Here is a 72089-nt window from a genome sequence, read left to right on the forward strand (position 1 = left end):
GCTATAATGGGAACCACATGCTCAATAAATATGTCCAGAGGCCCCTGTCTGTTTGGACTAATTTCCCTTTCCCAAAAGAGACAAACCTGTTTCTAGTGGCAAGACGGGATCTCATGTATGGCCTTCCTCCTCATTTCCTGATCTACACCACTCTGCTCAAAAGAGTCTTCCACAGCTCTGGGCTGTTCTGATCTCATGTTTGGGTTTTGCACAATTTAGAACAAAGGGCTTACTCCTGTCTGTTCCTGCTGGATAAAGAACAAAGTGCAAACTCTCTCTATGTCTTATCTAAAATTCCTAACATCAGCATCCAAATGTTTCACGCTCAGTTCGCTGTTGTGTTTTCTTTTAATTTATTTGAAGGCTAAATCTTCATGATGACTTAAAATTCAAAAACCACTTAATTGTTAACTAGGGTTTTATAGAATTCTGGCACTTAATTTGAAATATGTTTTGGAGCCAGGGCTTAGTTTCAACCTTTAAGAGGTGGTGGATTTTAAACACAAAAGGCTCAGTTCTAAGCCATTCTACTCCGAAGTAGGCCTTATGTTATTCAAAAAAAGTACTTCTAAGAAAGTGTCTATACCACTGCAGCTAAACATTCTGAGACATATCTTCAATCTGAATTTTAAACTGACATTTGAGACAAAGGTTTCAGCCTGCCTCATGATGGACCCAATCTTATCTTGCTCATAGAAATTGCTCCAGAAGAATCTTGTAAGTTGCCAGTTATGTTGAAAAGGTCACATGAGAAGAAGAGGAGGAGGAGGAGTAGTTTGGATTTATATCCCCCCTTTCTCTCCTGTAGGAGACTCGAAGAGGCTAACAATCTCCTTTTCCTTCCCCCTTCACAACAAACACCCTGTGAGGTGGGTGGGGCTTGGGTGGGACTCTGAAAAGAGAAAAATGTGATCCAACATAACACATGAATTGGATTTAGAGCTACTGTCATGTGATGACTAAGCTACCCATGCTTCTGGAGGATATGAGATGAAAAAGTGGGAGAGAAAGAGACCAACTTGTTCTGTGCGCTCAATGTGCACCAACTACATGCAGCACAGACTGATTTTAAAGACTACACTGCATTATAAACAGAGGCAGAGCTTTAGTGGGGCAGCCTTGGGACAAACACTCCGGCAACTGCCATTCACGTCACATGGGGGGTGGTGGAAAATAAGCCCCACCCCCGCCACCCCCCACCATGGTGGCCCACATCGGTTGGAGCACTCAGCACAGGCCGACCCGAGCGGTAGGCAGCAAGCAAGTGAGGAAAGAGGTAAGGCTCAGCTGTCAGCTTGCCCCACCTGCCACTAGGCCCTGCTTTCCAGCTGCTGACCCTGCCTGGAGAGCCCTGCGCTGCGCCCTGCCAGGCAAGCCCTCCTGGCCTCCCCCCACCCCAACAAGCCCTCAGGCCCTTCCCTGCCTGTCCCCCCAGCAAGCCTGGGCCCATGGAGCAGCTCCACAGGCCCTTCCCTGTGTCCCCCCACCCCCCCAGGAAGCCTGACCCCTGCCACCCTAACCTACAGATTCCAACCCTCTCCCATCCCAAACCTCATTTTCTCTTTCCTCACCCCTACCCTCACTTTGCCTCCCTCCCCCACCCCAATACTAACTCCCAACCCTCATGCATACCAACCAATCCCCAGCCACTTTCAACCCTTCCCCACCCCAATCCTGATCTTTCCACTCTCCCCAGCCCTAGTCACACCTTTCAATCCTCCCCACCCCAAGTCTTTACTTCTGACGCTCCCCCGTCCCAAGCCTCACTTTGCCAACCCTACCACCCCCAGCCCTCACCTTGCTACTCTCCCCACACCAATACTAACCTGCCAACCTTCCCCACATTCATACTCAACCTTCCCCTCCCCAGCCGCACCTTCCAACCAGTGGTGGGATTCAGCAGGTTCGCACCACTTCAGCAGAACCAGTTATTAAAATAATGCTTCTAAACAACCAGTTGTTAAATTATTTGAATCCCACCACTGCTTCCAACCCTCCCACCACCCAAAGCATTACCTTTCAACCCTCCCTCACCCCAACCCTCACCTTGCCACCCTGCCCCACCTCAACACTAACCTGATAACCCAACCCACCCTCATGCTCTCCTACAACCATCCCCCACCCCTAGCCACCCCACCACCCTAAGTCTTACCTTTCAACCCTCCCCATGTCTCATCTTGTCATTCTGCCCCACCAGAACCCTCACCTTTCTGACCTCCCCCACCTGAAGCCTCCCATTCCACCCTCTCCCAATCTGCCACCCTAAGCCTCACCTTTCAACCTTTCCACCACCCCAAGCAACTCCGTTCCATCCTCCTCCACTCCAGCCCTCACTTTGCCACCCTCCCCTACCCCACTTCTCTCCACCCTGCACCTATCCTCACCTTCCTTCTTACCTCAAGCCACATTCTTCAACCTGCCCCACCACCAAGTCACAGATGCATACCCAGGTAAGTGTCATACCTTGAGCAAGGGTGGGGTGGGGGCTGCTACAACCCCACTAAAGCCCATTGCTGGGGAAGAAATCATGAAGATTCATGAGGATCCGTGTTTTCCAAGCAGGTTTTTGCACCACTGCAGCATCACGGAGCATGGGATGCATGATTGTTGTGTTCAGACATGTGGCTAAGGGCTTGGACTATGATTTGATGGTGATTTGGGGGGGACAGTGCAAAAATCATGAGGATCCACAATCTGTGTTTTCCAAGCAGGTTTATGCACCACTGCAGCTCCACGGAGCATGGGATGTGTGATCGTTGTGTTCAGACATGTTGCCAAGGCCATGAGCTGTGATGTGCTGGTGATTTTGGGGTGACCAAGTGCAAAAATCAGGAGGATCCATGAGGATCCATGTATTTTAAACACATGTTGTGCCACTGCAGTGCCACAGAGCATGGGATGCTGGATTATTATGTTCAGACATATGTCTGGGGGATGAGCTGTGATGTGCAGGTGATTTTGGGGTGACTAAGTGGAAAATTCATGAGGATCCACTTTTTCAAGCAGGACTTTGTGCCACTGCGGCACCACTTAGTGTGGGGTGTGTGATTGTTGTGTTCAAACATATGGCTAATGGCTGGAGTTGTGATGTGCTGGTGATTTTGGGATGACTTTGTGCAAAAATCATGAGGATCTGTGTTTTTGAAGCAGGTTTTTGTCTCACTGTGGCACCACAGAGCGTGGGATGTCTGATTGTTTTTGGTGCTGCCTGTAGACTAAGACATATTCTATAGTTTCATGGTGGTTTCATTTCATTCCAATGCAAAAATCATATGAATTCATGAGGATCCATTTAAAATATCTGGATCTGGCTTTTACCCAGATTTGTGAGTTCAGGAATGTTTTATAATGTGATGGTGACTTTGAGATGACCTGGTGCAAAAAACCTTTGTTTGGTCGTGGTGGGGGGAGGGTGGCTGCCCATAGGGGGGGAGGTGGAAAACTCAGATTTTCCCCCAGCCTCCATTTTCCCTAGCTACGCCTCTGATTATAAACAACAGTACATACAGTAATACAGAGAACAACTTTGCTTAGGACTTTACAGCATGTACTCACAAGCTCCACAGGAGTATCGTGGAAAGACATGATGACAGAAGAGGAAAAAAAGATCATTGAAGCAGATAATTTTAGAAAGGTATAACTTGAGCCACTTCCGCACATGCAGAATAATCCACTTTCAGAATTGTTTGCAAGTGGAATTTGCTATTTGGCCCAGTATTATCCTGCTGCAAAATGCATTGAAAGTGAATTGAAAGTGCATTATTCTGCATGTGCAGAAGGGTCCTTAGTTTCTGATTGTACTGCTAGTGAATTTGGCTTGCATCTCCTCTACCATTCAGACACATTCAGCCTTCTTATATCTGATGAGGGGAAATTTAACTCTCAACCGTGAAAATCTTTTTAGCCTCTGTGAAGTGCTACTGGACTTGAATCCTATGTGATCTTACTAGGTATTATAACAATTATAGGGTCTTCTATCTAGTTCAGCAGACTGAGTCCAGCACAATATACAAAGGTTTCCAAATCTGACTGAAGGTAAAACACTAGTCATTAAACCAGGATTTGGATTCAGCAGTGCTGTCCAGCTAGCAGCCTGTCCCTTGGTCATGTGAACTGGCCTTGTGTGTCTCAGCAATGCAGACATAATTGACTTCCCCTCTAGTGTGATTCCTTCCCTCTACAGCTGCTAGAAAACAATTACTCTGTATGGTATTGACTCCAAGAAAGTGGGTATTGTATGCCAGGAACAAAGTGCCTACTCAATCCTGGAAACAAACTGCACTTTCTCTGCACATCAATAGAAACCAAGAGAGCTTGAGTTTTTCCCCTGAGAGAGCAAATGCCCATGACTGGAATGCCTCATGGAATACTTGAGGGAAGCGGGTACGTACATGTCTGTGTCTCTGTAAAGAAAGACAGCTTCTCATGAAAACACATCATACAGATAAATCATTTCAAACGTAACATTACAGATAAATCATTTGAGGTTTTTCAGATTTGTAAATCAGGTCTGAACATGTTTTCCCCTTTGATGAACACTTGATTTTCATACATGTCCCCAAAGAATAATGATTTACAGTGGTTTATTTAAGCAATATTCGGGTTCTTCCTACTTGCCTCTTCCACTTCAATTAAACCAGCCAGATACACAGGCTGTGTATTAACGAAGATGTTGAAATATATAATCAGACTGGACATTTGAAAACCTAATGGATGACTAATGTGGAGTTGGGTAGGTGAACAGTCCTAATCTATCATATTGCGATACCCCCTTTTCTTCCTGGGAGACTAGGATGGCTTACATGGGTCTCTCCTCCATGTTAGCTCAACACAGCCCTGTGAAACAGGCTAAGTTGAGACAGAGTGAGTGATCCAAGGTCAACCAGTGAACTTTGGCATTTTGACCTCAGAGCTCTCCAACACTCTAACTACTACAACTTTGGCTTTCTATTCCTACTGTTTTGTTGTCCCTCAAGGCACTGGGTTACATCTTACCTGTATGATTAGGAAGCTGTTTGTCAGCACTGTGGGCAGTGCAGCACCTGAAATAGACTGGAGTTCATCCAGTTTGACAAAAACCTTCTGTGAAAGCCCTTTTTTCCCCCCCCCCCCCCGAAAGATTTCCCTTCGTGTTACAGGCAGCAAATAAAGTGCATTGTGTCAAAGGTGACAGCAAAGTAGGGAACAAATGTAGCAAAAGAAAACACTGTCACGCTTTAGAAATGCCTATGTGTTCATTTTCAAGTACCTATATAAATAAAATGAACAGCAATTAGAAATCCTTCAGTTTTGGAAATGTCTCTCTTTTCTGAGACACTGTTTCTGTCACTATCGGGATCTCACAAGGATCTCCTTGGTCTGAAACGTCACATTGAGATCATGCAGGAAAACAAAGATGCCTTCAAGAAAACAACAGAGAAAAGCCAAACATTGTGGTCTTAGATGGTCACACCAGTGTGGAAAAAAATGGAGCACGGGAAAGGGGTGTCTAAAAACTAATCATGCAAGAACCTAAAGACCACCTAATTTCTGGGAATTAGGCAAACCGAGAAAGCTTACTTAAGTCTCATAGGAGACCCGCCACCTATTAAGGCCTATTAGTCCTCAGTTCCGTCTTTTAGGGAGTGATTGGCATATTTCGCTGGTCTTGGGGGCTTTTCATCAATAGTTTGGACCGCTAAAATGTCAGGATGGCCCCGCCCCCTCGGAGTAATCCTTTCCACACCCTAAATAGCCCCTGCGTGCTCACTATGTTCCCTGCTGGGGGATAAAGATAGAGAGATGCTGTCTCTTTAAATAGTCGAGGGTGTTCTCTCTCAGGCCACCATGACATATCTGGGCGTTGGACCGGGGGCTGAATAAACGGGGCAAGCACGAGATCCGCGATCGCAGTAAAGGGATTGCAACCAGAGAAGGCTAACCCCCTCGCGTTTAGATTGGGGAGGGGTTTGGAACAGCTCCGTCACTCCTTGGGATCCAGCAACTGGAGTTTAAGCCGCCTGGCTCTCGCTTTCTAGGGAATATCACGACCAAGCAAGTTGACTCTTTGGCCTTGGTAAGTCCACCTGGAAAACTGCTGCTTTCTCTCGCAGATCTGGAGTTTGCGGTCTCGCCTTTTTTGTAGGTCGGGGGGAGGGCAGAGAGCAGCGGGGCGCCTTCAAAACATCTCCATAGACCTCGTGGCTGTTTCTTATTGAGATCACCCGCAGCCGAAAATCCCGCGAACAGGCGCCAAAGTTCCGGGGGCGGGGGAAGGGCAATACTAATAAAGGGACTCGGATCGTAGGAACTCTTTCTCTTGTTGAAGTATATAAGCAAACAGAATTGAAAGAGGAAATGATGCGATCGATTTTGCTTAGAAAAAGCACGTGCGTCCTTACTACAGATCGGGACGCGGCGGGGGGATGATGTGCAGATGAGGGATGCGGGAGAACCAGACCTCCTGGTCCAGAAACAATAGGATCAAATCAGAGGAGGGGAAGCGATTTTTAAAGTTGATCCAAATAAATGCACGTGCATCTTTCGGGAAAGCGGATCGCGATGGGCTGCGTATATGAAGAGCCGGAGGTCTCTTCTGTTAAGGATGAATGGGGCACCCTGTAAAGAGTGGCGGAAAAGGCTGTGTTGAGAGTCAGGAGGAAGACACCGGTTGACCTATTCCGAGGCAGTGAGTGGCCCCCGACACCCGATAGACGGGGTTGAGCGCTTCGTTCCGCTGGAGCTCATAATGGGCAGCTCTGCCTGTCCGGCCACCCCTGAAACCTCTTCCCAAGTCCCCTTCATTAGCGCCCGCAGGCGCAGCCCAGACCATCAGGAGTCGGGAACATGACCGGGGCATCCGCCTCCTCTCGTCGTCCTTGAGCAAAGCATATCACTTTGCTGGGATGGCGCAAGAAGGGCAGGGAGCCGGAAGAGCTCCCGGGCAGGGGTCTGGGCAAGGCAGGGAAAACCGCTCTCCCGGATTCGGCTTTTCGGAGCGGGCGCGCCCCGCTTCTCCTCGGGAAAAGTCTTTCTAGAGGGCAGCGTCCGGGTAGACACACCCCGCTTGGCGCGCCGCCACCCTCGGGGCGTTGTTGCTGCTCAAAGGCGAAACTTCTCAGCTCCCGCCCCCTACCGGGCTCAGTCAGTGTTGGTGCTGGGAAGCGCGGGCGCCCGCCTGGGGATCCGACCCGCAGTCTGTCCGGAGCTGATTCTTATTTGCGGGAGCAGCCGGTGGGAAGGGGAGCCAACTGCGGCAGGAAGAGTAAGTGGCTTATTCTTTTGTGGCCCTTTGGGGATACAGTGGATCAACGGCAGCGTATATTCCCTCCCCCGCCCCACGCAGTGGAAATCGAGGGGACTTTTCCCCGAGTGGTCCAGCCTCGCTTCGAGCGTTTCGCAGCTCCCGGGCTTTCAATGCGTGGAGGACAGTCAGCTACTCCAAGCTGGGCTTGATATAATTAGAAACGGGTTGAAACAGTTCAACACGTAGCTCTTTCCCCCTCCCTCCCCCCCCCCCCACCTCCCCGAATGCCACTCTTTATAGCAGTCGCTTGGCAGGCTTGTGCGGAGTGTGTGGAAGGGTGGATGTTTTTTTTTTTTAAATAGCCCTTCTGTTAGAATCCCTTTCATCCTATTGCAAAAAAAACCCCTTTTGTTGCTTCTTTGCATTCTTGCATTTTCGGTTCTTCAAACTGCCTTTGCCCGGGCTCTTGCTGTCCACCCTCCCTAAAGAATTTGCCTGGCGGTCTCATTCAGCGCTTCCAACAAGCAAACCTGTTTTGACCAACCTCTGGGTGATTCTGTCCCGCCATTTGGGAATCTCGGTGTTTGTCCAAACAGGTTTGTCATCTTGTTTAGCTGTGGCGGGAAGAGCTGGGATGGGTTAGCTTAGGGGGGTGGCTGGTTTAATGGAGCCGCAAATGTTAATTATTCCATGGAGAATGGGGGCTTTATGGTATAACGGTTTTCCATTCCCCGCCTCCAAACCTTCCGAGCCAGCAGGGGTTTGGTTCAAACGGGAGGCTGTGTTTTCAGACTTTATTTTAAACTTGGCATTATTTTTGCTTTGAAGCTCTGGCTTAAATACCTCTTCAGAAAGCAGATATTTGATTTTTGTCTGCTGGCTGTTTGTGAAGTGTGCCCCTTGACTAAATGGAAACTTGGAGGAACGTAACAATATTGGAAGTGTCTACCATACGCCAGAAGGTTTCCAAATCTGGGAAATTGGAATTGAACCCCAAGCAAGGAAATAATCCAAGTTGTTAAATTGCAGGGTGAGGGAGATGAAGAGTTTTGCAACATGTATTCCAAATCCTTCATCTTTATTCAATGCCCAGCTCATTTCCGAGCACCAGAAATCATTCAGGTTCTGATTTGCTTCAGGTATTGTCCTTTTCAGCCTTTCATGTAGTCAAGACTAATTTGTTTTGAAATATACTCTGATGCCTTCAACTTTCTCAGAAAAGACACTGCAGACTTTCTGTTCTCTGTGCAGATACGCAGTTAGCTTTTTTCTGTCTATGAGGCAAAGATATAATTTGTGAAGGTATTTAGCCTCCTTGCACCAACCCTTGCAGTGTTTATTTTCCATCTCAGCTGCACCCTCTGCCGTTCACTCTTAGAGGGTCAGCTTCCCTCTACTTTCTAATCCTGAAAATTCTTTTACCTAAAGGTGTTTTTCCCTTCCCTGCAGATCAGTCCTAGACCTTCTGCCAAAATGCTCCTTTTGTTACTGGGGATCATTGTACTGCACGTGTCAGTTCTTGTCCTTCTCTTTGTATCTACAATCATCAGTGTAAGTATAAACATCATTTTAGCGCCTCACCTAATAATAAAGCACATAGTGAGATGTTGTTTGGCAGGAGTTAGAATCTAATCCCAGTTATGTTTTGTTTGGACACTACTTCTGCATAGGTTCATGGCACTGACTTCCAAGTGTGGGATTTTTTATTCTGCAGCCCTGTGGATGTTTACTTGGGAACAAAATCCACTGAAATCATGGAATGTCTAATAAGTATGCTTAGGGCTCTCTTGTGTTACTGGTCAATGTATAAATCCTGTTAATTGTTGCCAAGGCAGGAAAATGTGGAAATTGCAACTCAAACTGTTTTGTACTCCAAAAGAACTTCATGGTTCTTCTGGTTCCTGGCGAAAAAGCTCTGTGTTTCGAGAGAGTATATCTTTGTGCATATGATTCCTTTACATATCTGTGAAGTTAAAATGAGTGAAACAGAAACATTGCAGAGGCAAAGTGAACCAAGATTCGGCCTCAGAGTTATATGTTTCAAATGTTTGGGAAGAATGTGCATTTGAGCATGTGAGTATACCTCCCACATACATGGTGACCCTACAGCCACCACTTATAGATTGCAGGCAGGAAACATTTATTTCAGTGGCACATAGCCGTTGAGCATGCTTGAGTCCGTTTCCAGTTTTTTTATAAAAAATAATAAGAAACTCAACAAACTACGTGGTTGCTCTTGGCAGAGAAATAAAAACGCCCAAATGAAACAACTCCAGGCAGCCTCATTTGCATGCTCTTCAAGAAAGCCTTATAAAAATACTTTCAAAACTCCTAACAGATGTGTTAGGAGTGCATGCAGCAGAGTTCTCATAGCCTTACCCCTGGGATGTGAGGATTGAAGGGAATTGGATTTCCTTTCCCCTGTGAGATTTGGCACAGGCTTAAAGATTTTTTCCCCCCACTTTTGAACTCTCTTTTTTCTTTTTGCAGTAAAGTTAAAGGAATGAAAGAACAACACAGATTTTTCTTTTCAAATAGTGATACATGTGTATTTGTGCTTGTGTTTTTTTGCCAAAAAGGCTTTTATTTATATACAGATCAGTTTAGAAAGTTTGAGTCAACTGCTAATAACTCATAATTAACTCATTCCTTTAGAGTCCAGAACTAAGCAAGAATGAGCATGTCTGATGAAGGTTCCTTAGGAAATGTGTCGGTTTCTCACAAGGCTTTTGCTGGTGTTGAATTTTCATTTGGCTTTTCCCTCGTCTTACGGCTTTCTCCTTCTCCTTCAGCAATGGCTCAGTAGCCCTATGCGCTCGGCTGACCTTTGGCAGAACTGCACATCAGGATCACCCCCAGAAACATTTCATTGTACACCGTCATCCCCAAATGGTGAGGACTTTGTCTCAAGTACTGCTATTTTTTTCAGGACAGTGTTTGGTGCCATTCTTCCTTGTCCTGCCTTATCTCTGTGAAATACTTACTAGTTTGATGTAAGCTGCTAATCCATAGCTTGTTCTAAATACAGTTGGGGCAAATACTCCCCCCCCCCCTTTTGGGGCCAGTGTGTGATTTGCAGTGTCCCTAGCGTTGCCAATCTACAGTTGAGGCGTGGTGATCTCCTGGAATTACAGTGGCTTGCCAGACCTCAGAGTTCAGAGAAAATGGTAGCTACGGAGGGTGGACTCTGTGGCATTATTCCCTTTTCTGAGTCTTTTGGGTTCCGCCCCCAAATCCCCAGGAATTTCCTCATCTAGAGTTGGCAACCCTAAGTGTCCCTCTTAGTTTTAAACAAGATTTGCTTAACCCCAGATCTACATTTTCTCACTCTGTTTGACCTTTTGGAAACTCCAGCCACCTGATCTGCACCAACTGGCCTAGTTTAGTTTCTGAATGAAGACTTTCATTTGGAATCTTCACATTTAAAAAATCAGCTGGCTGGCCTCTTAAAGCCACAGGAACTCCTAGGATTTGGTTTCGTGACAGAAGAAAGTTTTACATATGAAGTGAATGGCAACAGTTTTATGCCTGCAATGGTCAGTATCTGGTTCAAAGACACACACCCCCATCTCTTTTATTAGGAACAACTAAAATATCACAACATAAGCACGTTTTTGAATTCTTCAGCTTTCTTCATTAGGCTGGATGTTAACGGAGGAGAAAAAAATAGATGTTTTATGGCCCAGTCCTATTTTGTGGAGGTGGTACTGTTCTGTGCTGACATGTTTGACCCCCTTGCTGGCACAAGGGGCATCCTTGCCAGCAGAGAGAGCAAAGGCACTGGTGAAACCCAGAAGTATGGGAAGTAATGGAGCTGTGCTGGCGTCCAATAAGATGTTGGCATGGTGGCGTGGAGAGAGTGTTCCCCGGGGTGGAGCTGGAATTAATTGCGGACAGTTGCCCAGGTTTTGAACTTGCATCACCCTTTTGGTTGGCATCAGTCCATTAAGTCCTATGGAGGGCTTCCTGACAGTGGGGGTTGGGGGGGCTGGTTCTGCCTCCCCGGAAGGCCCTCTGGAGGCAGTAGGCAGCACCATCCCCAGCCACCTCGGGCTGAGAATTGGGCTGTTAGTCCATAAACTTTTCTGTATTTTATGTAGAGTGTGATGTGGATTAGATATAGTTCATAGTTTCAGCCCATAGGACATACTCATTTTTTAAAAAGCTTTGACAGCAAACTGGAAAACAGCATTTTTCTACAATGGATTACATTTGATTTCTGTTGATTAGGTGCTGCTGGGTGGCTAGTTTTCTGAGAGATGAGGTGGCTGCCATTTTTTGGTTTTGTTTGGAAATATAAAGATCAGTAACTTTATATGTGATATTCTGTGATTGCATTCTGTATAAATTACCACATATTTTGGCATGTTGGTATGATTTAACCCTTGGAACATCGTAGGCTTTTGCTTGTATTTTTTAAAATCAAAAGATGTGATAATATCTGTTATGCAAGACTTTGAGAATGAAAGTAATCAGGTGTTATAGGTTCAAATTGCTGCTCGGCTATATACTTAATTGACCTGGGACAAATCCCTGTTTTTCACCTTTAATCTCCATAAAAATTATGGTGAAAATGGGGTCTGTGAATGCAAATCATCTTGGAAATGTGACGTGAGAGTCCTAATTTGCCATAAGATTCCCTAAATTCCATCTCTATATGTCTTGCAATTACTACACTGTTACTTGTAGTGAACATATCTTTGTTAATCTCTCTGCCTTTGTTTTGTTTACACATTTCACGTTAGTTTGCAACTAAATGCTCTAACGGATTAGTAACTAGAGGTGTTCCATTTCAGCAATTTAGGAATAAAGTAATACAGATATCAGTTATTTTTAGTTGATTATCATAAATAAATAATCCTGTTAAACGCAAGGAAGTTTTAACCACATAATATTTTATCACGTATATGCATTATGGTTAGTCTTTTTTTTTTTAAAAAAAAAGTTTTTGACAGGTTATCACACCAAAGCTAGTGTGAAGGTGGGAAGCAGCAGGTATGACTGTTTTTCTCCATGGAGAGAAGTGGACAATTGTCATTCCTATTGGTTTGGAAATAATATCGACACTGTATTGTTGAAGGCTTTCACAGCTGGAATCACTGGGGTGTTGTGGGGTTTCTGGGCTGTATGGCCGTGTTCCTGTAGCATTTTCTGCTTCTGTGACTCTGAAGATGTCAGTCACAGATACAGGTGAAAAGTTAGGAGAAAATGCTATTGGAACACAGCCATACAGCCCAGAAACCCTACAACACCCCAACATTGACACTGTTTAAGTATTGTGGCATCACACTGTCATCCATGATTGCTAAACTTGGAACCTCTTGGTTCTTAGTGATGCAATCCTGATTTTTAGCCACTAGGGACAAATAACAAGGGAGAGCTGTTTCTGTCATGACTTGCTTGTTAACTGCCACAATAGTAATCTCTCATTCAGAGAGCCAGGACCCCCTGTTTGAGCACCCTAATCTATGCATTCAACCTACAAACAAACCATCCATCCTTCTGCTTGTGGGTTTGCTGATGCTGTAAGGATGGCCCTAAGAAAATGAAGCCATCTACTACATCTACATAGTAAATGCTGCTGCTTCTCCTACCGGTCATTCATGTCTCCAGGATCATAAGCCATTGTAGACATTTTAATTATTACAAGCATTCATATGTGTGGTATTAATAGGGTTGAATCTACTGCTGATAGAAAGGGCAACAAGGGTGGTTTCATCCCTCTTGCAATCTGACACCTCACATGGCTGCTATTCAATGCGAGTGCCACAGCCAAGCACAGTTCTGACTTGGAGTCAGAAAGGATTGCTGCAGGGAGGGAAAAGCAGCAAAGATCAGTGACTTTTAGGTCCTTCTGCTGACTAATTGCTGGACCCAACCCAGAGTGCTTGGCACCACCTAGACTGCATCTGAAACCAATCCCAGTGGGCTCCTCCCAGGAAGCAGGCCAGGCAAAGATCAAATGGGAAATTGAGGGGTGTTTGTCAATCGAATGTTTGTATACTTGTTCACACATTCTGCAGCCGAACCATCCCCAGAACTATCTCTCATTCTTGACAGTGGGCATCCACACTTTTGAGGAACTGCACATCATTTTGGGGCGGTTGTTTTTGAGCTATAGTGCAGCAGAGAGCTTTCTGGTACACCACTAACTTAAGCAGTCCCTCTGTGTCCATTCAGGCATTCTTTAGTCCCTCACAGCTACGTAAAGAACAAAGTTTCCCATGTGGCATCTGGGCTAGTACCCAGACTGAGTAACTTCATATTAAGTCACTGCGAGATCAGAGTCCCAAGGCATTTCATTCAGTACTTTGCCTGGACTGTGTTACTCATTTTGAGTGGACCTACTTTTAAATACCCTCAGGTCTGTTTATTTAAAATCAGCATTGGAACTTTGGCCTTTTCAAATCAGTCGCTTGACATACATTTTAATTTCTGTCAGTAACAGAGTTACTGTCAGTAACAGAGTTAAAGCCTATACCTTCAGAAGTTCAGGGCTTTCAACTGAAGGGAGAGGGGAGTTTTAAATCAATCTGTAATTTAAAATCAATGACCATACAATGTATTTAATATTTAAGAAACCAAAAATATTTTCAGTGTCATTAAAAACCCTAGGTACTTAAAGAAAAAATGGAAACCATATGTATGAATGATGTGAAATGATGTATTTGGCTGCTTAATGTTAGTCCACTAGAAGACCCAAACAGCAACTGTGCATGATAGCTGTATTAACACAAAAAAGTAGTTTTTAAGTTCCACAAAGCCTGTCACAATTATTTGGCTGAGAATCAAACCATCCCTAGGATATGTTCTCTCCCTTCTTTTGTAAATTTATAGCAGTTGTGGGCTGCAATTTGGGTTAAAATTTCATATTGGAGGAAACAATTTATCTATTCCCCTGTAGGCTGTTTTTCTTATCACAGTTGACCTCTCCTGTCTGATTTTGCTCCATGGGGGGGGGGGGTGTTCAAATAGCTGTGTTTTTTCCGTTGCAAGGTGGAAAAACAGCTGGGAGGTGTAGTTTAGATAAGAAAAACCACCCTAGGGAATGAGAGAAGAGCCCCCTCCTCCATGTGAAATTACATTCCAGATTGCAGCTCTCTGTAGCTATTTAGAGTTGAGTTTTTAAAAATTCAGGAAAAACATTCACATGAAAGTTACAGTATGATCTTAATTTGAGCCGAGTAAAAGATTCTCTAATCATAGGAAAGCATACTGAGACAACTGCACAGAGAAGCTTTAGCAAATAATAAGCTCACTCAATACACGCTTTTAAAAACTTATGGCATTTTGGGTTTGAATATGTTTTTGAAGACATATTGGTTCTCTCTGCTCTTTGAAACCAACTGAAAGCATCAATGATTATTGTGTCTGCCCTCAAGGAAGTTCATGGTGCAGCAGATTAGCAATGAAAGCCATGTAGAACAGGAGTTGAGAGCACAACTTAAATCAGTTTTAGCACTTTAAGATTTCCCTTAGCCCAAAGACTAACAGCTCCATCCTGAGCAGAGTTACACCTTTCAAATCCCATTGAAGTCAATGGGCTATGAAGGTGTTAACTCTTCAGAGATGGTGATTGTGCAGAGGGCTGTCTTTCTGCCCATTATACTAGTGGATTGATGGAGTTGTTCTAGTATCTTTGGAAATGTGGATATAGTTTATATTCAGTGTCTGAAATTCATGTTCTTCCCTCATTCTTTAAGGATTGCTTGTGGGTAAAATATGGGTTTTCTCAGTCAGTGTTAATTGTGAAGTAAAACCAAGAATAGGTCCATGATCACAGCTGGAGTTTTGTCATCACAGCATATATTTATTTACTTCATTTATACCCTGCCTATTCCCCCCATGTAGACCTAAAATGGCTTACATCCTTCTACCGTCCTTTTTAGCCTTACAGCAATCCTGTGAGGTAGGTTAGGCGGGGGGTATGTGACCTGCCCCAAAGTTAGTGAATTTCCATAGCAGAACGGGAGTGCGAGCCTGAGTCTCTTAGATACTAATCTGTGATACCACATTGGCTGTCCAGTGTAGGGGGCCCTCCTAGAGAATGAGAAACCTGGAGCTAAGTGACCCCTGATCAGGTGATGGTTGGACCAAGCAAGCCAGTATGAAAGATTTGTTCTTTTCTTCTCTTCCTGATATTTTGGGAGGAAAGGGCCACATTTTCTGTCTTCTCTTATTGAATGTACTTATTTATTTAGTCCTGTTTTCTGTGGTGTCATTAAAGGAAGGGGACATGACTCAATGGTAAAGCATCTGCTTTGCATGCAGGAGTTTCTAGATCCAATCCCCAACATTTCTAGTGAAAATAAAAAGGTAGTTAGTGATGTGAAAAACCTCTCACTGAGACCCTTGAGAGGTGCTGCTACTCAGACTAAACAGTACTGACCTTAGTAAGAATAGTCTGACTTAGTACAAAGCATGAGCTCATTTGGAAGCAATTTTTACTTGCTGCCTTTCTCTGTAAAATCCCAGATTCACAAGTGTAGGCACCTTGGCTTCATACCATCAGTGATTTCCAACACATATGCAGTGTCTGAAATATGAATCAATTAGTTACTTTTGATATGTGTGAAAAGGGGTTCTGAGGGAACTTTGTCGAAGAATTAGTCATCACCATGTGGTAGAAAGGGTCCTGGGGGGGGTATATGGAAGAACTAGGGGTGCTCTGTCAAGTCCAGATAGCTGCCATACATTCATTGGGGGAGGTGTGTGACATGCTGGATTTTGAGGGCTTCTGTAAGTCAGTTGTTTGGCAATGCAGTGGTAGATACTCCATACTGTGAAGGTGTTTTTGTTGACCACTTCCTTATTTTAACAATGGCTCCATAGCTTGTACTACTACCAGTCTAGTGGTTAAAATGTTGAACTAGGATCTGGGAGGACCAGATTTGAACCCCCACTCTCCCATGAAAGTTTGTTAGGTAACTTAGGGCCAGCCATACACACTCAGCTTAGTCTAATTTGCAGGGTTGTTGTGAAGATAAAATGGAGGAGAGGAGAACAATGAATGCTGTTTTGGGTCTCCACTTTGGTCCATAGACCCAGGACAGAGAACTCTCTGCAAAATGGGTGTGTGCATGCCAACGATGCTCTCTTCTTCGCTGGTACCCTGGCAGTACGACTTCAGAACAACTGGAGCAAGAGCCTGTGTTACAGTGTAGCAGATTTACATGCTATAGTTATGTCGTTAATCAGCATTCGGTGGCATTAACTTCTCCATGGCTACAAATGCCTGGTAGGCAAGCCAGTTCAGTGCCACTCATGCATGGCAAAATTTGACTGTGGCTTGCCTTTCAAATAAAAGATGCTTTCCACTAGGTTCTAGAAATCACGGACCCTGTTTACCCAGCTGTAAAAGGTTTAGCAACCACCTCTCTAAGTAGTGAATAGTCTCATTAGAAGAACTTCCAAATTATACAGAACTATGGAAAAGAAATTCCTTTGGAATCTCAAGGCACAACTACCATTAAACATTTTGGTTTTCTTTTTTTTGTAAAAAAAACTTCGTACAATCTGAGCTTGATCTCATCAGAAGGCAACCTCATCTTGAGACATATTTTGAGACCTCACTCTTCTCTGGTCCATAGATCATGCAGACTGTCCTACATAAGGGAAAGCACATCAACCCAGCCTTTGGTGCTCCCTCACCTCTATTTTGACCTATCCAGTAGTCTTTTATCACAGATGGTGTTCTGTACTTCATGATGGGCCATAGATCTTCCATAATCTATTTTGTGCTAGAAGAGCAACCATGCTTTGAATTGTGGAGGTGCTGCTGCCGGCCAGCCTGATTTTGTGAATATTGACATACAGAAAAACTATGCCTCTGAGTTCTGTGGGCCTTACAAGCCCTAACTTTCCTGGTGATTCCCTCCTCATGCCAATCTGGGCGGGCTGGCCTGTTGCGGCTTGCCATCTGAGGCAGCCACCCGCCCCTCCGTGCCAGCCACTTCCCCCAGTAGTGATCTGGGCTGCTGAGGCTGCTGTGGGCTTGCCAGTTGTGGCAACGACCCCTCCCATTACTGACTACTTCCCCCAGGGCTCACCAGCTGATGTAGCCACCCTCAGTGCTGATCAGGGCTGATGAGTCCTCTGGGCTCACCAGGTGAGGCAGACCTCTCCCCCCAGCGCTGACCATCTCCTCCAGTGTCAGACTGGGCTGGCATTCTTGCTGTGGGGTCAACAGTTGAGACAGCCCCAGCCCGGCTTGACCCAGTCACATTTATGTCCACCCCTTATAACAAATTGAGTTCGACATTCCTGAATCTATAAACTATCTGTGCCAGGACATATTCAGCTAATAGCCTCTGTTACACATGCAAGGAGTATACACTGAATAACACTGAATACATAGAGAAGGAAAATGGAGTTTTGACAGTGGGATCCCCACCTATGCATGTTACTTGTAATGTCTGTAGAGCACTTGTGTATGGAAATGTTCAGGGATCCTGATTGCATGGGGAGGGCCGGACATGCACATAACTGCATTTGTGTATGCTGTCTACAGATCGTACATGTGCACCCAAGGGCACCACTTATTGCCACCACCACCCCCTCAATTGTATGCTCATTGAACATGGGATGTATTTCGAAATAATCAATTATAACAGCAATTTAACTTCAGTATATGCTGAATCTTAAATCAGTTTAGTAGTGAATTCTGCTCTGTTTGCATTTTTTAAAATATACTCTGCTTTTTTTCGTCAGTGGGACCCAAAGTGGCTTACAGCATCCTTCTCTCCCCCCTGCCTTTTATCCTCACAGCAACCACCACCCTCTGACATAAGTTCAGCTGAGAGTGTGTGACTGGCCCAAGGCCACCCATCAAGCTTCCACTGGTAGAGTGTGGATGCAAACCTGGGTCTTTTAGATCCTAGTCCAGTGGTGGCGAACCTTTGGCACTCCAGATGTTATGGACTACAATTCCCATCAACCTCTTCCAGCATGGCCAATTGACCATGCTGGAAGGGGCTGATGGGAATTGTAGTCCATAACATCTGGAGTGCCAAAGGTTCGCCACCACGGTCCTAGTCTGATATTCTGACCACCCACTATGCGTTGCAGTGGATCTTGGTATTGCCCTAAGTATTCCCTTTAGTGGAAGTGTGGACAATTTGTTTCTTGCTGCAAATGCACTATGGCTTGGAGCTCTGGGATGATTTTGCATAACAGGAATCCATAAAAGTGTTATATCTTAATAAACAGGTGCTTCGTTCAGATCCTTCTGCACCCCAACAGAAGTGCTTTGTGGAACATACTGTGACTTTACCACACTCTTTGTGGTCTGGACTTATAAAGTTCACACTGCACTGCACCTTCCTGTGTTCACATGCATCCTTGGTAACTTTCAAATCCTCAGGCCTTTGAGTGTGGTACCACTTCTGGAAGCAACCTCTCAGTGGTTGTCTGGACAGAGGTGGGCTGCTAGATTTATTTTGGGGAGGTAAAAAGGGATCTTGATATAGTAAGCATGGTTGGGTGTGTTGCAGTATTCCAGGAATGGGGCTCACACTTTAGGAAGGGGTAAGATTTCTATGCCTTCTGTGAGAGGGCCCCTGCCTTTTGCTGGCTTATGCCCAATATAAGCAAATGTGTCTGTTATCAATACCAGAGAAGGTCCCCTAATGTAAAACTGGCAGGGTTTCTAGGAACAATTGATTGCGCTAGTATCTGAGTACATTACAGTATACAGCTAGATTTCCATAAGCTGCTGTAATATTGGGAATTGTTTCAGCTGATTTATCTAAATTACTCCTGGGAAGCAGTCTAGATTTGACTGGTCAACCACAAAATTGGCATGAATTTGTGAAAATACATTAAAGTATCTTCCTGTTCCATGTTACTGTAGGCTATAGGAGTTGTGCTGATGATTTCCATCAGTGTTCTTTATTGGAGTGCATTTTATTCATAGACAAGAGCTTTGCAAAAAAAAAATGACCACCCTTGAGTGGAAACCATGGCGCTGAGAGCTTAGTGGAAATAGGTTCAGTAATGGATTTACCCATCTTTTCAGAAGTGCTGATAGGAGCTCTGTTTGAAATGAGGACTCCCTGAGCCACAGGTCAGCTCTAGGAACTCTTTAGTACCTGCAAGTTGCAACAGTACAAGTCTTATGACCCTCTCCCAGCAAAACATCTGGCAGCAATGGCTCCGATTGCTTTAGTCAGCAATCCTGTGCGAACTTGCTTGGTAATAACATCCCTTGGGCACAGCATTACTTAAACAGGCAGAAAGACAGGTTGAATGGCAGCACACTTTGTAACTTCCCCATGTCTCCAATTTAATTTTGGGCTCAACTTGATTTTGGCCTTATTCCAACCTCATTTCTGGACATCAGTCAACTAGGGGTGACTTTCTATAGGAACACAGGCAGAGCCCAATTCAGAGGAATTTCTCAAGTTTGTGGTAGGGGAAGACATTGTAGTAATTTGCCAGGCTAACTCCTAGAAGGTTTTCTGTGCACCCAGTAATTCCAGACTGTCCTTATTTTGCTCTCCTCAGGAGGCAATAGCCATAAGCATAGAAATATGAAGCTCTTCTTCATGACCTTGTGAAGGTGACAGCCTGTCCCTCCCCTCCCCTCCCCTCCCCATTTGCAGCAGCAGCTGCTTCTCTGCAGTTTCCCTTAATATCTTCAACAGTGCTAGTGTCAGTGGAGAGGGAGAGAATTGACATGTTTCCCACCAGTTAATTTAAAATTGAGAAAATGGGCCTCAGACCCCAAAGAACTGTCAACTCATAGCGCATTTCTGTTATTCTCCCAAAAAGGCCTGGAGAAAAATATCTTATCCCTTTAATAGAGTCATAAAGTGTGGAAATGGGCAGCTGAAGCTATTTATGACATGGTGGTAAATAATATCACCTGGTAAATATCCCGTAAGGCCAAAATCAAATGTTAAAGAGACAGGACAGCTTTTGCTCCATGAAGTTGGCAACGGTATATCCCAGGCCCTTTCCGCACGGGCCAAATACAGCGCCCTGGGGACGGCAAAACGGCATCACCAGGGAGCTGTTCGCATGGGGGGCCGCTCCTCCCCAGCGGCGCGAAGCCGCTGTTTCCCAACCTCACTCCCCGAGCGAGGTTTTTGGGAAACAGCGGCTTCCAACTGCTGCCGTGCGAACAGCAGCGGCTGGAAGGTGCCATCCCTCCCCCCTTTCCGTCAACTCTTGGCTCTTTCCTTGGCTGACTATTACCCGGACGATCGCGTAGGTTTCCTGGGGACACCGGCCCCCATCCCTGGTGACTCCGGAGCCGTTGCGCAGACAGTGGCAGGAGTAAAGCGTGTCCCCTGGCCTCGGCAATGCACCGGACGGTCGCAGGGAAGGTGAGTCAATCGGGCGACGGCACAGCATGGCGCCGTCTTCCCAGTAGTTTCCGGGACCGTTCATGTACGCCGACCCAACCCCCAGCGTGGCCGAGCGGAAACGGCCCCAGAGTTTGGGAGTATTCAAATTAAATGTGGTATACATAAACAAGGGAAGCAAGAGTTTCCAAATGGGTGAATTCTGTACATCAGTTGTTTATTGCATTTTTAACTAGGCCTGTCTAAATCAAAGTTCATACTGTAGTTTTAATGTGCAATGGGGACTAAAAGGCTTATGCGGCTTCAAAAGACATGAGCACACACCTGCAAGCCTGTCGCTGATTGAAGTTCCCTGTCCCATCCATCTGTATATCCTTAAGAAAAAGTGGCATTTTGCATAATGTGGTGAGTCTCTGAAGAAGTTCTAGAGCTTTGGGACACTCACTGAAAATGCTGGCATGCTCAATTTTGGGGAGTTTAAGAGAAAGAGGTCCAGAAAGCATTTTGATTGCTCATGGAGATTTCAGTTAGACTGGATTGTAGTTCTGTGCATGCTGTCTTGGGTGTAAGAACTTAGTAAGGTCTGCTTTTATGTAAATATGCAAAGGTTCAGACTACATATGAAGAAAGTCAATGGCTATGTAATGGGGTTGCCAACTCCAGGTTCAGATATTCCTGAGACTTGAGGGTGGAGTTTGGGGAGAGTACAGTTTGGGGAAAAGAAGGAACTCAGCAGGGATGTGATACCATAGCGTCCAACCGCCAAAGCTGCTATTTTCTCCAGGGGAACTAATATCTTGTCTGGAGATCAGTTATAATTCCTAGAGAACTTCAGCCCCTACCTGGAGGTTGGCAACCTTATTGTATAATGCACAAACTTTTTAAATTTAAAGCTTCATGTCTGAAATCTGTAGACCTGGAAGACTGGAAGCACTTCTGTCATTCAAGTGGCTCCAAAGATATTGGTTGAGTGATAACCATTCTGTGTGTTTTACATCCTTATTCTTCATAGGATTTTGTCTGAAAAATCAGTCACACTGAGGGAAAATGTTAACTAACCAGTGGTAGACTCAAGCATACATTGGGGTGGGGTGTAGCTGTCCTAACTTTATCCCACAACAGGCTACAGCTCTCCTTGCTCTTCTTTAGCCTACAGTAGAGCATGCTTATAGCAGAGGTTAAGTTGCATCAGCTGGAAGTATTTTCTTCATGGTCCCAGAAAAACATCACACCACGCAATAATCATGAGATACTGCCTCGCCTCACCTTGCCTGCATGTCTGGACAGTGAATGCTGAACTTGACACTTCCTTTCTCTGTTTGGGTCACTCCTCAGTTTGGTGATCAGTATGCACTGATTACAAGTTCAACTGTTGTACTTGTAGTTTAATTTCTGCTGGCAGGCGTTGCTCATGTAGCCTCATCTCAGGAATCCAGGACAGAATCCTACTTGTACATGAAAAGATTATTGTCAGATTTTCCACTAAAGCAGCACTGCTGAAGAAGGGGGAATAAGGGTCAAAGGACCCAAGAAATTACTGGCCTTTGATCATGACTAGTTAACATTTTTCAAATGAGATTTTGGCTAGGTGAGGGAGGAGGAGTTGTACTGTAAACTAACTTTCCTCCTTCCGTTATGATTTGTCACTCAATAAAACCAAGCCCTGAAGATTGTTGAGAATCTTGTTTGTATAAAACTCTGGGACTAAGGATGCCAGTTCTTAAAATAGCCCTAATCCTGTACCTTTAACTACCATTGAACACTCAAAATTTTCAGAAGTGAAGCTAATTGTGGCACTTTACCAGTCATGTAGCTACCATGGGGGGCGGGGTGCCCACTCCTGGGCACATGCCATTGGAATCACGTGGGGGGCAGAAAATCGCCCCTATACCCTTCCCCTTTGCCCCACCCTCGCAGGCCCAGAAAAAACCCGGAGCAGCCTGCGGGCCCAGCCAGGCTGCCTTTTTCAGCCAGCTACTCTTTGCAGCTGGCTGAACTAAGGTAAGTGGGTGGGGGGTGGGGCTAGAGCTGGGCACCATTTGCCTCTCCCTACATCACTGCACTTTACTATGATTTCTGCAGAATTTATGTAGGGTTGCCGTCTGTTTTCTCCTAGTGCTTCTGTGTATTTAAATACCTCCTTACGAAACCAGTCAGTAAGTTAAACTTTCCTGACAGTCCAATAGTGGGACAGCTTTGACCTTTTAAGCAGTTATTAAGAGCACAGGAACCCTGTCAGGGGAGAAAAGGTTGTAAACCCCTTTTATCTATGGAAGGCAACAGTTGATCCTTATTTGTCCAGTTTTCTTCTCATAAGCCCATTGCACTCATGTACAGAGCACTTCAGAGCTTGCTTGCTCCTGCGAATGAAGAGTAGTACTACATAGCACTTCTGAACACATAGCATACTTCCTGTTTTCCTTAATGGCATTTCAGATTATGAATGAAAACTAGTGTTAGGATTGCCAGTAGGCCTAAAGGGAAATAGAGACTTAATAGCCGAAGGTATTCATGACATGGACATAAGTAATATCACCAATTAAATCACAACCCATTAAAGAGACCAGGACATCTTTGTCTCCAGGCAGTTGGCAACCTTGTTAGGAGCTGGAACTGTGGAACATCAGTTCAAAGTAAAGTTGTGAGGTTGCTTAGACTGAAAGAGAGTGATTGTCTTGAGGTCTCCAGCAAGCTTCAGGGACCAGGGACATGACCCTAGAAGCTTCAACTCTGGAAGCTTCATTTGTATTCTAAGAAACGCCCCCCTTTCTGTTGGTTTTCTGCTCTCTCGAAGGACAGCTAAAAGCACAGAATTTCAGAAAAAAGTGGTTCAGAGCTCTACTAGACAGCTTTGGCTTTATAACTGTTCTCCATTTGTAAAATGGAAATAACAGTGAACCACTTCAGCATGTTATTGCGGTGATGAGCAACTTAAACATTCCAATGAAGGAGTGTCAGACTAATTTGTTAAAAGGGCTAGACATGAAATAAATGTGACTTGGCCAGGCCCTGTGGGGAGGTGGCTGCTTTGGCTGGTGAGCCCAGCCCTGATCAACATGTGTGTGGGGGGGGGGGCAGATTAGAATCAAGGGATGGGTGGGTGGGTGCCTTGACTGGTGAACCCGCAGTGTATATGTGGGGGGCAGTGGTGGGATTCAGCAGGTTCGCACCACTTCAGCAGAACCGGTTGTTAAAATGGTGCTTGTAAACAACCAGTAGTTAAATCATTTTAATCCCATCTCCAGAACCAGTTGTTAAATTATTTGAATCCCACCACTGGGGGGCGGGGGTTGTCTCAGGTGGCTTGTGGGCCTGATAGGCCTTCTCAAGGCTTTAGATCTGGCCACTGGGCTACATGTTTGACACTCCTGTTCTAATGTTATATGCACTTCATCAGGACTTTGTGAACTATTAAAATTGTTCCCCACTTGAATCTGTTTCAGTCTCCCTGAATTAATTAATTACATTCTTAGACCACTCTGCCCCCGAAGGACTCAGGGCAGTGTATATCAGTATACAAATTAATATGCAAATTAGGCAAGACATGGTTATTTTCAGCTTCCAAATATGAGACATGGGGGTGCCATCTGGCCTAGAGAGAAATGTCCTGTCCCTTTCTTATAGTTTATGAGTGACAACATATTTTAGTGAAGAGTCCTTTATTGTAGTGTAGCAACCCTTACAAATTAGCAGCATAGTCGTTTGATGGTATAATATAATTTTAATATTTTTAAAGTTGGCTTGCCTCTTTCTATTGGCCCTGTTCCTGTAATAGATTGACATACACAAACTGAGCAACTGAAGTTGTTAGCACTATACCTCCATGCCAGGAAAAGCTCCAAGTGTTCATAGTCTGCATGTTAGGTTCCTGATAAATAGCTGGGAGCAGAGCCAATAAAAGTATAGTTCGGTCTATAAATGAAGCAGGGCACATTATTCTGAAGGGATGGTAAATGCCATGAATTATTCATTCCTGAATAACCGTAGGTATACCCTGTAGGATTGTAGTAAAGCCCAAGAGGCATTGGTTTGCATAGATAAAGTTAGGCATGTCAAGCATCTCCTTTGGATGTTCCCCAGAGGGTGCTTATCTTCCATGCAGGGGAAGAGACCAGGCAGAGAACATGCGGGAACAAACCAAGCTAATGTATACCCAGTTAAAAGCCTTTGCAGTTCAACATAGGGCTGTGAAAGGGCTGTGTCTCATCAGTAGAGCTGTGTTGCTTGTGAGAACTCTAAGTTCCATCATTGGTATCTCTAATGAAAAGGTTTCTGGGAAAAATCCTGCCCTCCCGCCCTCCAGTATGTGTCCTGCAGAGCTATTGCCAGTCAAGACCAAACAGTTCTGAGCTAGCTGGAGCAATGACTTGGTTCTGCATGAGTTAGTCTGTCTTAGATCAGAAGCTTTTTTGTATTGACAGAGCTTTGCATGGAATACATGGGGGATCGCCGTACATTCTTTTAACAGAATAATCTTAGTTTAGAGCTTCTTTCTCCCCCATTAGTGTAGAATTCTTGTCAGTTAAGTCTGTTAATTTCCTGTGAGTATGTTCCATTAGAGAATGGGTGTGCAATCTGTTAGAGAGTCTGGTTCCTACAAGATATCAAATGGAACAAAAGATAGTGTGCCTATTTCATGAGTTTAAAAAATGCCATACCTCTGGCTTAGAACCCAGGACAACTAATATAAAAATATCTCGCAAAATCAAGTATTCTAAAAATAAAGATGCAAATGGGCCACTAGAATACCTCCCATACCTATTCTCAGCCTGCTTAGATAACTCAAGTCTTACATCACTGTTGGAATGTACTTCTGCTCAGACCTTAAAAGCAGGGAGAATTGCCAGTTGCTGCTTGTATTGGGATACACAGATAGCTTCTGACACTGCAGGGCCTGCACTGGTGCATAGGGAAGGGAGTGTTCCTTAGGGCATATAGGGTCTCAGTAACTTAAAGTGTCTTAAACCAAAATCGGCACCTCAAGCATTTGCAGAAAGGAGCTCTCTACTATTCTAGTTTTGTGTGGAACTTATGAAGGAACACTGAAAGAAGCAGTTTGTTACTGTAGTCGGTGTAGTCCCCAAGCTTGCAGCTGAAACATTTTTTATTTATCTTGTCTGGGCTCCTACATAGCCATTCATCAGCTATGGCCAGATTCTGTGACATGCAGGATTCTCTCTGAGACATCCTTGTAACAAATTTTCAGGCTGTTTAACTCATTGTTAGTTACACAGTATGACTCTTGTGGTTGGAAGTGCATCCTATAAAGGATTTATAGTTTTTTTGTACTGCTCATCAGTGTTGAGCATGTGTTATCCTTAGGAGATTTACAGTGCAGTTCTGTGTTGAGTTATTCCAATTTAAGTCTGTTGATTTCAACAAGTTTAGATGGCATACCTGTATACTGTGCTCTAAGACACAAAGTGGGAGCTGCACTTTTATGGTGAGAATTTTCCCTGAACAGGAAGGATGTACAGGTAGTAAACAAATATCTGTGCCATGTTTGGCTAAATTATGGATTGTGAGGTGTGTCCTAGTCAATTTCTTTGGATGCAACAATGTTTTTTCTTAGAATTAGAAGAATTAGGTCCACCACTGTTGTAGTTACTATCTGAGTTTTTGTTGTTTTGACAGCTGCTTATCTTCCCAGATAGAGCTTATTTTTCACTGCACATGAGACACCCTCCTCCCATTTATAGATGGGACATTTTGTAAACATCCACAGTAATCTACACTTACTACCTGGCATGGTATAGCAGTTAAGAATACTGGAAGTACCTGGAAGACCCAGATTCAAATCCTTCCTTGGCCATGGAAGCTCACTGGGTAACCTTGGGCCAATCACTCTCCCAGCCTAATCTGCCTCACAGAGAGTGTTGTTGTAAGGATAAATGAAGGAGGAGAGAATGATGTTAGGTCACTTTACATTTCCATTAGGGAGAAAAATATGATATAAATATCAAAATAAATAAAATACTAGATTGTTTCCAACTACCATTGCCTCCATTCCCTTATTCTCTCCTTGCCTTATTTTTTTTAAATTATCATCATGCCAGCCTTTTGCTGTAGTCTTTTGTGCTTCTTCAGGACTTGGAGAATCTTATATACTACCTTGTTCTGCATTACATGTCTTAAGTAAACCAAAACTGTTGCCATAAAGAGTCTCTCTTTGTTACATATTTTCCTGCCATTCTCCTAAGGAGCTTACAGCCCAATCCAGATAATACAGGGGACTAGGGATGGTGCTACTGCTGCGTTGCCCTGTTGCCTCAAGAAGGCTTTCTGGAGGCATGTGGGGGGGGGGGGGGATATCAAAAGTCCCTTCTCAGAAAGCTGTCTATTGAGGCCAATGGACTGTCCAGGACCAGGACTGTGGTGCAAATGGCTGCAAACTCCTGGAATGCCTAAGCCCACCCTCCCACATCAGCATCCATTTCAGATGCTAGCACAGCCCTGGCATGGCTGGGACTTCTGACTTTTGAAGCAGCAGGGCTGAGGGGCACCTGCTCCCCCATCAGGCCCTGCACCAGTGCATTTGCCCCTTGTGCCATGGGTAAGTCCATCTTCTTCCCTCAGGATTGGGCTGCCAGGGTGATATACATGATTTTGTTCTCAGATTCCAAATAAGGAAGGCTTAAAATTTTTTTTGATGAAAGTTGGCTTCTTTTAATGATGGATTCTGAAGCCAAACCTTAGTACATGTGAAATTCAAAACAAGAATGTGCTGCCCTTTAAGTAGATGATTAATAGATTCACTATCATGTGTCAGCATGGAGTGATATTAGATTATTGGGGCTCTTTTTTAGTTCTGGTTATAATTCAGTAATTAATTTACTTGGATGGAGGTTCTGTTACAATGCAGCTCTCTTTTATGTTGTTGTCTCCCTGGTAACACTTCCATTTATGAAGCTGCTATAAGCTGAGAATGAGGATTGGTTCATCTAGCCTGGCAGTGACTTTAACATAGTCTTATAGGTCCTATCCAACTCTGCTGTCCATGCTTCATTGTTAACTGGAGATGTCAGAGATTGTGGTTTGAGGCATGTGTGCTCTGTTTCAGCTACTGTTTGGGTGAAAATTAGCATTCACTTTTGATAAACTGTGGCTGAAGGTGATCTATCTGCTGTCGCCATGCCATTCCTCTGGTGATCAACCTGCATTGTGGGTGATGCTGTTTTTTATTGCTTACTGTAGCAAGTATTCAACAGCTCATACTGACCTGGGCTGCATTCTTTAATGCTTATACAGTGATCAAGGAGCTGAAAGCAACATGCATAGTCTTTTTTTCAGGGAGATAAATTATCCATGTTATTATAGCTCTTTATATACCCCATTGGAGAAGCCCTGTGTTGCAGAGTAGTAAGGTACAGTACTTTAGTCAAATCTCTGTTCATAACCTGAGTTGGATCCTGACAGAAGTCAGTGTCAGGTAGCCAACTCAAGGTTGACTCAGCCTTCCTTCCTTCTGAGGTCAGTAAAGTAAGTACCCAGATAACTGGAAAAGGCAATGGCAAACCACTCCTAAATTCTGCTTAGTAAACATTGTGATGGGATGTTACTGCATGGGTCAATAATGATGCAGTACTTGCACTGGGAACTACCTTTATCTTTTTTTACCTATATCTCGCATTGAACAGTATTATTATCTTTAAAATGTTAACCTTCTTTTATGGTAGCTTAATTTTTTTCTGTAATAACAAGGGCTGTTGGGATCAGATTCCTTGCTTGCGTTGAAGTTCAAGGGTTCCTTGCGAGCAGCCATCTTGGAACTGCTTTTGTTTATGACCATTCCACATGATGGCTGAATGAACAACACAGCCCTCTGTGGTGGAGTGGATTATGTGTCTGCATTTGAAAATGTATCCTCTCTGAACATTAAGTTTACAGACAGAAAACTGCCTGGAGTGCCCTTTTAAGGCAGAACTTTTAATCAAACATGTTACCAGTAACACTCTGTCATGTAGTAACAAAAGAAAGAAAACAGTTCCTGTTGATTGAAAAAGGCTGCTGCAGAAAGGCTTGCACTGAGAGAAAGAAGACATTTTGAACACATGGAAGAAGTAGTGGTTGTGGCCATAAAAAGATATACTGTCAAAGCTTGGACGAAAAAGAAAAAAGCACTCTCTTTGCAAGAAGTACACTCATAAATGAAGTGTGGTGAAATTTTTAACTGCAGGAGGTGGTATGACACATTTCCCTCAGATGAGCTCCTTCTCAGAAATGAAGAGATTGACAGAAAAATGAATTACACTGTTGGATCAACTTTCATGGTGTACAATGTAAACTGTACTCAGTGTGACAGACTCATTATGTGATGAATGTTGTTCAGCTGAGGATCTACCCAAGGAGTGTGTACATATGCATGTGCAGTATACATTTGGAAACCAAAATGAGCTCTGTCTGTTGTGTTTGTAACATATTTAAGCTTTTCCTGCAACCAAGCTGGTAAAAATCCTGCAGGTGATACTAGGAAACTTCCAAGGAAGCTATATAGCAAGGAACAGGCATTAATTAAGAGTACAGTCAGTGGCATTAGGTCTATTAAAAAGATAATTTTTGGCTCTCCTGCCTTGTGTTCTGAAAGAGTGCCCTTCGTTCAGTTGTTGTGATACAACTCTTTTTTGTTTGAATATGGTAATATGTACATATTTAAGTTTCTATGTGAGCAAATCTGCACCCACAACAAATGTGGGTTTATGATTGTCCTATTCACAGAACGTGGTGATTGTGTATATTGAGAGGACCATGCATAGCATGTTTTGTTGGTGCATGAGGTAGGAGTTCCAAAAACTTACCAACTAAACTAAAAATTAAGGGCTATTGTAAATGTTTAAGAGCGGAGCTACATGTGGATTTTTCTATATGGCATTCAGTTTGCAGACCAGTTACCTAATGTGCTTTTGGAGATTCCCATTATACCAGTGCAAATCCTCCCTTTTTGTTATTGATATTTTATGGCATATAAATATCTAGAATAAATTGTCCAGATTTCCCGGAAAATTGTTTCATACAAACAAGTTGCTGCACACAGTTAATACTTGTTGGTTCCCCCTCCTGTCCTGTTTACCAGGTGTGAACAGAGACCATTTTTTAAATGATGGGCTTGATTATTCGTTGACCCATTCATGGCTGTTTTGGCAGGTTAATACATATATTTCTTTCTAATCATTCAATACAGTGCAGTTGGATTTGTGTATGAATGTGTGTGTGCACATTCTTACACAATCTGGTTGAGTTCTGTTCCCCCCCCCCCCCCCGTCTCAGCAGGCAGTTATTTAAATATACTATTAAATCAGTCACAAATCATATAAATTAGTCATCAACAAAGGCTGTAGTTTAAAATTAAAATCTATACCTAAGTGTTTAATTGAATAGTCCCTAGTGATGTAATGGCTGACATAGTGGATTGAATCAGCAGCATCTTTGCCCATGTGCAGTTCTGCAGAAGTCTGATGCAAATCTGTTTGGCAGGTACTTGTCACTGCTCAGCATGAACTAAACAGGAAGGGTGATGGGTTAAGTTGGATTGTCAAACATTTGTGGTGAAATTTGCTGCATGTATAGTGTCTACTACCCTTAAGAATGTATTTTTGCAGATAAAGTCTTGTCACTCTGCCATGACCTCCTGGCAACTGTTGATACAATAAGGAGCTGAAGGCATCTTGGCCATCTTCTGGTCAACTGCTCCGATGTTGACAGGGTACTTGCCGCAGAAAGACCTACCACATGTCTTCTTGATCCATGCCCCTCATGGTTGGTGAAGACCATGTTGGGTATTATCAACGGCTCCCTTGCACAAGGAATTTTCCCCTGGGAGACTGAAGGAGGAGTGGTATGCCCACTTTTGAAAAAGCCATCCTTAGATATTTTGGATATGGCCAGCTAGCGCCTGGTTTCAAATATTTTGTTTCTGGGAAAGGTAGTTGAGAGAGCTGTGGCAGAACAGCTGCAGATGTTTCTGAAGGATTAATCAGTTCTGGATCCCTTCCAGTCTGGGTTCCACCTTGGCTGTGGGTCAGAGATCATGCTGGTCACTATCACAGATGAGCTTCGGATGCAACTGGTTAGTGGTGTTCGATCTCACTTCAGCACTGATATGGTCGATGATGACCTTATGACCCTTCGGCTCACCAATGCTGGGATACAGGGTATGGCCCTACAGTGTCTGACCTTGTTTCTCCAAGACTGGGGACAACAGGTGACAGCTGCTTGGTGGCATCCACCTGTTTGTGGTGTGCCACAGGGGGCTATCCTCTTCCCGATGTTATTTAACATCTGCATGCAACACCTGGCTCAGCTTGTCTGGAGGTTTGGGCTGGGTTGTCGTCCATATGTTATGACACACAGCTTTTTCTGTGGATGGAGGTCCAGCCAGCCTCCACCTCAGATGTGTTGGGTCAGTGTTTGGAGCCTGTATCTGGATGGTTGAAGAAGAGCAGACTGAAATTAAATCCCATGGAGACAGAGGTCCTGTGGCTGGGTTGGAAAGAACTGGTTGAGGGGTTTCAGCTGCCTCAATTTGATAATGAGGTGATACAACCTGCTTCATTTGTCAAAAGTCTGGGTGGGACCTTGGAGTCTTCCCTAACTATAGGGGCCTAAGTGTCACAGACAGTGAGATTGGCTTTTTTCCACCTTCAAGAGGCCAGGCAGCTGGCCCCCTACCTGTACTGCTTGGGCCTAGCTACAGTGATCCATGTGACGGTCACTTCCAGGCTGGACTATGGTAACTCACTCTATGCAGGCCTCCCTTGAGACATATGCAGAAAGTGAAACTGGTCCAGATTGCTGCTGCAAGGGCCCTGATTGAAACTATGGTGAGGGAGCACATAACGCCTGTGCTATGCAAGCTGCATTAGTTGCCAGTGGAATTCCAGATTAGGTTCAAGGTATTAGCCTTGACTTCCAAGGCCTTATACAGTCTGGGGCCCTCATATCTACAGAACCACATCTCCCTGTACAGCTCAAGGAGGACATTGTGGTCCTTCAATAACAACTTGCTGGTGGTCATTGGCCCCAAGGACATTAGGTTGACCTCAAACAGGGCCAGGGCTTTTTTGGCTCTGGCTCCTGCCTGGTGAAATTCTGTCAGTAGACACCAGGGCCCTGCGGGTCCTTCAACAGTTCCACAGGGCCTGTAAGACAGAGATGTTCCACCAGGACTTTGGTTGAGGCCTCCCTTGATGATGTATTCCATCCTCCTGTCCTCTCTCACCACAATAATCACAGTTATTAGTTACTGTTGTTTATTGATTAGCTGGTGCCAAACCCTCTGTTCTTTTCTGGTTGTATGGCAAACTGAATTTCTTCAACTGTACTTCTGAACTGAGGCACAGCTACCACAGTTAAATGCCATAAAAGATTTCTAATATGACAACAAAGGGATGTGAATGGGGTAGTGTGTGTCTGTGGTGGTGGGGAATACTTGGAAGGAGGGGTCATAGTGAGCAGTACCCATGTTTTGTATAACTCAATTCTAGGTCTCAGTGTCTAGGCCCAAGTATTCCATTAAATTAATGAATGATAGTGTGCTTACTCAGTTTATAATAAGGTATGCTTAACTTTCTATTAAAAAATAAAACACTGACACCAAAATAACCTTAAAAAGTAGTTCAGAAAAAGCACATCACACAAATAGCAGACAAATAATACATTCAGTTTCTAAAATTGCTTTAAAAATGGTTAACATATTTTGCTTGGAAACAGGGAGGTAGAACATATGAAGTCAGCATGTTGTGAGTGGAAATAGAAGTCAAAGGCAGAAAGTCAAAGCAAGTCTGGCTGCCATTGGGGCAGAAAGAGTAAGTGGCAACATATACCTCCCACACCAAAGGGGACTTTGCACAGTCACTTTTTGACCTGGCTTCATGAGTATGGTGCACACACTTTCAGGTTTTCCTGCACTTAAATAAAACAGAGGAGTGGCATTCCATCCAAAGAGATCATCCAGGTCTTCATTAGAACAAAGCTCAGGTTGGCAAACTGCTAGAAATCTTGGCAGTATGGTAGTAAGAGCTGGGATGATTGTGAAAGATGGTCTGTTGTATGCAAAAATCATGTCATCATTGGGGTGTTGTGTGGTTTCTGGGCTGTATGGCCGTGTTCTACACACAACACCCCAGTGATTCCGGCCATGAAAGCCTTCAACAATACATGCCATCATTCCTTATAGGAATGACTGTAAGTAGTTTAACTTTCAAGTAGCTGAAAATATGTGAAGGTGATCATTTTCTGCAATAGCAGCGGAAGAGTTGGCTTTTATACTCACTTTTCTCTATTTTTAAGAAGTCTTAAAGTGGCTTAAAATTGCCTTCTTCTCCCCACAAGACACCTTGTGATATAGGTGGGATTGAGAGAGTTTGGAGTGAACTCTGACTGGCCCAACAACACCCAGCAGGCTTCATATGGAGAAGTGGGGGGGGGGGGGATCCAGTCCGCCTCTTATGTAAAACAAGTCTACCACTCATGTAGAGGAATAGAGAATCAAGCGCAGTTCTCCAGATTAGAGTCTGCCACTCTTAACCACTACACCATGTTAGTCACATTTGGTCTTGTACCAGTGGCAATGAACTGTGCTGTTATGATATTTTGGTGTTCATTGTAGTGCAAGGGCTCATATCCACCCACTGGGCATGTAAATAGCTGGACTGTGACTCAGACTCCAAGGATGGCTTTGGCTGATCTCATAAGTCTTCTGACTTTGACAGCTGTGGTAAAGTGCCTCTCCTAAGGTTCCATAAGAGAACAGGACAGGGTTGTCACATAGGATATCTGGTTATTTTAAGGCTTTTTTATTTGTTTATTTGGTAACCTGCTGGTATCTCAGTGGCTGAAGAAGCAGACGAGAATATTCCCAGGTTCTATTGTTTTTCTGTTAGGAACTGCATGGATGCCACTAAGCCATGTCACACAGTAAGCATTACCATCGGGTGGGGGAATTGCAGTCCATCAGCATTAATTAGCATCAGTTAATTAATTAGCATCAGTTTCTTCAGAATTCTTGCTTTTATCCCAGCATATGTCACTTTTGCAGATGACATGATGTAGGTATGTCATGGGCCCCATCTCTGACCACTGGTCTACCATGCTCAGTTCCCTGCTATTTCAAACAATGTTTCCCCTGCCATTTTTGCCTCCCCCTTTTTATGCTATTTGGCTGTTGCACATCTCTGGGAATGTGGGCAAATCCTAGCAGTAAACGTGACCACACTTCCATCAGGACAGGAGTTATTGTTTCATGCAATTAATGTGGGCACAGTACTACCAGAGAAAAATGATAACCTCATGGGAACATAATCAGTGCAGGAAGGCCCTTAATAGACTCTGTACTTCTGACTGGGTAGATCAGTTGAGTTTAAATGACTGCTTTGTCATATTTCCCATCTCTAAGCCTCTGTTCCCCATCAATAAAGTGGTATCAGTGCTCTCCTCCCAAAGTTGTGGTATTAATGATGGGAATCATAAATTATATGGAGGTGATCTTGTTTGTGTCAAGAAAGATTTTCTTTCACATAATGAAAGCCACTTAAAAGTAGGTACAGTTCTGTGAACTTGACCTTATTGGCAGGCAGAGTTCTTACAGTTAAAAAACCCTGCCCAAATTTGGTATGTTGCACTTAAATGAATTAACTTTCCCATCAGCACACACCAAGGACTCATATGCATAACTCTGCACTAAAACCATATCAATTTTGATGGAGCGTCTGTATCAAGATCAGTGGCTATTGTAGCTTCTAATAGTGCACCCTTTGTCATTTAAGACTAGTGCATCATCCTTCATCATCTCGACTACCTCAGTGATTTGACAGGAGACAGTGCTGCCCCTGATCACCATCTCCTTTCTGCCAGCCCTGAGCACAAACCTGCATCTTTCAACTCCCAACCATCCAGTTCCTTTCCCCATGGGCTACTATCTGACTTCCAAATACTATCTTGTGTTCTCCCCACCCTTCATCCTGCCATCCTAAACATCCCTGGGGGATGGGAGGTGGGTGTCTCCCTTTTCCATGGACCAAAAGGCCAACTCTGTTCAGTTGGTTACAAAAGCTGGCTAATTTCAATTCAGGGGAGAGGCTGATTGTGTGGTAGCAGCTATCGGACCAGTCCAGTTGCTTTGCCTTGCAAAAGTCATTGTCTCCAAGTCTTGAACTCTGTGAATTGGAATGTCTATGGAATGTCGGAGTGGTGCCATATTGAAAGCACCCAGTGGACCTGGTTAAGTCACTTGGCTTTATGTTTTTACGGTGCTGGTTGGAAAGTGCTGTGAAGTCACAGCTGACTTAATGGCAACCCAATAGGGTTTTCAAGGCAAGAGATCTTCAGAGGTGGTTTGTCATTGCCTGCCTCTGCATAGCAGCCCTGGACTTCCTTGATAGTCTCCCATCCAAATACTAATCAAAGCCAACCCTGTTTAACTTCTAAGTTCTCATGAGATTGGGCTAGCCTGGGCTATCTAGATTTTTGTAGGCTCTGTTAAATACATGTGGTTTCTTACTGGTAACCGCACGCACAAAGCCCTTAGAATTGGAAGGTAACTTATTTGATTTCATCAAATGGAGAATTTGGACATTCTATTCAGAGCAGCAGATGCTAAACATTAACAGAAGGATGCCACAGTGTCCTCCAGCACAAAGCAGATTTTTTTCCCAGAATAATGCTTTGTTGAATGGGCCAGCTGTCTGTTAATTCTGTCTCACATCCGACAGGGCTCATTGTGGAAAAGGGAAATGTGTAGTGTCTATTTGTTGGTTTGTTTTATTGTCTCAGGCAAGAGTCATCACAACATCCAAATGGAAAATATGAAGAGTGTCAGGCAAGCTCTGAAACTGACAGGAATAATACTATTCATAGCAGCTTTGCTACTAGATCACAGGAAGATCATGAACTAGTAAACAAGCCTCCCGTCATTTATCCTCTGGTAGTGTTGGGTTAAAGGGTCTGTGGAGTTTCTGGAATTACAAGTAAGGTTTGGCTGGTGATTGTACAACTGTTACAAAGCCTGGTCTGCTATTTTCAAATAGGACTTTAGAAGAAACTGTGAGGAACTTTCTTTTATTTTTTTTAAATCCCTACTTCACCTTTCCATTTGGCATAAGGGCAACTTTTCAGCACATCAAAATGACAGGAAAAAAAACAATAAAATCAAAAACACATTAATAGAATCATAGAACAAAACAAAAAGCATGAAAAAGCAGCAATTAAAGATTTTATCACTTTTAATACAAGTCCTTAGAGGTGCATCAGAGGCCTTGGTCAAAACTGACAGAGGTGGCAGCCTCTGGAGGCCAGCTCCTTAAATAAAAGTAACTCCTAGGTAAGTGGTGGCAATTGGTCATGGCAATTGGCTATGCTGGCAGGGGCTGATGGGAATTGTAGTCTATAACATCTGGAGTGCCAAAGGTTAGCCACCACGGTCCTAGGTAGTGGCAGTTGAGCAACTTGCAATGAAGGTTCTAGTCAGAACCACAAAAGAAGCACAGCTGTTATGTGACTTCATATACAAGTTCTTCTTTGTATAGCTGGGTTGAATTTTCAAGGAACTCTTTAGGTAGCTATATCTCCAGAGAGTCTTGGTTATTTTAGGGAAGAGACATATATCACTGTGTCTGGTAGCTCCTCCAACTATTTTTAAATTTTTGTTTATTTATCTGTGCACTTGTTTCCTACCCACCATCAAAGTCTCTGTTAATGCAAATGCTAAAATCATTTAAAACCATACCATGTTCAGGATGAAGATGACCAGGAGATGTGTGAATTTATCTGCCATTTCCTGGACCACCTTTGTTCTAGAATGGTCCACTTGGGTCCCCAGTTCTGTCCCCAGGGCACCAAGACCCAAGTGCAGCATTCTAGAACAAAGACAGTCCAGGAAATGGCAGATGAATTCACAAATCTCCTATCATCTTTATCCGGAATGGGGTATAGCTGATGAAAATGTATTATTTTGACTGAAGAGAGCTTTGGCATATTGGGTTCAACAGCTGGATGTGCAGGAAATAACTGTTATACTTTCGTGCAATGTTGTCCTGATGTCTCTTGTCAATATTCCCCTAATGTCCTGTTTCTTTTTTCCAGATTGGCTTCAGTCTGTCCAAGCTTTGATGATCCTGTCTGTCATCTTCAGTGTTATATCTCTGTTCCTATTCTTCTGCCAGCTCTTCACTCTCACTAAAGGTGGACGGTTCTACCTTACTGGCATTTTCCAGATCCTTGCTGGTAAGTAATAGAAGAATGGTTTGCAGTATTGCAAAGGGAGCATTTTAGATGCAGCAGTAACTAATGAAGGAGAACAAGACAATACTAAAAAAGCACAGTCAGCTACTCAGATGGGAATATGTTCGAAATGGAACCCTGGCTCTCAAAATGGGTCTCTTAAAAGAAGAGGAACTCCGGGCAACCTCCATATATTTATGAATCCAGGACTGCTGAATACTGTGACTGTTTAAATTATTTTCTTTATTGAAGATGCCATTTGACAAACCTTGGTCCTGGGTGAGGAGCTACTGTTTTTCATCTAACTTGGCAGCCATTTGATACTGTAGAATCAAATGCATTTTTCATTTTCTGCCTCTCCTTCCCCAGTTTCTTTTCCCTTGCAGGCAGTGGCGTAGTGGTAAGAGCAGGTGCACTCTAATCTGGGGGACCGGGTTTGATACCCCACTCTGCCACTTGAGCTGTGGAGGCTTATCTGGGGAACTAGATTAGCCTGTGCAGTCCAACACATGTCAGCTGGGTGACCTTGGGCTAGTCACAGCTTTTTGGAGCTGTTTGAACCCCACTTACCTCACAGGGTGTTTGTTGTTGGGGGGGGGGGGGGGGGGGAAAGGCGATTGTAAGCCCCTTTGAATCTCCTTACAGGAGAGAAAGAGGAGTATAAATCCAAACTCTTCTTCATCCTCAAATACTACACTGTGAAACTTGTGAAGGAAATGTGATCCAAGGTGACTCCAACACCCTGTTGTTGAGCAAAAGTCCAAATGTCCCCTCCTGACCATCAGACCTAGGACCAACTGCTACTACCTTCACACAGCCAGTTGTTTCCCGTGCCTCGGTACCTTGTATTTCCTCAAAGAAAACAGAGGTTAATGTTTAGACAGTCTGAATAGGGATCCCAATGCATGGAGCTGACTAACCATGGCTCATTGGTTGTGAAAAGTGCCATTTAGTCATAGCTGACTTTCCATAATCCCACCAAAGTTGTTTGGGCAAGAGATGGACAGAGGTGGTTTGTCATTGCCAGCCTCTGTGTAGCAGCCCTGGATTTCCTTGGCAGCTTTAGGGAAAGCCAAATTCTGGTCTGTGGGAGCTCTGTGAGAGATGAGAACTGGACTCTAGCCTGGAAGGAGAAAAGGAGGCCTTATGACTGATGCCATGCTGTGTCACAAAGCCAGGTGTGTTCCTTATGGGAGGTTGGGACCTGATTCCAGTCCACCTGCCTTAAGTACAGTGAACTAGGCATGAGGATGAGGAAAGAACATATATCCTGTACCGGTTGCCAGTCTCCTGTCTTCTCTGAACTCACTCTGGAACAGTGCCAGGTCTGTTGAGGAGTTGTGTCACCAAAAGAAACTTCTTCCTGAATTGAGCTTGTTCTATATGAGAGGTGGGGAGGAGAAGATGTGTCACTGGAGGACGTCTCTACCAAGTTCTGACTCTTGAAGATACTGTGAAAGGCTGTCAGCTCCCATTAAAGATGTGTAGTGTATAACAGACTTATTTGTTCCATCTTTCTATCATTTAAATTTTCAAGGCAGCATACAAATGAGTTTGAACCAATAAGTTGAGATAAGAATACAAAGCAAGAATATGAATAACAGAATTACTGTAGTACATACCACAGTCTCATATTTTGAGCTTGACTGGTGATCCCGCACCAACTATTGCAACAATAATTTCTCTGGGCTGAAGGAACCCTGACCACCATTCATCAGCTTGCTCTGTGGCTCTGTCTGCTGTAATGCCAGGCTCTAAGCAGAACTGCAGAGCCACTTCTGAGGAGACCTTGCATCAGTAGCTCCTTTTCGGTTGACTCTCCCACATCCCCCTGCATTCCAGCCAAGCTGTTGGCGAACATTCCACACCCCAGCTCTTACAGAGTGAGAGTCTGTTTAGCAATCTCCAGAAGGGGGGAGGGAGGCATGTTGGCCTTTGGCCAAATTAATTTGAATTCTTAAAAAAAAGAACTTGCTTCTTAAGTCAGAGTGGCAAAAATCCTCATAACGCTTCTCAAACTTGGTGAATTTTAATTTTCATTACCTTGTATCTCATCTCTAAGATTTGTGAAGATGAAGCAGCCTCTCTAGGCAACCTAAGAATTGGGGTGAGCAAATGGAATCTGTTGGGTGAAGAAGGATTTGACATGAGAGAGCCCTTTCCATATCCATCAATCAACCTGACATTTTTTTTGAAGAAGACCCTGCTCTATGACTCAGCTAGATGCTAAGAACCATCTAGCTGAGTCATAGAACAGGATCTTCTTCACATCTGCTGATTTTTGCTGTGTAATTCACTAGCAACGCTGGAGAGGATGAATGCTGAGAACAGGAGCCGTTTCTGCTCAGTGTGGGGGGACTTTCAGAAGAACTAAACTGCAATAAAAACTGAAGGCCATCTAGTAATAGTCTGATGGTATATGGTGCTTTTATACTGTAGCTAAGTAGTCCTCCATCTGGCCTGTATTTAGGTGAAAGTTTTCCTGGGAATTTAATGCTCAGAGGGATTAAGAGGAAATAATTACATGCAGTAATAAAATTTAAATCTCTAATATTTACTTGTATTGTACAGTTATTATGCAAAAGTAAGTGGCATTTAAACAATTTTTGAATGCCCAGTTGATGCCCTTGAGGGGTCATCCTATTACAAGTCTGCACCATACTTTTACAAATGAGATAATTTTGGCAACAATTTCTTTGCAGGCATATCTGCATATCACAGAAATGTCTGAAGATGATGCTTGCCATTTGCACTTAGTTAAATGGAAGCTTGAGCTATACAGATAGTATTGAAGCCATCTAAAATGTTGTCAGGTATCTGCTTCAAATTCATGTCTCCCCCTTTAAATCTGAACAAAGGATTTGCAGTTTTGAGGCCTGTTTCTGTTTACTTCCAGATGCAGATCCTCAGAATGCAAGCTGACAAATGTGATTGTGTAGAAAATAAAAACTAAGACAGAGAATTCAAAGCCAGCCATTTCCCATTTCAGTCCGAAGGACAGAAACTGCCTCTTATAGGATGGCCCTCCCAATTTTGTACTGTTCTCCTCCTCCTTGATCTGTAAACAAGAGCTCTCATTCTGAAACTAAGAGTTGAACCCTGTGGCCTTTGTTTCTGCAGTGGGTGTATTGCCATGGGAATAGCAACAGATACCATTTCTGAAAACTGACTTTAAGTTTGCTTTGCAGGATAAGGGACACAAGTCATCTGTGTTAATTCCTCTGCAGGGTGGTGATTTTATCTCAATCCTCTTCTTACTGCAACTGTGCTGTGGTCTAGTGAAGCCTTCTGGTACCTCCAAGGCAGGAGCAGAATCAGTACCTTCTCTCTTGCCCATCTTTTAACATTCATAATCCATGCTGTCTTGTCTAGCTACTGTAGGGGATTTGTGGTATGACCATGGCAGTCTTTGCCATCCCACCCAAACTGGAAGACAATCATTTTTTGCTCCCAGCAAGTGGGCTTCTTCTGATGCTGTGGGTGTCCTCTTCAAGGCCTAGAGAGAATGAGAGCTGCATCAGCAGCTTATGAATTCAACACATTCCTACTCCTGCACTTTCTGTGAACAAAGCAGGCAGTGTGGAGGGAAAGAACAGCTCAAATATCACTGTGGTTAGGTGTAGGTGGTCCTGAGGCACGTTGCAGGGCTTTGGAACAGAGTTGACTCTGGTGGCGCATTGAGCAGGTTGTGGAATTGCTGGGATCAACGAAAAGGCCTTGTTCTGGGCAGTGAATAGAAGAGTCATTGTGTAATCTTTGGCAGTCCCTGATGCTAGCTTTTTTTTTTAAAAAAAAAAACCATTCTAGAACTGGTATTGCTGATCTGGCAATACAAAGAAGCTGAGCTTAGTGGCATTACTGCACTGGGGGCCTGGCTCAACCTGTTCATGCTTTGATCGCTGGGGCTTAGGGTAGTGGAGACAGTGGGATGGAATAATGAGGCAGCAGTCTGGTTTAATGCCTAGCAGCAAGGCAGGATTAGTCATTATGCTAAGTAAGTTAAGGAGTAGCGGTCCAGCCAAATTGCAGTCCCTGCTGAAATGTTATTTTCAGTATGGAAAGTACCTTTCCAGCTTCCTCTACTGAGCATCTTTAACCTCTTCCCAGGTCAAACAAGAGGGTTGGAGGCTATTTTTAATACAATCGTTCCATTAAAAAAATTATTACTGTAGTCCAGTGCATGTTGTAGAAAGCCCATGTTTTCTACACTGTAGGAAATCTGAGTGTGGCTACCAGAACAGATGGATGGGTAGATCCTGAAGGAAACTTGGTTGCCCGTTCAGTTGATCTTTCCACTAAGATGCTGCAAAAATGCAAGATTGGTGATCTGGTTTCTTGTGGTTGCAGAGCTCCTGGATTTTGGGGAAGAAGAGGTAGTTGTAAATTTGGTCCCATGGGTAAGTCTTCCATATCAGTCATAGCATTTCTTGCTTACATTCTGTCTCCTCTACCTCCCAGGCCTCTGTGTGATGAGCGGTGCTTCCATCTACACAGTGAGACACACAGAGTGGTATCACCCTTCAGAGAACCTCTCCTTTGGCTTCACGTACATCTTGGCCTGGGTGGCTCTCCCGCTGGCCCTCATCAGTGGTGTGATTTATGTCATCTTGAGGAAGCGTGAATGAAAAGTCAATTGAGGCTGCTGGGAATGGAGCACTTGGAACAAGGAGGCGTCCAAGAATTAGAAAATGAAAAATGGAATTTAACCAAAAAAAGTAAACCCAACAAGGAAAACCAAACCAAACTGAAAGAAGGGTTACTATGTTCATTGAAGATGTATATAGTATCTATGGTTTTTAAAAAAACCTATTTATAACACTTTTTACATATATGTACATAGTATTGTTTGCTTTCGTTTGTTTGACCTGCCGCCATGTTTAAGCCTAAAGAAAGTGCCTAAGGACTTTGACGCCTAACAGTATATGTAGAGTGTTGTATTTTGCACCCTTCTGCTGTGGAAGCGAATGGATCCCTCCTCCAAAGCTTTCCACTCTCAACCCCAAGCCCGAGCACAAATCAAGAACCAGGCTAGTCCTTCAGATGGGCAAGAGAAACTGTTACTGCACTGATGGTGGCTGATATGGGTGACTTCATTAATATGGGTGACTTCATTAGCCCATATTAACCAACTGATGGAGACCGATATTCAGTGGAAAGGGAAAGGATGTCTACCAGAATGTTGATGCTGCCTCAAACAAGGGTGAGGGAGCAACACTTCTGAGGTTTCTTGGAATGATAGTCAATATGTAGTGTAGTATGTGGACCATAGTCCCACTGTGGCATCCTGAAGTAATGTTGTTACTTCTGCCATGTATAGTCTCCATATTTGACACCCTGAAATCCTTGGAAGAAGAGCAGGATATAAAGGTCATCAGTACATAGTCCCAGAGAGGAGTACTATCAGCTATTGCTTGTTGCATGCATTAAGTCCCGTTGAAGTAAGCATGATTCAGATTACCCAAGACTAGCACTGAGGCTGAGTTAGAAGAAAGTGAGTGGGACAAGAAGAAGAAAAAAAATAGGTGACGTCAGTTTACAGCTCGCCTATGTAGCTGTCTTCAGCTATGCCTGCTGGGGGCTGGTAGACAATGACTTTTTTTTTTTAAAAAAAAGCATTTTCTTTTCCTTTATTTGAGAATAAGCTAAAGTAGAAAAGATGAATGAAATGTGGCAAGCTCTGAACCCCCCCTCCCACTCCTCTCTATGAAATTGAATACCAAATCTGTGAAATGGTGCTATCTATTTACCATTCCTTATATTGCTAAGCTATTTAACCTTTACTCACTGGAAATTCAGATAACGATTTTATGAATAAACCAAGGAGTAGGAATGATAAATAATTCTGTGTAATATATACAGCCTATAACTGCTTTTGTACTTAGGAAAGTGGCTATTATTATTAGTATTATTTTTTTAATAAAGCATTTATAACCAAAGTGTTTCCCCTTCCTTCACAGTCAGGAGGGAAGTAAGCCAATCTCATAGACCCCGTAGGATCCCCCCCCCAGCTCCTCTGTAATCCTTTTCTATGCTTCCAAAAGTGTGTCTGGCAATGAACTCCGTTGGCAGTCGCATGTAGGATGTGTAGGCGGTGCCTTTTGATGCTAAGACTCCAGACATTATTATGTAATTATTTTGCTTTGCTTTTCTGATTTTATACCAACTGTGTGGACTAAGAAGCAACAAAATAAAAGCCAGAATAACTCAAACATCTCAGCTCTTTCTTGGATCTCTCACCTTTCTTCTTTTTTTGTCCCACCTGAATGCATGCCTGTGAGTAAAATGGCATAGGGAACCTGGACGTGTGGCATGGCAGTAATTACTAGCTAGCAACCATCAGTTTCTGTTTACACCCACCTTGTATCAGTTTCTCATCACATCTATTTATTTGAAGATTTGCATCTCTGCCAAGGGTGAGGGCAGGGTACAAATAAAAATTATGTTCTATTATCACACAAGGGGACTTTGGAACGCTCATAGAATCAGCCATTCAAAATGTTTAATATGCATCTTCCATCATATAATACACATTTTCTACAACACCCAACATCACTTTCACAAAAAGCCCATAGGAAAAAAAATCCATCTTGCATGGTCTCTTATGAGGACAGCCCGGTGTAGGGGCTACTGCAAAGATGGAAATGGGGTTCTTACTGACCTGTACTCAGCTGGAGCTGTTGGACAGAATGGAGTTGTGTCGCTTGATATAGGGGGATTATGTGGTATCTTCAAGTAAGTAGGCCTCTGTGCATGATGGTAATCATGACATCTTGAACCAAAAGCCAAGCAAGGTGTTCTAAATCAGATCTAGAAAACTGCAAATTCCTGTCAAAAGTGGTACTGCTGAAACTTGTACCAATAGTAATTTCCAGGTTAATCTCTTGCTTTTCTGTTGGTTGCATTAAAGGTGCATAAAGAGAGCATTGCTAACCTCTCCTGGTTTTGGCCAGAGGACATTTTACATGCCTTATTGGTATGGACCCCTCTTTACACTCTTGTGAACAAGACAGCCAGGATGCAAATTGAAGCATGAAATTATATTACTCCCTTCACTGGTCCATGTTTGAGACAATGGAAAGCTCAATGTAAAACATCCAACACCCACAGAAGTTCCAGGCATCTTGTCTTGTTCTCTTGCAATCTGCTGTGGCGTGGCCAGGAAACAAGCACTTACATTTCACACGTATTTTTTGTATGGCAGCCTTAACATTAGTGCTTTGTTTTGCCTTAGATCTTTTTATCATCTTCACAGTGGATAACAGATTGGAACTTCACCCTTTCAGAGGCTAGTCTGAATTTTAAGCACAATTGTACAGGTTTATCGAAGATGGTGGTTAGTCTGGCTGTTCTTGTTTTTCTTAAGAAACAAGTGAGAATATGTTAAAGAATGAAGTTAATTTTTGGGATGTCCCTTCTCTACATATTATTTTTCTTCCTCTCTCTGCTGAATCAATAGTCTCTAAATTTTGCCACCTCTATCTATGCATGGAAGCAGTGATGTAGGTATAGATTTTTTATGGGGTGGGTTTGGTGACTGAGGGCTTTCCGGCTGTTCCATTCAATGCATTGTTTCAAGCAATCCGGACATGTAATGGAAGGAGTTTGAACCTGAGAACCCCCCCCCCCCCTTACCTACATCCCTGCATGGAAGCTGTACCTTATTTCTTTGTTTCAGGTAATAGTCAACACTTGCATACACTAGGTATTCAGCTGGAGTGGTCTTTGGAAGAAGGAAACTCGAAAATTGGGAACATAAAAATTAGGGCTTGTTTTCTGTAGTGAGTTCTTGAATAATTGATACTGATACTGTGACCTTTAATAGGCATAATTCAAGTACACAAAATGAGCATGACATTTGCAAGGGTTCTTGAGTGCTGCACTGAGAAGCCCCTGTGTAGGCAGATGTGACAGTCTTGTGTTCTCTGTTATAGAGAGGGTTTTGGTACAACTCCTGTTTTTGTTCAATGCGTTCTGTGTTAGTGCTTCAAAGCGTTACTCTGGGCTCTGACCTTTTCTGCTTTCAAGAGTTACTCCTGATTTTCATGGATGTCTATCCACAAGCATTGGAATTGGTTTGGGCAAGGTTCTTCCACACGTCTGCCTTCCCTGTACGTTTTTATAGTTGCATCCATTTATTTTCTTCCACATGTGGCATAAATAATGAAGGGAGGGTGCTGTTGTCAGTGTCACCACAGCATTTCCTTTTTTTTCAAGAATGGCTGTAAAATAATTATATAATATTGTAATGATAATTTAAGCAAGTTCTCTCAATTCTTAGCTTTCATTTTTTTGAAAAAGCTAAGTCTGTAGTGCCTTCCCTCACAGAAATAAAAGGAAAAAGGCATATCTCTGCAAGATATTGGGGAGGAGGAGTTTAACTATAATGACAGTCCAGTCATTGAAAATGAGCTGTAGGTGGGTGGGACAAAGAACCCTGATGGAAATATTGGCCATTTCTTTCATGGTGAAATTGCACCTGGATGGACCTGGGATCTTACCCACTGGGTCAATTTTGCCCCGGTCTGTGATTCCACACGGATCCCTTCTTCTGCCCCTGCGCTGCTCCAGCTGTTTGTTCACGGCTTTCTCATTTGCCTCACAATCTATTCCAAGCATGCGTGAACAGTCTCCGTTTCCCGCATTCTGATTGGCCACTGGTTGTGTCACACAAATGGCGTCATTCTCCCCCATTCCCCCATTTACTTTCATGGAGGGAGAAACCGTGGATTCAGAAAGAAAAAGGGGAGGAAGGGGCAACGAAGAGCAACGAAGTCTGCCTTTCCCAGGTAGGACAGGAGGAAAGCGTGTGAACGAGGGAGGGGCAGCCCTTCTGCAATGGCTCCCTGGGAGGGGAGGGGAAGACTCCCCCTCATCACATTCTTGCAATGTCGACAGAGGCTCAAACATCAGACTTTTCTCTCTCCCCATGGTGGCAGTAGCCGCTACCATTCCTCGCCCCCTCCCTCCTCTTTGGACTGGACACAAGCCTCTGCTTAATGTGATCAAAGTATCCCCCCCCCCCATCTTTGCCATTTGCATTTCCGGTTCAGACTTTCAGCATGGAAAGCATTGGGCAGGCCAGAATGGCAAGGTGGGAAAACATAATAGTTCTACCCCAGATCTGCTCCTGCATTTTTTTCATGGCAGCAGGGGTATTTAGAAAGGACCACCTTCCTAGCGATTTCTGAAATTTGCGGAGCAAAGGCAATACCATGGGGTGGCGCTGGGGCCACTCCGGGGCAGACATGCGGCAGCTCTGAAAGCTAGTGAAAGCTAGTGAGGAATTCTTGAATGCACAGGTATATTTCCTGTGCTCACACCGGTGCAATTTTGCTGTGAAAAAACAGCCATTATGTAGTATGAAAAATCTGACTCAAACTCAGCTTCTAGAAGAACATCAGGGAAAAATGGTTTCAAGAGAGCTGGTAGAAAAAGTGAAAATTAAAGCCACAAAAATCCATGTGGAAATCGGGATAAACCAAAGCAGCTTGAGATCCAAACCAATGGGGGAAAAAAAACCATGTAGAAAAGCCCAGTCTAATGTACTGTTTGGAAGAGAGAAGACCTCATGAACTACAATCCAACTTGTATGGCTGAAGTGCTTGTGCTTATATGAATTTCTATAACCTGCCCTTCTTGAACTTTTTGTACAAATTTGAGGTACAAACCTCATATGGAGCTAGAGAAAGGGGCAAACAGCGCCACTCCACAGCCATTGTGTGGGAAGAAAACCTAAAGCTTCACCTCTCGCCTTGCAGCACTGTACAGCTGAACTGATTGTTTCCAAGGTAAGTTTCCAAGTTCATACATGCGACTGTGTGTCAGGTTGGACACCATGGCCTAATTCATCTCACACATAACAAGTGGCCTTCATCCAGCACAACTCTGCTGACACCGCTAAAGATCCAAGCTGCAATGTACACATACTACTTCCCCTCATCAGTGTCCTGAAAATGATCCAACGAGCATGGAAAAATGGTGTTTGGTATACTCAAAAAGGCCCCCACCTCCATGTATTTTCTTTCATCTGTGCCTGAACAAGAGTCATGAAGCTGGTTCAGCCCATATGCATTTTTAACCAAGTAAGACAGTGGTGGCGAACCTATGGCACGGGTGCCAGAGGTGGCACTCAGAGCCCTCTCTGTGGGCATGCGTGCACAGAGTTTGTCATGTGGGGGGGGAATCGCCCCCCACACACACATCTAGGATGGCCTGGGCCACTGGACTTGATGTGCGTGCGCCTCAGCGAGCAGGGAGGACTCGGCTGGCAGGCCTGGTGCCTGTGCTCCAGGTGGCTGCTGCCTGGGAGGAGGGCAGAGGGGACAGAGATGCTAGAGAGGCGCAGTGTGGCGCATGTGGGACTTGCTGGAGGCTACAGCAGGCTGGCCCCTGCTCGAGGGGGTTATTCAGGTTAAATTGCCACATTGGCACTTTGCGATGAATAAGTGGGTTTTGGGTTGCAGTTTGGGCACTCGGTCTCGAAAAGGTTCGTAAGAGAACAATGGAGATTGGGGTGGGGGTTCTCTGTTACACAGTCCTGTTGAGCAGGAAACGTGAAGTATTAGTAACTCAGGTTAATATTTTCTGTGTTTTGTTCTAATGGGCAAAGTGGGACATGATCAGGTGTGGAGAAGGGAGAAAGCAGAGAAGGTTCTAATCTAGACTCAGGTCTAAACTACACAATATGTTTGTTTATTAGTTGTAGCCAGGTTTACTGCTTTGATCAGTCGCATGTCCATTCCAAGAACATTGCTTTAAAAACCATAGAAGCTGATTTTGTCAACAAAGGGTAGCATAAGTGGAGGAGGGAGCTTTTGCTCCCCCTCCAGCCTTTTACATGAACTTCAACAACCCCAGTGAGAGGTTATTTGCATAATCGGGAGCTGTCAGTGTTTGGACTACTCTACATGCAGTGCCAAAGTTGTGCAAATATCTAGAAATATATAGAATAACTTTTCACTTGACTGCAACTATTGTTAAATGTAGAGATATTGTTGGAGTCAATGTGTGACTCTGAATGCAGAGACAACTTGTAAACAAATACATTGTGCAGTTTATTCCTTAAAGACCATGATAAATAACAGAGGTCAAATAAGTGATGTGAACTGTTCCTGTGCTTGGAGCATCTGCAATTGTAACAAATTACCCTCACAGTTCACCCTCACAGTCCTGATTCCTCCATCCTGGTCATAAGCCCCTACCTGATTATCTTTACTGGAGGGGGCTAGAGAAGGAGGGCATGGGAATCTTCAAAGATGGGATGAGGTACCATTTTCCACACTCGTTTTTCAGAATAGGAGGGGGAAAGAAAGTCTGGTCAGAAAGGTTGTCTCTTGTCCCCATTGGGCCTCAGATTGTTTTAATGTACTTAGTCATCCCAAATAAGGTACAATTTTCTGCTCCCTCTATTCATTCCTGAGCAGCAAAACATGTTTCACAGAAAATAACCTATGGTTTCTTGGGATATATTTTTATTTTACCATTGTTTGATATTGCAATTTTAATGCACTGTGCAATATTTGAACAAGTTCCTTTTAGTCCAGGGAGGGTAACTTGTTCAGTCAATATGATTAGGGTCTGTGGAAGAAATAAAGACAGTACAGTATATTTCTGAAATGACATAAATACACTCTGTTATGGTGATGGCCTTGCTTCCTGAGCAGGATCCCCTTCCAATCCCAATAAAGTATATCATTTGGTCCCTGAAAGTATTGGGCTGCACATCCAACAATGGGTGCAACCGAGTGAAAAATTCCACTATATATTTCCAAATATAAGAACATAAGAAAGAACATAAGAACAAGCCAGCTGGATCAGACCAGAGTCCATCTAGTCCAGCTCTCTGCTACTCGCAGTGGCCTACCAGGTGCCTTTGGGAGCTCACATGCAGGATGCGAAAGCAATGGCCTTCTGCAGCTTTTGCTCCCAAGCACCTGGACTGTTAAGGCATTTGCAATCTCAGATCAAAGAGGATCAAGATTGGTAGCCATAAATCGACTTCTCCTCCATAAATCTGTCCAAGCCCCTTTTAAAGCTATCCAGGTTAGTGGCCATCACCACCTCCTGTGGCAGCATATTCCAAACACCATTTTTTTTCTCCTTGAAGAATAGCAATCATTACAGTAGACATATAATGTATTTCAAGTGTTCAAGTGAACCCGGTGCCTCAGTCATTTGTACGATAGCCCTGTGTAGTAGGCCCACTGTAATTATTCCCAAAGACAGGGCAGAAGCCAAAAAAAAAAAGCAACTCATCTAAGATAAAGCAAGATAAGAGAAGCTTATGGACTACAGACTGGACTACAGAATGGACTACAGACCAATTTCCAGGGTCCTTTTTAGTATTTGATGGTTGGTGAGATCCTGGAAAGGGATGTTGCATTTGGTGTGTTCCAACCAGGCTTCTACAGACTAACCCAGCTGCAGTGATCGTCGCTGATCACAGTGTAATTCACATCAGTTTTGAATGGAGAAACTTTCTATAAATTCAGGGGTGAGCCTCTGAGAAACTTATATTATTTGTGTGTGTGTGTGTGTGTGTGTGTGTGTGTGTGTGTGTGTGTGTGTGTATCTAATCTGGAGGAACCGGGTTTGATTCCCCGCAATGCTGCTTGAGCTGTGGAGGCTTATCTGGGGAATTCAGATTAGCCTGTGCACTCCCACACACGCCAGCTGGGTGACCTTGGGCTAGTCACAGCTTCTCGCAGCTCTCTCAGCCCCACCCACCTCACAGGGTGTTTGTTGTGAGGGGGGAAGGGCAAGGAGATTGTAAGCCCCTTTGAGTCTCCTACAGGAGAGAAAGGGGGGATATAAATCCAAACTCTTCTTCTCTTCTATCTGTGTGTGTATACACACACACACACATACACACATAATATATATGTAATATATTATACATAATAGATATGTATAAATACTATTATATATTGTATGTAAATACTATAATATATATACACACAGAATACATTTTATATTGTGTTTATACTATGTATGAAATATGCTATGAACTTAGAAATTCTGGAATATATTATGACTTCAGGAAGTGTGCAAAAGTAAGCACATATTAATCTATGATACTGAAAGATGGAAAAAACAGTACTTTTTGAGAGGTATGGAAATTAGCATTTTAAAACTTCTCCGATGTATGTTGTTACTAGGCTCCAAGGAAGTGGTATTTGAGTTTGCTATTTACATTTATCTTACTTACTTAATTTATATCCTGCCTTACTTTCCAGTTGGGACTAATTATGTTATTCTCTTCGCCTCTATTTTTTCTTCACAATCACCCTGTGAGGTAGGTTAGGCTGCGAGTATGGAACTGGCCCAAGGTCAGCCAGCAAGCCTCCAAGTTGAACTTTGGTTGTCCAGATCTTAGTGCTACTAGATCTCCCAGATCTTCGCCTCAATACGATACATGTAGTTATTTTCCTCTGTCAAGCAATATATAATCCATGAAATAAATGTTTACAATCTAAACAAGATTCTATGGGGCACAAGCCAAACCAAGCTGCATTGAGCTGGGCCAGTTCTATCAGTGTTTAAAGTTGCAGGAATCCTTTCATTAAAAAGGGTATAACCCCGGAAGAAGTAACTGCAAAGAAGGGCAAAAACAAAACAAAAACAATGGTGAGCCAAATCCCATGGAATTGTACTGGAGAAGATGAAATTGGTATATAATTACGCATTATCTGTAGCTGATCTTTATAGACATATTTCCAAGTGCACTCCAATCACCATTACACTGGCCAACATGAAAAATTCCATTTGGTGTCTCTGGATCTCCTTTTCATTCTTAGCAAGACCATCCATGAGACGAAATTTTTGAACTGGTCTAATGCATTTGGACACATTTGGAACCCAAACAGTTACTAGAATGTCAGCATACTTTGAGGGCTGCTGAATTATAACAAAATGCCCAATAAAATAGCTGGATAGGAGAACAGTAGCAATATGTTGGAAGCGCTACAAATAGAGAAAGTGCACACACCTAATGAAAAAGATTCTTCAGTGCATACTGGGTCATAATGTTAATTAGTTTAACAACTCCATCCTGTGCTCAGCAATACACCCTTTTGTAAAAAAGATCTGAGCAAACATATTTTTCCCTTTCACATATTGCCTTGTAAATGCCTACATGCAAATTATTTTTTATTTTTTAAAAAATCATTTACCTTTCAGTTTTCAAATAATTTATTCCTGATTTGGCCACATGAGGGCATGGTTTAGCCGCCTAAAAGCACTTGCGGATTGTTGCAAAAGTGTGTAAAGTGATCTCTTCGGTTCGGAGCTTTTTCCTCTGGCTATGAGAAAAGCAAAAAGGTGACTGTTTTATATCGAGTTGTGGGTGCTTTTGACTCTGTACCTTCATTGCCACAAAGAAAAAACCCCACATGTAAGCAACAGAGGGAGGTGGGGAGCCCCAATAAGGCGACAAAAGACATTTACCGGTATTTCAAAAGGGCTTACATAGAGCTCTGAGGTTATAAAGCACCCCTCGGGAGAGTATTCTCTCTGTTGTAGATTTCCATATCCTCTGCATTTATGTAAGGATCAGCTGAAGGCAAAAATACTTGGTTTTCTGTAAGACAAAAAAAATTACAGCTCAGTGTGACATGGCAACAAATATCACAACAATCAGAGATCAAGAACATGTATTCCTCAGATATATTCAAGCTGTTCAAAAGAAGACTGGGGCTGGATTCATGCATCATATGAAACAATGCAGTACTGACAAAAATATCACATGATTGCCTGTGTTACTATTGTGAAGTGGAGCCCATTCACAGCTTGTACAACAATACTCCGGGCCAGTAGCATAATTTCAATGGGACCACTAGCATTTGGCAGGAAGTAATTTATTTTGCGCCACATGATTGCTTTTGTATGGGCTTCTGCTCCAGTAGGATGAATTGCTTTGCAGAAAGTGGGATTGGAAGGTTATCATATAATCTAGATGACCACTGCATGAGTGGGACTCAGATTCATCACAGATTTGATCATAAATGCACATCATATAAGACCAGCCAATTGGGTCTGCACTCAGATCAATCATGATGTGTTCCTATATTGAGTTGAGAGGGTTTCCTCAGCCCCATGAGTAAGAAGTCACTGCATCTGATAGCACAACACTTAGAGGAATTGATTATTTATTTATTTAATTTAGAGAATGTATATGTCTCCTCTTGAGAGACCTGCTTGAGCCATTTGGATAAGGCATTATTTATTAATTGTGTAGCATTATTTTACGAGTTGTCATGTACCGGGTCCCTTACCATCCTTGTTTTACTTAACCTTGTCATTTATCCTATTTGAGCCCCAGCAAATCTAGTTCTAGTACAATATCCCTACTGGCTTGTGCTTCCAAAGTATGGGATGCATGGTGCTGTAAATCAAGCACTGTCCAAATGTAACACAGGAAAACATGTATTTCTGTTTGTAAGAACAAGTTATCAAGTGTTCCCTTTGAAAACAAAATTAAAGACCATTAAGTGAATAAATTTGCATTTAAATAGCATGTTCAGCCATGTATGAGTTGGATAAAATACAAATCCTCAGTATATGCATAAATAAATATGTTATTATGCTATATCTGTGTTCTCTGGGTGGTATATACATGCACTCTAACTTGGGTACAGGGCTTCAGACTCCCAACCTTGTATTTAAAGTTTCTTGGTTGATTTATACCAGCTATCCTGAAATACAAATCCAGGGGATTTAAGATAGCATAATCTAGGTATCCAATAGTGAAGTATGGCCCCAACAGCAGATATCTAAATCAGCATATGGCGGTCACATTTCCCCCAAACAGATAGTTCTGCAAACTTTCCAGGTTTGCAGAAAAATCAGAATTTTGAAAAAAATTCATTTGGGAAAGGCAGTGTAAATCCACCCCCTAGAACAACTGTTGCCTGGGCATGCTCACACAAAGAACTTACCTCCTCTGGCAAGACCTCTTTGTCCAGATTCGGTAGGATGTTCATATAGCAGAGCACAGTCAAGTTCCACAGGAACTTTAAACGGTGGAGTCATCATCAACAAGGGTAGTCAGGCTGCACAGCCTCAGAACTTGGAATTTTCTAAATGATAGTGAAACAGCCAAACTTTGTTCTTAAATATTACAACAGTCTCAGGTATATTCAGACACCATCCTCCTAGAATAAGAAAAGTTTCTTAAGAGGCCTGACTTTGCATTTGGAGTTTAAGACTTCACAACCTACTGGTAAGTCCTGTGGTGTCCATATAGTTGAGACTCATTTTTTTAATTGTATGTATTTATTGAATTCATTTGTACCCCACCTTTCTCCCCAGTGGGGACCCAAAGTGACTACATCATTCTTCTGCCCTCCATTTTATCCTCACAGCAACCTTGTGAGGTAGGTTAGGCTGAGATTATGTGACTCGCCCAAGGTCACCCAGTGAACTTGTACAGCATGATTGGGGCTTTGAACCCCTAGTCCAACACACTTAACCACTCTTAACCACTATACCATACTGGCTTTCACATGATCTATGGTCTAACTGTGTGCTTCTGGTGACTGTATTACTGGTAGTGGGTTTCTGATCCAGTGGTGCTTCCCCTCCTCCAAAACTGTTGTGGATAGGATTGCAGGCTCAGTAGGCGATGCAGGCCTATATCACATCTGAGTTGGTCTCTGGCTCACTGGGTAGAGACACGATGCTATCTTTCCTGTCAATATTCCCTAGCATTATTTCCTGTCATGGTTGATGAGAAGGGTTAACTTGGAGGTATCCCAAAATGAACTGGGAGCTTCCAAGGTAACAGAGAATAACAGGAACCAGTAAATAAAAATAAACTCCCAATATCACTTATTTTTAACAAAAGAGGCACTGTGAACCAGGTAGGTTAGAATTCTGGACACTTTACACTCATGGAACATTGTAAGCAGCCAGTAGACAATTTTACATGAGATTCTGTCCAAGAGGAAGGATCAAGAGGACAGAGGTTTCACTGGGGAATGGCAGTCACATGATTCTTCTTAGAGCTGTGAGCTCAAATTATGTATGGCAGAGTTTTATGTAGTGCCTGTGGATATCTCTTTTTGATATAGGTCGAGATTTTCCTAGTGAACAGAAGAGCAAAGCCCTCTCTTGAGAATTAGGACTCTGTCTACATGCATCAGAAACACATGGAATACCAGGTGCCTAGCTGTAATCTTACTCCCTCAGCTGGTTGAAGTAAATTTCCAGTATTTGCATATAAGTTTCACTTCAGTTTTTTTAAGGCCTTCCAAAAACAATTACGTCATCCAAATGGATCAACACTTGCAGGTAATTCTTATCTCCCACAACTCACTCCATTAAGATCGGAAAGGTAACTGAAATAAGCCCCAGAAATGTTCTGAGGCATCCATTCAAATGGATAAAAATCCGAGGCAAATAAAAGCTGCCATTTTATACAGCCAAAATTTGATAATACCCATATCTCAGGTCTATCAGAGATAACCACTGGTTCTTTGATAAAAGTCCAAAGCATGTTGAATTCTAGGCACAGTGGGCTGTATACAGACTAAACCATTAATGGAATGGAATGGTTCTGTCTCTCTTGTCTGGCTGCAGCTTGCTGATCCAGGGGACCGGGGGCCGGGGCGGGGGGGGGGGGAATCTACAGCAGGAAGGAGAAATCAGTTGGAATTGACCCTCCCTTTCTGTTAGCAGATCTGTTTGGATCCAATCCAGAGACTAGGTCAATTATAATTCTCCTGCTTATAATTCTATGGCCTCTCCCATCGTCACATCCATTAAGAATAATGCATGAGGGCTGTGAGATTCTATAAGGATCTCATACCCTTACTCTTAATGTGTGTGTTCTTATGCCATGAGCAGACATAGCTCCCTGAACAGGTTTTTTCCAATGCCAAGATGGGGCAAAAAAGAAAGATTTAAGCACAGAAAATTGCCAGTCCATAGCCCTAATACTGAGATGAGAAACAAATGTATTAATCAGTCCATGAAGGAGCCTTCGATTACTAGAGTGAGTTCATGGATATATGGATGCATATCTCTTGGGGAATACAGACTCATACCATTAGTTGCAGTGTATTTTTCTCCCTCAAAATGAGCATGACTCATCCAATCAATCCCTGGTGCATTTGAGAGACACACACAGGCCATTTAGCCAAACACAGATTTGGTCATCTCCCTTGTCTGCCACCCCACTTTTAAAAAATGCACCATGTGAATCGTCATTCAGTTGAACATTCATTTTGTAAAAAGCTGAAAAACTGCTTATAGGAGGAAGAACTGGTCACAAGATAATAGAATCACCTTCTTTTGAGTTGACTTACTCTTGCTCCATGTTCATGGTGGTTGCCCATGTTTGACTCACATTCTGTCAGCCAGTTGATAAGATGGAGCTAATTTCTGAGTCAGTCATTTTTCTGTTTGTTAACTCATTCATGGCTGTTCAGTAGATTGCTTCACTGTATTCCAAACAATGTCATACAGCACCGTAAGCTAAGCCTTTTTATGCCCACAATAAGTTTTAATTTTTTTAAAAAGCTGGGAATTTTTTTTAAAAAGCTGGGAATTCAGAAGTTGTAGTATATTTTGACAATAGATCATGAGAATGTTAAAGTGCAGATACAATATAGCAATCATCAAGTTTTTTAAAAGCCCCATAGTGGCACAGTGAAAACGACATCTCTATCTGTGTAGAAAGCTGCTCTGTTGTTACTAAAGGTGCCTTGCAATTTCATTGGGAGTAAGGGCTACTTGGAGAATCATCCTCACATGGAAGCAGCTATAGACTGTTAAGTTGGCCACAAATTATAAAAATCAGCGACAACTAAACATGATGTTGGTGTTGTTATTTTAAATAAATCTGGTCATTCAGTGTTCAACAGCATAGTCCTTAGCTACATGAGTGGCTACCAATCTGTTTGGATGGGCAGTGTTTTGGTACATGTGCAGTTTTGAAAAAGCCTGAAGCAAACCTTAAGTTGTTCAGTGTCAGTCTGAACAGACATAGTGGTCAGCTCACAGCTCACATAGTGGTTAGCTCACAGCTCACAGCTCACATAGTGGTCAGCTCACAGCTCACATCTCGCAGCTCACATAGTGGTCAGCTCATACAAGCACTGAAAATTTGTTGAATACATTCAGCACATAATTCTTGACATCCTTCCTCAGTCTGTGTAATCACAGGCCCTTGTTTACCAAAGTATTCTGCTGTCTAGAAGAACAGTGTGCATGCTAGGATATGCAGGTTGGTGACACAATTGTCTTCTGTCTGTGTGAGATAGCAAGGGGGCAAAGGCATAGAGACTAAGGCCTGCCTTTCATGTAATAGACAGGCACCGTAAGTTGGACTATAATGATGCCCTGCAAGAGACAGAAGAAAGTACTTTCATGAGCCAGCAGGCAGGCTAGTGTAAAGGGGAGAATAGAAACAAATGTCTAGAGTAGACCTTGCTTTGCCTAAAATATGCAGACCATATTATGCCTTGCAGAGAGAGCGAAGGAACGGAAGCACAGGTTCCCTCCCTCCCAGTAAGCACATACATACCAAATCAGACAAGATGCAACAGATCAGTGAAGAATAAGATCAACTCTGTATATTGGAGAAAACTGCTGAATCAGGCCCTGAATTCTCAACATTTGTAATAACATATCAAACGCTAATCAGTCTCACATTTTTCCTCCTGCAGGTGCTACTAGCTCAGAGGGGAAAAATGTGTGTACAGGCAAGGTTGGCAGGTCTGCTTTAAAACAAAACCAGAACATACAGGGGAGCTAAACTCTACCCCATCCTTACTCTGGTCTCTAAAGCGCATTTTACTCCTGGCCACTCTAGAATATTTACCCAGGCTGGGAGAAAAAAAATGCTGTAAAATATGAAGAAAATGGCACGGGAGGGCAGAGTGTAGCCCCCCCCCCCCATTTACATGCTTCATTTCGTAACAACCAAATCACAACTCAATGAATCAGTGATCTCAAGAATGAAAGAAAAAGTTCACTCACAGACCAATTTACATTTGTTTGTTCCTGCTCTGTAACTGAAAATTTTAATTATCTTCAAGACTTTCTGCTGTTTGACTGACTACTATAGGACTGAGATTTGGGTGGATATCTTGAGTAAGTCCCTGAGAATGTCATCCCTATTGAGAGTTAAACCAAAACGGGTTTTCTAGAGAGACCACAAGAGATAGCTATCTGATTTCCTAACACAACTAATCTAGCTTTAATTCCAAAATCAGTCAAGAACTCCCGATGAGTTTTCAAATGACATATTCTGAATCTGACATTTTGTTCAGCCCTAGTGATGAAAGTGATTGTTCATTACTGGAAAGAAAGTGGAGAGGAAGGGCAAAGGATGAAGGTCAGGGAAGTTAACAGCCCAATCTGCGGGGCTAAGGTGGCTGGGGCTGTCGCCATTGTCACACCGCTGTCTCACCTCCAGAGAGCTTTCATGAAGCATGGGTAGGCAGCAAAAAAAACCCCCGACTTATCTTTGGCCACATCAATCTCCATTGGAGACCTAGGAAATAATATATGACAGCACCCTGTGGCTTAACAAATATGAAATTGCTTGAACAAATTAACAAACCTCTAATCTTAACACAGCTTTCTATCATTTAAGGATAAATAATAGTGAATATATATTGAATATATATGTATGCTGCACAACTCAATTGTACAAAATCTTCAGTGTTTTTTTTAATAAAAAGCACTCAGAACAGTTACCACCACTAACATTGTCCAATACTGAAAGAATAGCAAGAAAGTCCAAACTATTAATAAAACAGGGCTTCTTTCTCTCATCTGGCCTTCTGCATCTGATGTAGCTGCTGCAGGTCTTTCCTCAATTTGGGCCTGTAAAAAAAATAAGTAATTCCCTCAATTGAGCTGTAGGCCTTCCTTCTCCTACTGCAGGCCAGATCAACTGAGGAGGGTGGGGCTCTTGCAATTGGTAATAAGCAAGCAAGCTTACCAACTGCACATGCTCAGTGAGCTTTTATCTCCTGGGCCCTAAGATCCAAACAAAACAAAACAAAAATACTAAAATGGCATCGGTTACAGGTAGGCAGCAAAAAAAAATGTTATTTAAACTAGGGAGCCGAGAGTCTCCCTTTAAACTGAGGGAGGGAAGGAGGGGTGGCATGCAAGGGAAGGGAAGGAGGGGAGGGGAGGGAGTGTGGGGTGACATGCAAGGAAGGGGAGGGGCAGGAAGGGGAAGGGGCCCGGCATCTGGACATGGCCCACCCACCCTAGTAGAGGGAGGGCGAAAGGGAGGGATGGCATGCAAGGGGAGGGAGGGGTGACATGCAAGGGAGGAGAGGGAGGGGGAGGGGTGGGAGTATGGGGTGACATGCAAAGGAGGGGAAGGGAGGGGTGGTGCTTGGAAAGGTGTGGCCACACCCCCAGGGGTGAGTGGGGATGGGGCCCCACCCCCGAACCCCACCCCTTAAAAATCTATACCTACGTCACTGCCCACTGCCAAATTTCGCCACTGTGGAGCTGCGGAGTGCCTGGATGCAGGCATCTGTGCCCTTTCCACTGGCAGAGATGCTCCTTACATGAGCAGATGGGGCAAAGATGATTGCACAGCTCTCAGCTGCCCCCAGAAGCTGTTCTTCTCCCTGGATTGGGCCATATGAAACACAGGGAAGCCAAGGAAGAAGGGAAAGAAAGAAGGGCTTCTATTCACATGTTGGTACAAAATACAGAGCCAGATGTTTGGTTGCAAATCTGTAATTTCTATAATCAAAGAAGAGTTTCATAGAATTCGGAACCCAGCAATTCCGAGAATATCATAATATTAGTATGGTATGCTTTGAGCCCCTATAGGCATTATTTTAAAGCCAAGATATATTGAATATATTAAATATTAAAGATACATTCTATGAGTACTTAAAGCTTCTTCAAAATCTTCTGTCCACTTTCACACATGCTTTTAAGAATCCTTCCCTTGTTTTTCTCAGTGCTCTTGATTGATTCATTCAGCAATTGCTACTCTCCACTCCCTCCAGAGCCTTTTGCTTATACCTTGCCTAAGTTTGCAGTTTTGATGAGTCACAGTCCAAGATTTATTCCATTCAATTAGCAAAGCAGCAAAGTTTGTTAGCCACACATAATTAATCACCCAAACAAAATCAGAATATATAAAGTAACCCAAGTCAACAGCCTCTACATTTCATCCAATTCATTTTCTTGACTATCTTGGTTAAAGCTTACTCAAGGTTTTATTAAGCAAATAAAATGAGTGGCAATGATGCACATTTTATCACTATATTTTAGCAAGATGTTTTTTTCCATCCTTGTTTTTTCATGTGGCATAAAATTTTATTGTGGTGCTTTCACTGATAGAGTTTATTGGCAGAGAAAATTGATGAAGGCCTCTACAAGATGGGAAGTTGAACACCATTGGCTTAAAAGTAGTATAGATGTTTTGCTCCTCTATTCAATTGTGTGATTGAAACCTGATAATAAAAATAGCCATATACTGTATGAAATCGATAAAAGAAAGCGAAGTCAGAAAACAATACAAAGAAGGGAAATATTCCTTCTGGACATGCAGCCACAATTTTCATTTTTAAAAATGCTCTCCAAAAGCACTCAGCATGGTGTTTTTGTTATGCCCTTTCCCCCTGAAGTTGGCTTCCTTGTAACAAGAATCAGATGCCAGTGTATCAGACCTCATGTGTAGCAAAAGAACTTTCACACCTTTCCTTCAAGGACTTTTCAGGCCTTGATTGGTTGAAATCTTCTCAAATTCTGAGGTGAAATTCTGGACTTTCTGAGTAAAGAAGTATCTATTATGCAGAGTTAAACTGTATTTACAGTAATTTCCTCTCCCCAGGGAACCCTGGGAATTGTAGTTCGGGGGGGGGGGGAGCTAGGGATCACTAACAGAGCGCTCAGCTTGCCAAATTACAGTCCATAAGAATACAAAAGTTGCTCTGCTGGATCAGACAAATGGTCCCTTTAGTTCAATATCCTGTTTCACACAACGGCCAACCAAACACTCACGGAAAGCTTGCCAGACCAAGTGTTACTCCTGCTATTCACTAGAAGCATTTTGCCTCTGAACATTCAGGTTGCATTTAGTAATCAGGGTGAATTGGTGCTGATAGATCAGTTCTCCAAATCCCAGATTCATCAGGGGAAAGCATGACAACTAAACTGACTATTAAAAAAACTTAGACATTTGAGTTGCACATGCCTATTCTGAACTTGTGCCATTATGTACTTACAGCCATTAAATGAGGGGGACTTTTACAGGAGATGCTTGTAAACTTTGTTTCCTCAGCCTTCAGCTTCCATGCTCCCTTGCCTGCTTCTTAAACTTTTCTACCATCTTGTTTCCCTGGTTTCAAAGTCAGTATTTAAATGAAATGTCCATAAGTCCCGCTCACTTTAGAACTGATGAGAGATCCCTGTTATAGAATCCAGATGCCAAAAGCAAGCCCTCATTCAGATGGATGATAGATGTTTTGCTGGATCCCTGTGAACAGCATTAAATATTATTGTACACCTTTTTCAACACAAAGAACTAAGTTGAATAGTGATGCCATCTGCCACATGCTGGATTATCTTTGTTTTAGAATGCTCTGCTTGAGTCCAAGTGCCTACTAACAGAACTAGGTAGGCATTAGGACCCAAGTGGAGCATTCTAAAACAAAGATGGTTCAGCATGTGGCAGATGACAATTTGACTTAGTTCTTTTTGTTGTAAGAGGGTATAGCAGGGTCTATGTAGAAACTGTTCCTCCTATAATGATGGCAAAACAAACATGGGGAAGCATGGATCATCCAGGCAAAGTAAGAGCAGGGAAAGGAAGGCCATGTCTTCTGTCTTTCAGTCCAACAAGCTGTCCATTCAAGACCCATTCACAGCTCTGGTAATAGAGTAGGCCAACCTTCCTATAGAGAGCTAGCCTATGCTGCCTCAGCCACTGCACCCCACCAGCAGGAGGTCATACAGCCCCCTTGGCTTTGATCTTTGCTTCCCATTTTACATTCATCAATGTCATTTGCTATCTACAGCTGCATTTGCCCTTTTCCTTATTTTTTCCCCTCTTATCTGCAAAGACCCAATTTCAGTATTTCAGGGGAATGGGGGAACGGAGGCAAGGTGCAAGAAAGAAGACAACTTCTGCCACCTAAAGATGACTTAATTACAGCCCATGAGGGTAAATATCTGAAGAAAACTCAGATTGCCTAGACCCAGCCCCCATCCCTCCTCGTACAGCCTCTGCTTGAAATTCATTCATTTTCACAGCTTCATCCATCAAAGAGCACTTTTCATCTTTAGAAACAGGGTTAAAAGAAAAAAAATCTCAGGAAGCTTAATAGGATTTCAGACCACCCCAAAACACATCAATCCCATTCCACACTGCTGGCCTGATTGTGACTTATCCTATTTGCTTCCTTAACCTTTCTATTAAAATCACTAAATTTAGGACACCTTAATTTTTTTTAAAAAAGGCGTTTATAGAAACAGCCCAGTGGCTTTTGTCAGGATCTATTTTACAAAGTTTTTGAGGTGCCCAAACTGCCAGAGAACTCATGCTAAATCAGGGCTGCTCTTCTAGGTGAGTAATCCATCTGCTACCTGCAAATATCTACCTTGATGGGATGTCAGCTGATGTTATTTTTAGACAAAATCCTTGTACCAATTAAATGTATCTATGGGTAATCCAAAATCACAAGAAACCAAAGTGATCATTTGGGGCAACAGTATATTTAGAGATACCATGAAAAAGACATAAATCTAAGGATCTTTAGCCGTATGATAGCCATGACACATTTCTCAACCACATGGTACAACAGCTTGGGGTGGAAGACTGTCTTCCTTCCACCTCCTGTTCTTCATGGACCCAATTATGGACTGTGAGGAAAAGGCACAGAAGAGCATAAATGATATTGAGTTAAGTGTTGGGGAAAGTAATTGCAAGTCTGCACAAATCTTCTTGATCCACATTCTTGATATGCGATTGGTTTTGGACATATGGATCACCTTTTAATCTGTAGCACCCAGACCATAGAACGCTGGGCTACTTTTGCAGCTAACTTACAAAGTCATAGCCAACAAACTGCTTCGGCAGAAGGACAAATTGAGTTTTCTGACTCCATTTGGCAAGCATTGGTGGTATTAATTTGTTCATTTGAAAAATTTATATGCTGTCCAGGGATCTGCTTGAAACAACTCACAAGTAAAAAAGCATACATTAAAATCATAAAATAATAACATACATGATCAATAGTAAAAAATGGCCTTTAAAAACAACTCAGGGACATAAACGACACTAAACAGCCTAACAAAAATTGATAAAAGAGTCTTCAGTCATAAGTAGATCATAAAAAGTTTAAAATGTATTTTTAAAACCCCCTTAGTTAAAAGTCTAAGTAAAAAAAGAAAAGTTTTGGCCTTGTGCCTAAAAGGCAGTACCCTAGAAGCCAAGTGAGCCTCAAGTGAGATGGGCATTCCAAAGGAGAGGTGCCATCACTGAAAAAAACTCTTTCTCTTGTCATTGATTCCTCTGCAGGCAGGGGCACCTTTGTAGGCAGGGGCACACAGAGAATGGGTCATGGAAGATCAGGACATCTTAACTTGAGGACTGGAGAATACAAGGAGTGCCATCTCAACAGCATTATGGGCCCCTGGGCAAAGCAGTGCACCGGGGGCCCTACCTACACAAATACTTATAGGAATAAAAATGTAAATGGGCAATAAAATTAAAGACATACTTACTGGTACTTCCAACAAAGTGTTTGAAGATACACACACTTACATGCATGTGTGGTTGCAGAGGTGACCATGATACTAAATCAGAGGTGAATGCCAATCTCTACTTGTTATCATAAAAATGAACACTAATACTGTTCATTATCTTTAGTAAAACACATGCTAAATATGCATTGCGTGCAGATGGTGAGACCCTTCTCCAGCAAATAAACACACCACAACCAGTGCTTGGAAAATGGATTGGGCTGCAGCCCAATTTATTAACTAACAACATATATAACTATAACCAGAAGCTGGGCAGCAAACGGGTCGCAACATCAAGCGGTCCCCAATCTCCATTGGGGCCTCCTGCAGGAAGCTGGGAGCTCCAGGGGCAAACTCCGGCTTCAACCCTTCCTGCTGCTGGGGGTGTCAGGCACCGGCTAAGCCTACCGGCTTGCCTACCGGCCTGACCCACCCACCCCCCTCCTGGGGTGTCGGGCACCGGCTAAGCCTACTGGCCCACCACACACCCCGACCCTTCCGCAGGGCACAACCATGGAGAAGACCGGCCGCCTGACTCGGCTTCTCCCCCAGATGTTGCAACTCCCATTGTCAACCCGCCAGGCTGCGACAAATATAGCAAAGCAGTACATTCTCAACGTTTCAACATAACATGTAAGCTAGGGCGGGTGGGTGGGTCACGTCGCTCTTGAGCCTCGGAAAGCCAAGAAGGCCGAGCTCAGGGTGTGGCGTCTTTTATCCGTTTGCTCCTCCCGCCTTTACGGCTTGGAGCCAATCATTGCAGCTCCCTGCAAACCTCTCTGCACTTTGCACCATGCAACCTGCAAGCTTCCTTTGCCTATTCTGCTCACCACAGCCTCAATGGCTGCCCCCGTTGAGTCGGCTGCTGCTATTTTTATTGACAACAAATCACAACATACGTAGATTAGCATGGGGCCCCGATGCTCATGGGGCTCCCGTGCAACCGACCAGTGTATCCATATGTTAAGATGACCCTGAGTACAGGAGAAGGTGATCCTTCAGGTACCTTGGCCCTGAGCAGTTTAAAGTTTAAAGATAAGAACCAGCACTTTGTGCTTTGAAACTGATTTTTCAGCACAGGGTGATGCTATCAGTGGTGTATCAAAGATATGACATATGCCCAGACACTATGCCTGCCTACCCTCAGCCTTATTCACCGTGTGCCTCACTTCACTCCATCTGCTGTCCAGCCCTTTGGCGCCACTCAGCCACTGATGCTGCTCCCCCCCCCACACACATTGAGCCAAGCTTCGGGGTGAGGCTGTCGCCACTCTGAGTCAACAAAAAGGCACATTGCTAGCCATAAGCACTATTTTCCATAGATACAATCCCTGAATTCAATCCCTGTTTCCAGCTCCCAACCCTGATTAAACTCCTTTTAAAACTTTCATTCAAATGTGTACTGTCCTAAAATAAAACTCTAGGAATATCAGCCTTAATATTATGTGGCCTACAAAAACATACTATGGAAACCACTAACTTTACAATGGTGGAACTGATTTCCAATTTGTTTTTTCTCCTCTGGATGGGATTGTTTTTTGGCTTGGGAGACCTAGCTTCTGTCTTTCCCCACCCTCCAGCCCTTTGCAAAGAGAAAAGAACCGATCCATTCCCTTTAGCATTCAGGGAGGCCTTTGAAGTAAATTAAACTAAATTAGTGTCTGTGATACAGATGAACTTCAGAGTCTCCTGCTGTGGTTCAGCCCCAGCCCTTTGAGGGATCTTCAGCCTCGCTCCCTTGCTTTTGTCATTGCCACTAATGCACCGTGAAGCACCTGGGGGTCGATTTGGCCGTGATCCCATCTGCCCTGGCACAACAGCATCCCCTAAGCACCTATTCCCTTGCCAAGCAGAGGGGAGTATTTAATGGACCAGAGAATGAGCAGGATAATGAATTACTTTGCCTCTGTGATTCTGTGTCTAATCTTTTTTTGTTTGCCCTTCTTCCCCTTTAATGAGAGACCCCCTGAGTCCTGCCATGACCCATGCCTCAAGCACTGGTGTCTCTGACTTGCACAGGGCAGGCCTGGAGAGGCACCTGACCCTTCAGCCACACAGAAGCAGGTGGAACGGCCTGGGGATTTCAGACAGCTCGGCTCAGTGGTTGATCATTAATGCTCTCTAGGTTACATTTCCCCAAAGGGCCAGCCACTCACTGGGCTTTTGTGTGCAACTAGGCTATCGGGAACGCAGGAGATGGAGCCTGAAAAGGAAATAAAAGCGGGGGGGGGGGGAGTTGAGGGAGACAAGTTTCTTAAAATGGCTGGAAGGAAACAGGTTGGAGACACGTTTCTGTTGGAGGGATTAACAAGAAACTCAACTAATATTTACAGTTGTGCACAGGGTTTATTGGGGGGGGGGAGGGTTTTAACATTTTCTCAAGGCTTTAGGCAACTATCCTTTGGGTCCGTCACAGATCTCATTGGAACAACTCAAGGAAAGTGTAAGGGAATTTAAGATGGCAGACTTGTGGCACACACTGTTTACAAACTGGGATGGCCAAAGTATGTAGCCATCCTGTTTGTGTTGTATATCTACATGGGAGTCATGCTGAAAGAATGCACGGGAACAGGCTTGCCAAGTTATATTTTAAAAAACAGCAAGTAGGTTTAGGCACTGATTTTGGCCTGAACTCCCTGTTTCCAAACTCTCAAAAAGAATAGAAATAAAAGCTGACAATTTACAATGACAGCTAAAAAAAAGGATTACATATCATGGAAACACCGTATGAATCACCCTTGATGTGGAAGTTACTGCCTAATGGATCCAGACTAAATTGCTAATTTCGACCAACTCCTCCTCAGAGTCTGCTATCCACCCCCCTCCCAGGAGCAGCATTTTGCAGAGAATACTGGACTGCAGTGGGAGGGGGAAGCAAGAAATTTCCATTTTGATACTAGAGAATTTTGTCTTGATTCAATCCATTATGTGTAGTGACTGACCATTGCAAGACTATATGTCTGAATCACATGAGGAAACCTATTGTGGTGGGGAAGAGTTTACTGGTTATTAGACAAAGATTCAATGGATGGAAAGAGAACACTCCTCGGGGGAAGTTGGGGTTTAAAATGAATAGATATTCCATGCAGATGTTGACTGGGAAATCTGAAGACATTCGAGAAAACATGAGGTTCCCCTGGAAACAGCTGGATGCCAATCTAGAAAAAACAGAGACAAATGGAGGTATTCTTTGTTGGTTTTGCCTGGACTCCAGGGAGAGTCCAGATAAGGCATTAGACTGTCACATGACCAAGAGGCACCTCCTGAAGGATCAGACCAGATTTCACCCCCATCCTACAGGACATCATGATTTGCAAAGAGGTTGTAGCAAGCTCAGTTCCCATCCGAGGGTCCAAAGCGTTAGAGCTTGTGGTACTTAGGAAGTAAACCCCAATAGTAGAAAGAAAGCTCATTACTATCATGAAGCTATTTTCCCCCCAGGTTTGTAACATTACTGGGTGTGTGTATGTGTTTTCTGCCAGTTTTTCCTGCATGGCAGGTTAAAAAAAAGTTGGATAGTTTCCCCAGCCTGCAGATACAATGAAATCTTGCCAGCTGAATTTTGACCTATAAAGCCCCTCTAAGGACACAAAGTATCAATCCCCAAACAACACATGATCTATAGGTAAAAAAGTTATTAGTAATGTAAACTAAGGTAAATAGCATCCCCTTCCAATAGAATAATGTTGGCCAAATTCCCACTGAAAATTCAATCTAGATACAGGCAAGTTTCAAAAGAATTGGCACCTTTTCATCCAGATTCCAACATCCTCACTGCAGCATGTTTCTAGTGAAGACATCTAGGCCTGCCCCTTGGGGGGGGGAGTGCCTGCTGTCAGGGGTGCAATTGTTAAGCTAGCAGCACCAAAATGTCAGAGTATCTTTAGGAGACCCTCCTGATGATACCACCCAGGTTTGGTGAAGTTTGGTTCATGGGGGCCAAAGTTATGGACCCTCAAATGTGTAACCCCCATCTCCTATTAGCATATAAAAGCAGGTCCAGGAAAATCCCGTGATAAGCGGGGGCACCAGAAACAGGACTGATCTGTATTCAGCAGTTCGGCAGTGGGGAGATCGCAAGGAAACATGGATGTTTCGGGTGACTATCCCAGCATTAATCGCCAGTGGGAAATCGCCCGTTATTATCAAAAGCAGGGCACATGGAGAGGTGAGGCAGAAACAAGACAACACAACATTATCTAGTGCCTGCCCAGATTAAAATGCAGATTGCCTGAACAAAGTGATATAGCTCATCTTCTTTTCATATTTATAACACATGTAAGTTGCCATTTTTTCCCATTTTTCCCCACTTTTGGATAGAAGTTGCAAATGTCCTTTTTAGATTGGCAGTTTTGTTGCTAGCCCAACACTGCAGGCTGCACAACAAACAAACAAACAACCTCCCAGCAAAAACTCTTCTGGTCCATAGGTCACCATGCCCTGCTGTAGTACAAAGCTTCTCACATTGTTTTCATTTTCTGCACTTCAGAAGCTTGTTTTAATGTTTTTAATTGTTTACTGCCTTCGGGACCCTAAGCTGGGAGGAAGGGGAGCATAACAATGTTTTAAATAAATAATAGTAAATAAGCATTTTCATAATGAGTCTCACTGTCACATGAATATCAAACAGCTAGGGATTAGAACAGTGATGGCGAACCTATGACATGCGTGTCAGCACTGACAAGCAGAGCCATTTTCACTGACACGTGGCCGCATGCGGCCGCATGCAGAGAAGTATGGGGCCGCATACTGTCTGGGCTCGACCCAGCCAAGACTGCTGCTGGTGCCCGGACTGCTGCCAGCTGCCGGACTGCGGCCGGCGGCCCCGGGGGTTCCCCGTGGTGACAGGGCTTCCCCCCAAAAGGGAAGCCCTGGTGCTGGCCAAAGGAGTCCCCGCGAACCCAGAAGGCGCGGGGAAAGCCCCAGGTGGGCTGAGGAGCGCTCCGGCGGCCCCGCTGATTAGCATGGTGCTGCTCAGCTGGGGCTGTGGGGGCCAGGCACGCCAGCTGCACCGGGGCCGGGGGAGGGCGCAGGGGGAGGGGATAAAAGGATGGAAGGGGGCAGAGGGCAGGGAGGCTGCGAGAGGGAGGAGGCGGGGGAGTGGGAGGCTGTGGCATGCAGCCGTGCGGGAAGGGAAAAGGTGGGCGGGAAGAGAGGAAGAGGTGGCGGACAGGTGCAGCGGGGAACAGCTGGGGGGCACCTCGAGGGATGCTCGTGGGTTCCTCTGCAGGTGGTGCCCGGGGAGGCATTGGGAGGGTTGTCAGAGGGGGGAGAGAAGCGAGCTCCTCCAACAGCATGAGGACGCAGGCCCGAGGCAGGATCTTTGACCTCACTTCTGGCCAGCAGAGCAGGGAGCAGTGGAATGCTGCAGGGGACGCATCTCTGTGGGCCCTGTCATTGCCATTACCAGCAACCACATAACCACAGCAACCATCGTCCAAGTTTCTGGCCCCACTTTCCTGAGGGCAGTCACTAGCCCTGCGCAGGAAACATAGCCGAAAAGCAAATCACCAAGGCACTGGGTGGCCAAGACATAGTAGTGCTGGAGCCAGAAACTTGGAAACCAATAAAATCTCACAGTTGGGTAAATGCACCTCTTTGCCTGGCACTTAAAGGGCCAGCGACTTCAAGGAGATCCTCTGTGGAGAAGGAGTTCCCAAACCTCAGCATCCCTTTCCAAGCCTGGCCCATCTAGCCTTGGATGATGATGATAAGTGACAGGCAGATTGATACACGAGAAGGAGACCCGTCATGCTCCTTGGCTGCAAGGTGTGTCGGGCTTTGTCGAGAATCTCTCACCCTGCACATCAGAACCCAGGGGAAATATTTTGGAACTGTTAAATAATAACAAGACCAACAAAAGAAACCGACTGATGGATGAAGAAAGAAGTCACTAAGCAGGTAAGTTAAATGATTAGTTTTTGGTTTATTAAATACAGTTATATATTACAATTATACATTTTTGTTATTTAAACTATAAATATCGCAAATTTATGGTTTTTTTCTCGAAGCAACGCACCACCCAAGTTATGCTCAGTTTTTTGGTGAATTTTGACACACCGAGCTCAAAAGGTTGCCCATCACTGGATTAGAAGGCCTTTGAGCCAATATTAGCTGAGTGGACAAGAAGTGGTATGGCAGACACATCTTTAAAACCTCATGCACGAAGTCTGGAACTTACAAAGACTGGACTCACTTATTGACACCACTGAGTGGGAACAGGAAAAAAAAACAAAGTATACCACAGCAGGACGTCTGTGGAATAGATGACTCTGGGTGACCCAAGCCTGTTAGAAATCATATCATATTCTACTCAAGAGAGCTTTTCTTGAGTACAGTAGGGACTTACGCTGATTCTGTTATAGTTAAGCTTGCCAGAAGTACACAGAGAACTTCTGCACCAGTGTAGCTGATGACATCTTTGCCTATGCCAGCATGATGTGATGTCATCGGGAGAAGAGATTAAAATAAAATAAATTCTCAAATTTCAGCAGTTGGATTTTGCTGGTGCAGTGTGCCCCCAAATTCCCATTCTGCATGTCAGAACTGAAACTGCATGCCAAAATTTGACATTTGCCTATGGCACAAATACATATTTATTTATAACACTTGATAGATTATTATGGAATTATCTAGGAAATGTAAATAATTCAAAACCAAATTGTTCAAAACAATCAGTAGTATGCCTGACCCATGCAACTCAGCTTCCAAGATATCTAGCAGCTCATCTCACCTTCCTATCAACTCCTTGTTCCTTTCCCTTATCTTATTAAAGCTTCACATGAAGAATACCATCTTCAAGCCAGACTCCCAGCTGATGGTGTTTATCTACACCATTAGTATCATGAATTAGTGAGTAGGGCTACATGAGGTCAGAGTGGGAAATGGTGATGCATTTTTCTTAGGATACAATGTGGTACTGTTCCCCCCATTTAAATAAGTTCTAGAGTAAAATGACAGAAGTAGAGTTAAAATGAATCAAGAAGAATAGGGGAGGGGACAAGAAGGAAAGGAAAAAATGAGCAGGTAGATGAAGGGATTTAAGGGTGGGGGGGGGGGGGAGCCAAAGACCTAAACATTCAAATTATTACATCTTCTGGGAGATAATACTTTTAATTTTTGCCATACAAAAGCTATATCCTGAACCAGAAGGGGTTTGCATCATTCATCATGCTTCTCTGCCATACAATGCTGGGCCTGACAAGCATAACACTTGAAAATGAGAGGAGTGGACATAATTAATGCTCATGAATTGCAAACACTCCTTTATTAAAGGACTCCTGCTTGCCCTGCACCATCTGCTTGGTATCATCAGGCCTGGAGCATCCTGAGGCTATAATAATTTGTGGCTTTAATAATTTTGCTTCTTAATTAAAGCTTGGTTTGCACTGTTGTGAACACAGGCCGGTAGGCCTTCATCAGGTTGGATTTAAATGAGACCAACATTGATGGATGAACAATAAAACTGGGTGTCATCAAATAAAATTAACAGGGCTGAGGAATGAGTTATTTCCAGGCTATATAGGAGATCCTCAATCCCACAAACTACTTTAGACTTGGCAGGGGGGATCTTTCATTCATATGTACATTCTTTCAGGATGATGGAAAACAACTAGGTTGAGTCACAGCTCGTTCCCACATTCCCCTTCCCTCAACAGTCCCATTTAACTCTGGGAAAGTTGAATTCCAGAATCCATGAACCTGACCAGGCTAAAGTTGGGGGGCTTCAGCCTTCTTACTTGTGTGTTTACTAGTCCACAAGGGTCCCTTGACCAAATGATTTAATTTTCCCATGATTGAAAATGACCAGTGGGGGTGGGAACTACATGGGAAAGATCTACATACAAGGACTGCTGGATCCATTGCTTGATCCAGCCTGGTTTCTTTCTTTCTTGGCATCAGCCTCTCTGCTTATGAACTTTGCAGGAACCTGAAAGTTAGCAAACCTACTAACTTACAAAGTTGTTGTGAGGATAAAATGGAAGAGACAAGAATGGTGTAGGCTACTTTGGGTCCACACCGGAAAGAAAAGCAGAATACAAATGAAGTAAATAAGTATATTAACATATTGCTGCACCACACCACTGCAAACAATCTCGTGCCTCTTTTTGGTAGACAGCAATACTATCAATAAAATGGAGAGTATCTGTACTCTTATCACATTGAGCTTGTCAGTGAAACCATACCAAGATTAGCCTACACAAGGCATGACCTGTTATTAATGGAGATTCCATATCTAACTCTGTTCTTACATTTCTTGGTTTTCACTCTAAGATATACTGTGTGTGCGCATATGGTACAACCTATGAATGCTATTGAATTTCTCATCCCTGCTGATTCAGCTCAAAAATGCTGGTTTTAACTTTCCTTTTCCCTTCCATCCATTTGCTATTCCCTCATGTCCAGTCTTTTTTGCAAAATGTACACATTTTTCAATGAAATTTGTACATCAGTACTCATAATGTATTGTACCTTGTGCTTCTATATTGCATGAGGGCCAGCAACAAAAATGGGCAGTTAATGGGCCCTAAACTACGTCAAGTTTAATAGATCCCATAACATTATCTAAAAAGGCTCTGAGCTATATTTTACGTAGAGTTTACATAAAAGCTGCTCCAGGTACAGATCAAAAGAATTTGCAGTGACAGCATACATGGGAAAAGGAAAAAGATTATGTTTGTCTATTTTCCACGCAAAGCTGGCTTTCTGGCAGTAGCTTAGCTTTGCCAACTTCCAAGCGGAGTCTAAAATTCTTTCAGAGTAAAGTTGATCTCCAGACTACTGAGATTAGTTCTCACTGAGGAAATGGCAGGGTAGACTTTATGACATCACATCCCCACTGAGGTCTTTCTGTTCCTTAGACTATACACCCCCTGCCCCCAGCAACACCCAAAATCTCCAGGAACTTTCCAAGCAGAGTTGGCAATCTTAATTGGCAGCCTTGATAATGGACCATGTGGGAATGGACCAAAGCCATTTGACCCAGTCTGTCATCTCTCCTACTGGATTGGGAATGATCAGATACTTTAGGGAAGGATGCAAGTTAATAGAATAAGCTGCTCTCTCTAATTCCAGACTTCCTTCTCTCCCCCCCACCCCCCAGTTCCGAATCTTTCTGTGTCCTTTCAGGAGAAAAGAAGCTGCACAATATTTAAATGAGAAGAAGTGACTATGCACACACAGGAGGAATCAATTCACACCACACTGTTGCTAGGCATGAGGCCAAAGGCTAAGGCCCATTAAGAAAACTAGTTATGAATTAATACCCCATAATTCACCTTTCTGAGGTCCTTATATGGACAAAACACTTTATTCTGAAATGTTACTTTAATTATTAATGTGCTAATTGATTGATATAAGACCACATTCACCAGAAGGGTCAATAAACAAAGAGAATGTCACCAATCCCTTTCTGAAATATGTTCTGCTTGTGGAAATGTAGAAGTTAATTGGTAATCTAATGTTCAGGCATGGCATTGTGAACTTTGGTGGTGTGTTTTGAATAGAAGTAAGCAAAAGGATGGAGAAATATTGGATTTTAAGCAGGATGGCACAATATTAATGTGACTACATAAATGGCAGAGAACTGAATAAATATGTTCTGTAATGTTAGG

General features: G+C 43.4%; 1 protein-coding gene across 3 annotated transcripts; it reads left to right on the top strand.

Moving 5' to 3' along the window:
• Positions 1 to 5767: 5767 nt before the first annotated feature.
• On the top strand, positions 5768 to 42953 carry PMP22 (peripheral myelin protein 22). 3 transcript variants are annotated; one of them, XM_048490389.1, is made up of 5 exons: positions 5768 to 6055; positions 8675 to 8776; positions 10018 to 10117; positions 36607 to 36747; positions 41203 to 42953. In XM_048490389.1, exons 2-5 carry the CDS (start codon positions 8699 to 8701, stop codon positions 41367 to 41369), a joined length of 486 nt encoding a protein of 161 aa, XP_048346346.1. In that variant the 5' UTR covers positions 5768 to 6055; positions 8675 to 8698; the 3' UTR covers positions 41370 to 42953. The 3 variants fall into 3 exon arrangements, with proteins under 3 accessions (XP_048346346.1, XP_048346348.1, XP_048346347.1); XM_048490391.1 differs by lacking the exon at positions 5768 to 6055 and adding an exon at positions 6960 to 7243; XM_048490390.1 differs by lacking the exon at positions 5768 to 6055 and adding an exon at positions 7803 to 7821.
• The last annotated feature ends 29136 nt before the right edge of the window (positions 42954 to 72089 follow it).

This window comes from Sphaerodactylus townsendi, linkage group LG03, assembly GCF_021028975.2.
Source record: "Sphaerodactylus townsendi isolate TG3544 linkage group LG03, MPM_Stown_v2.3, whole genome shotgun sequence".
Lineage (NCBI taxonomy): Eukaryota > Metazoa > Chordata > Lepidosauria > Squamata > Sphaerodactylidae > Sphaerodactylus > Sphaerodactylus townsendi.

Coding starts and splice junctions, on each gene's coding strand:
- PMP22 (XM_048490389.1), top strand. CDS start 8,699: ATGCTCCTTTTGTTACTGGGGATCATTGTACTGCACGTGTCAGTTCTT. Junction 8,777..10,017: donor TTGTATCTACAATCATCAGT/GTAAGTATAAAC, acceptor CTTCTCCTTCAG/CAATGGCTCAGTAGCCCTAT. Junction 36,748..41,202: donor CATTTTCCAGATCCTTGCTG/GTAAGTAATAGA, acceptor TCTACCTCCCAG/GCCTCTGTGTGATGAGCGGT.